The 72,089-nt window shown below is 39.5% G+C and overlaps 1 protein-coding gene across 1 annotated transcript; it reads right to left on the bottom strand.

Moving 5' to 3' along the window:
• Positions 1-41,300: 41,300 nt before the first annotated feature.
• Positions 41,301-58,007, bottom strand: PERP (p53 apoptosis effector related to PMP22). The gene is made up of 3 exons (XM_010379499.2): positions 57,622-58,007; positions 46,885-47,025; positions 41,301-42,775 (listed from the first exon to the last, which is right to left on the bottom strand). Exons 1-3 carry the CDS (start codon positions 57,833-57,835, stop codon positions 42,600-42,602), a joined length of 531 nt encoding a protein of 176 aa, XP_010377801.2. The 5' UTR covers positions 57,836-58,007; the 3' UTR covers positions 41,301-42,599.
• Positions 58,008-72,089: the final 14,082 nt, after the last annotated feature.

Consider the following 72,089-nt stretch of genomic DNA (forward strand, 5'->3'; position numbering starts at 1 on the left):
GAATCTTTAGGTTGCTTTGGGTAATATCAAAATCTTTTTTTTGGTTGGAGTGCAGTGGCATGATTTATTTATTTATTTATTTATTTGTTTATTTATTTATTGATGGAGACAGAGTCTCACTCTGTTGCCTAGGCTGGAGTGCAGTGGCACAATCTCGGCTCACTACAAGCTCCACCTCCCAGGTTCATGCCATTCTCCTGCCTCAGCCTCCCAAGTAGCTGGGACCACAGACGCCCACCACCACGCCCAGCTGATGTTTTTGTATTTTTAGTAGAGACAGGGTTTCACCGTTTTAGCCAGGATGGTCTCGATCTCCTGATCTCGTGATCTGCCCATCTTGGCCTCCCAAAGTGCTGGGATTACAGGCGTGAACCACTGTGACTGGCTGGGTAATATCAGAATCTTAACAATATTAAAGCTTCCAGTATATGAATACAGGATGTCTTTCTACTTATTTGTGTCTTCTTTAATTTCTTTTAGCAAATTTTTGTAGTTTTCAGTGTATAAGTTTTTCTCTCATTTGCTTAAGTTTACTCCTAACAATTATAATTTTTGATGCTATTATAAATGGACTTATTTTTATAATTCCTTTTCAAATTTTTTATTGTTAGTGTTTAGAAACACAATTTTCTGTGTTGATTTTGTATCCTGTAAATTTGCTGACTTTATTTCTTAGTTCTAGCAGTGTTTTGTGCATGTTTGAAACCTTTAGGGTTTTCTACATATAAGATTGTGTCATCAGCAAACAGAAATAATTTGACTTCTTCCTTTCCAATTTGGAGCCTTTGATTTATTTTTCTTGTGTAAGTGCTCTGGCCAGGACTTTCAGTACCACATTTATGGAAGTGGCAAAAGCAAGCACCCTTGTCTTGTTACTAATCTTAAAGGAAAAGTTTTCAGTCTTTTACCATTGAGTGTGATGTTAGCTGTGGGCTTTTTATCTATGGCCTTTATTATGCTGAGATAGTTCTTTCTATTCCTAATTGATTGAGTGTTTTTGTCATAAAATAGTTTTGAATTTTATCAAGTGCTTTTTCCACATTAATTAAGATGATCATATGGGGTTTTCCTTCTTCATCCTATTAGTGTGGCATATTACATTAGATTGATTTTCACATGTTGAAACCTTCTTGCATCCCAGAAATAAATTCCCATTCTTATAAATGGGAATAATTACATGAATTTAATCAAAGGATTCAGGTTTCTGACCTCTGTGGAAGGCATTAACGTCTTAGAGCAAAGTGCGTAAGACAAAACAATGACTGCCATTCAACTCATGGATGAATAAGAAGTATGTTGCTCAGAGTTTCTGAGTAAAGTCAGCTGAAGCCTGACCCATCCATCCTGGATTCTTCTGTGTTCCTCAGGAAAATGAACTGATAATAAGTATGGGAACTAGGAAACTTGGTGTGATATTTTTGTCCAGGATGTGTTAGAAAAAATAAGAATCGGGCTGGGTGTGGTGGCTCACGACTGTAATCCTAGCACTTTCAGAGGCTGAGGCGAGTGGATCATGAGGTCAGGAGTTCAAGACCAGCCTGGTCAAGATGGTGAAATGCTGTCTCTACTAAAAATACAAAACTTAGCCAGGCATGGTGGCAGGTGCCTGTAATCCCAGCTACTCGGGAGGCTGAGGCAGAGAATTGCTTGAACTGGGAGGCAGACGTTGCAGTGAGCCGAGATCACACCAGCCTGAGCAACAGAGCGAGACTCTGTTTCAAAAAAAAGAAAGAAAGAAAGGAAAGAAAGAAAAAGAAAGAATCCTCAGTAACATCCCCAAGATGGACAGAGCGCTAAGCAGTAGAGGTGATGGGTGTGCCCTGCTCTTGGCTTTACCACTATTCTTGTGCCCATACAAAGGCAGCCCAGAAGACAATAGCAATTCTCTATTTGTATACCAACCATTAGCTCATCCACATAGTCTCAGTGTTTGTTAGCTCTAATTTTACAGAGCGATAAATTTAGGTCGATAGAGATGAAATGCTTGGTCAGAGGACATAAAATAAATGATAATGTGTGGCACCCCAAATCTAGATCCCTAGACTTGTAACTGGCTTTCTTTCCTATGCTGTTTCCTTAATGGGAGGCCGAGGTGGGCGGATCACGAGGTTAGGAGATGGAGACCATCCTGGCTCATGGTGAAACCCCGTCTCCACTAAAAGTACAGAAATAATTAGCCGGGCGTGGTGGCGGGCACCTGTAGTCCCAGCTACTTGGGAGGCTGAGGCAGGAGAATGGCACAAACCCGGGAGGTGGAGGTTGCAGTGAGCTGAGATCGCACCACTGCACTCCAGCCTGGGTGACAGAGCGAGACTCTGTCTCAAAAGAAAAAAAGATAGATAGATAGATTGATAGATAGATTTTATTTATATATAATATACATTTGGATTATATATAATGTATTTCTATTACATATTTATATTATATAATATATTATATATTTATATTATATATAATATATTACTTATTATATTATATATTATATTATAGTAATTAATATTATATAGTATATATTTATATTATATATTTTTTATATGTATATAATCTAAAAATTCTTTATTAGCACTTGTTTCTTAGCCTTTAAGTACAAAATGTACAAGCATTACTTAGGCACTATTTTTCACATACTACTTTAATTTTTCAAATGTCTGTCAGGGCATCATGCTCATCTAAGTTTCTCCTTCCTCACTGGTTGCTCCTTCTCAACATTCTTTACACATCTAGGTGTTGCAGACTCCAAAGTCCCATCCTCATCCTCCTTTCCCTCTTTTTCTGTGAAGTCTCATTCACTACCATCACTTTAAATAAAATAATTTTGCTGATAATACTTATCTTCAGAACTTCAGGCAGATATATCTAACTGCTTACTTTTTCAGTGAGATGACTAGTGGGATATTCAAGTAGAATATATCCAAAAGATAAGCTAGAGTTTTCTTCTCAGTATCTGCTTCTGCTATACACTTTCCATCTCACCAAAATTGGAGGAGTTATCTTTTACTATCTAGTCTCCCTCACCACGCAACACTTCCATTAACTACAACTATATCCAAGCAAATACATCAACTCTATGTCTAAAATATGTCTGAATTCCAATCACTCCTCTCCACCTCCACCACTACTGCCCTAGTCCACACCTCCATCTCTCTGGCCTGGACTACTGAAGCAGTCCATTAACTAGCCCACTCTGGTTCCAATTGATCCCAAGCACAGTCATCTGATCCCAGGGCATTCTCCAGTCAGTAGACAGAATGATATTCTAAAAATATGTTAGATAATATCACTCCCAAATACCCTCTAATGCTTCCCATTGCAAGTAGAATAAAATCTAAAATCTACATGATCCAGCCTCTGGTTTTCTCACCGAACTCATATCCTAGTACTTTCTCCTTATTCATCACCTCCCGGCTACACTCACATTCTTCCTGTTCCTCAAACATACCGTTTTAGTCTGTGTTCATGTTGCTGATAAAGATATACCTGAGACTGGACGATTTACAATAGAAAGAGGTTTAATGGACTTACAGTTCTATGAGGCTAGGGAGGCCTCACAATCATAGTGCAAGACAAGGAGGAGCAAGTCATGTCTTACATGAATGGCAACAGGCAAAGAGAGAGCTTGTGCAGGGAAACTCCCTATAATAAAACCAACAGATCTCATGAGACTTATTTACTATCATGAGAACAGCACAGGAAAGACCTGCCGCCATGATTCAATTACTTCTCACCAGGTCCCTCCCACAACATGTGGAAATTCAAGATGAGATTTGGGTGGGGACATAGCCAAACCATGTTATTCTGCCCCTGGCCCCTCTCAAATCTCATGTCCTCACATTTCAAAACCAATCATGCCTTCCCAACAGTCCTCCAAAGTCTCAACTCATTTCAGCATTCACTCAAAAGCCCACAGTGCAAAATTTCATCTGAGACAAGGCAAGTCCTTTCTGCCTATGAGCCTGTAAAATCAAAAGCTACTTAGTTACTCCCTAGATACAGTGCGGGTATACGCATTGGATAAAAACAGCCAACCCAAATGGAAGAAATTGGCCAAAACGAAGGTGCTACAGGCCCCATGAAAGTCCAAAATCCAATAGGGTAGTCATTAAATCCTAAAGTTCCAAAATGAGCTCCTTTGACTCTGTGTCTCACATCCAGGTCACATTGATGCAAGATTGGTCTTGGGCAGCTCTGCCTCTGTGGCTTGGCAGGGTACAGCCTCTCTCCTGGCTGCCTTCTCAGGTTGGCATTGAGTGTCTGTGGCTTTTCCAGGTGCATGGTGCAAGCTTTCTTGTCAGTGGTTCTACCATTCTGGAGTCTGAAGGATAGTGGCCCTCTTCTCATAGCTCCATTAGGCAGTGTGCCAGTAGGGACTCTGTGTAGGGGTTCACACCCCATGTTTCCCTTCTGCTCTGCCCTAGCAGAGGTTCTCCATGAGGGCCCCACCCCTGTAGCAAACTTCTGCCTGGGCATCCAGCCATTTCCATACATCCTCTGATATCTAGGCAAAGGTTCCCAAACCCCAATTCTTGACTTCTCTGCACTCAAAAGCTCAACACAACATGGAAGCTGCCAAGGCTTGGGGCTTGCACCCTCTGAAGCCATGGCCTGAGCTCTACATTGGCCCTTTCAGCCACAGCTGGAGTAGCTGGGACAAAGGGCACCAAGTCCCTAGGTAGCACACAGCATCGGGACCCTGGGCCTGGCCCACAAAACCATGTTTTCCTCCTAGGCTGCTGGGCCTGTGATGGGAGGTGCTGCCATAAAGACCTCTGACATGTCCTGGAGACATTTTTCCCATTGTCTTGGGGGTTAAAATTCAGATCCTAGTTACTTATGCAAATTTCTACAGCTGGCTTGGATTTTATCTCAGAAAATGGGTTTTTCTTTCCTATTGCATTGTCAGGCTGCAAATTTTCCAAACTTTTATGTTTTGCTTCCCTTATAAAACTGAATGCCTTTAACAGCACCCAAGTCACCATTTGAATGCTTGGCTGCTTAGAAATTTCTTCCACCAAATACTTTAAATCATCTCTCTCAAGTTCAAAATTCCACAAATATCTAGGGCAGGGGCAAAATGCCACCAGTCTCTTTGCTAAAACCTAACCTAACCTTTGCTCCAGTTCCCAACAAATTCCTCACCTCCATCTGAGACCACCTCTGCCTGGATTTCATTGTCCATATCATTATCAGCATTTTGGGCACAGCCATTCAACAAGTCTCCAGGGAGTTCCAAACTTTTGCAGATTTTCCTATCTTCTTCTGAGCCCTCCAAACTGTTCCAACCTCTGCATGTTACCCAGTTCCAAAGTTGCTTCCACATTTTCAGGTATCTGTTCAGCAGCACCCCACTCTACTGGTACCAATTTACTGTATTAATCCATTTTCATGCTGCTGATAAAGACATACCTGAGACTGGGCAATTTACAAAAGAAAGAGGTTTAATGGACTTACAGTTCCCTGTGGCTGGGGAGGCCTCACAATCATGGCAGAAGGCAAGGAGGACTGCGGGGGCCATTGAAAACAATATGCTAAGAATAGATAAGGCTCAAGGACAGTATCTCTAGCTAGTTGCACTTTTAATGAACTCCGGTAGTCAAGGACAGTATCTCTAGTTGAACTTTTAATGAACTCTAGTAGGCGCCAAGAAGGCAGACAAATAAGAAAGAGCTTAGAGACAAGGAACTAAGCAGAAGGTTACATCTGGGTGCAGAAAGTTTGTTTTGCATTGTGTTATTTTTGCTGACGTGGGGTTTATGGAGTATAAATAAAGTGAGGCGGAGGCTCTAGGCACGGCCGCCATGTTCTCTGTTTGTCTTTGTCTCTTGTGTCTGTTCATTCTCCACCACCCCCGGCATGGTCCCCAATAGAGGACCAAGTTATGTCTTATATGAATGGCAGCAAGCAAAGAGAGAGCTTGTGCAGTGAAACTTCCCCTTATAAAACCATCAGGTCTCATGAGACTTATTCACTATCACAAGAACAGCATGGCAAACACCTGCCCCCATCATTCAATTACATCCCACCAGGCCCCTTGTACAACACATGGGAATTCAAGGTGAGATTTGGCTGGGGACACAGCAAAACCATATTACATGCCAAGTTCATTTCAGTCTTTCTCCCCCTATGCTGGGAACATCTTTCCTGAAATTTTCTCATGGTCCTCTCTTCCTCAACCCTAATGTCATCTTCTTAGAAAAAAGTTCCTGGCCAGCTAAAAGATGTCACTATCACCCAATTATTCTTTCTCTCAATAACCCAGATTTTTTTTTAATATCACTTGCCTCTGTTTGAAATCATTGTATTTATTTGATTTGTTGACTGATGATCTTCACCCACCAGAATATCAGTTCTATGAGGCTACGAACTTTTTCTTCTTCACCTCTAAATTTCCAATGACTAGAACAGCACCTGTGGCAGGATAAGTGTATAATACATACATGCAGAGGAAATGTATGACAAAACAAGGGAATATAGAAAACTAGTAAAATGTGAAAGAAGTTCTTAAAGAAAAAAATTCTCCTTATTATAATCCATAGATAGCAACTCTTCATACATTTTCTTTCTCTTTCTCTCTCTCTTCCTCTTTGTCTCTCTGTATCCCTCTCGTTATGGCTATGCATGTGCATAATAAATTGACATCCTGCTTTTATTACTTGACAATGACAATTACCCATATACTCACATTAACAGTAATTATTATAAAGTTTAAATATGCCAGTTTAAAAAAATTAAAACAAGTGAACAGTAAATGATGACAGTCATACCCTCTTCAATCCAGTTCCCAGAAGTAACTACTGTCAAGATTGGTATGTATTAGTCAATGGTTTTTCCTTGGTCTCTCTATGTATACACACATACACAAACACATCACACACACATGTAAAATGTGATATAACATATATATAGTATATATGTGTAGTTATGTGGAAAAATAAAATCACAGAAATCAAACTTTTCCTTTTTATTGTAGAATATATTGAGATCTTTTCATGTCAGAATACACTGACATTTTAAAGTTATTTTTAATCTTTAAATTTGCTGCAGGGTAGGGAGAGAGGTAAGCCAACAAGAAGCAAATGGATTGCTGTTTCAGAGGGGTTCAGGAGTCAAGGACGAACTGTATCTCTGAAGGCAAGGACTCAGGGTGGGATTGAGCACAGAAGGATAGATTCAAAGTCTACAAGAAGCATCTAGACAGCCATTTCCTCTTCCCCACTACACAGTCAAGTGACTAACTCTTCCCAGCCTTGGAGGAAGGCAGAGTAAGGCATATGCTGAAAACAAATGCTTTACATTAAAATCTGCAAATCCAATGGTGAAACTCCTAGCCCAGTCTCATACTGGCTTGTAGGATTATAACAACCAGGCTATGCCATCCAGGCAAGAGACTGGAAGAATCTACTCCAAGAAAACTAATCACCCCAATATACTGGCAACTTGGAGTACTTCATGAAGACAAGATTTACCTTCTTTCCCTATTGCGAGGCCCACTAGTTGAGCCCAAACAACATATGCGCAGAGCTTCGAAACTAAAATGTTTATGTGTCTCACTCTTAAATGTACATAAATAACCAAGGAACATCAAGCATCCATGATAAGCCTTAAAATTGAAAAATAAAGACTAAAATATGTACATAAACAAACAAAAGATGGAGCTCAAAAGAAAAAGAGATATGGAAAAGACCAGAAGTAGACATTTGAGGGAAAATGGCGGGTAGGAGGCAGGACTAACTTGCATTCACCACTCAAGTGGACAGAACAACATATGGAGACTCACGTCATGAACTTTTGCTCCATGAACCAGTGTCAGAACATAGTGGACACTGTCAGAACATATTTCATGAACACTGTCAGAACATATTTCAGAAAAACTGAAATAATTCATAGACCATTTGAAAGAAGTGGTTTGCCACTGCAAACTTCATGAGACAGCCAAAAAAACTGAGTGCCCAAAGTGTGAGTGGTGGAAAGTCCACTTCTGAACACACATCCTCACCGGGGAACATGAGAATCCAAATCATGGGAAAAGGATTTAACCTTACGTAGAGCTGAAACAAATTTATAGAGCCAAGCAAACTATAAAAGTAGAAGAAGCAGTGGGAAGAGCCCTGTAAGCACTCCTGGTGCCCAGGGAAACCATTTCTGACTTTAGCTCACAGGGGTCCTTGGAGCGGGTAGCCAGTGGAACTGGGGAAGGGCCACAGGGAGAAGAAGATTTCTGGTTGAACTTCGTAATAATTTCAACTGAGTGTGAATTTTCCTGGGCAGATTCTTCAGTGGGATGGGGGTTGTGGACAGGAAGTGCAAATATGAGCACCAAAGCCATGCAGGCAGGAAGGGGTGAGACCTGAAAACTCTGCTTGCTTTCTCAGTGTGGAGGCTTGAAGCATGGGGCAAGATTTCAGCCCTGGGCACCGGAGACCTGCATATAAATTTGGCTCTGCTAGCTGTTGGGGGAGCACAGTGGGAGTGAGACTGGCCTTGCTGGCTGTGTGGGAGCTGAGTGAGTCCTGTCACCGCCAGCCTTCCCCAACTTCCCTGGCAACCTGTACGAAGCAGCAGAGGTAGCCATCATCCCCCTTGGAACATATCTCTATTGGCCTGAGAACCATCCCCCCATCCCCATACAGTGGCCATAGCAAGCCCCACCCAAAAAGAGCCTGAGCTCAGACGCACCTAACCCTGCCCCCACCTGATGAATGATCTTTCTCTACCCACCCTGGTAGCTGAAGACAAAACACATAAACCCATGAAGGCTCTATGGCCCTACCTATCACCTGAGAAACCCAAATACTTATCTAGGCAGCTGTAGGGCAAGCTTGTATCCCCCCACACTACCGCAGTTGATGATCTGTTGAAAGCTCCACCTCCTGGCTGCAGGCCAACTAACTCAAGCCATTTCAGCAACTCATAACAGAACAACCCTGCTCCAAGGAAGGAGAAAACAACAGCTAATTCCACCACCTATAACATCCTGGCTAACCAGAGGTCCTGAGTCTGTCCACATGACAACTTCACTGCTGACATATCCAACATTTGAAAAAACAGGTACACTAAAAAAAACTACAACCAAGGATTCTCACAGAGTTCACTTCACTCCCCGGCTACCTCCACTGGTGCAGGTGCTGGTATCCATGGCTGAGAGACCTGAAGATGGATTACATTGTAAGACTCTTTGCAGACACTCCTCAGTACCAGCCTGGAGCCCAGTAGCTCCACTGGGTGATTAGACCCAGAAAAGCAATAACAATCACTGCAGTCCAGTTCTCAAGAAGCCCCATCCTTAGGGAAGGTGGAGAGCACCACATCAAAGGATCACCCTGCGGAACAAAAGAATCTGAACAGCAGCCCTTGAGTCCAGATCTTTCCTCTGACGTAGTCTACCCGAATGAGAAGGAACCAGGGAAACAATTCTGATAATATAACAAAATAAGGATTCTATCATACCCCGCAAAAGATCACATTAGCTCACCAGCAATAGATCAAACCAAGAAGAAATCTCTGAATTGGCAGAAAAAGAATTCATAAGGTTAATTATTAAGCTACTGAAGGAGACACTAGAGAAAGGTGAAAACCAACTTAAAGACGTTAAAAAAATAATATAGATGTGGATGAAAAAATCTCCAGAGAAACAGATATTATAAATAAAAACAATCACAACTTCTGGAAATGAAAGACACACTTAGAGAAATGCAAAATACACTGGAAAGTTTCAACAATAGAATAGAACAAGTAGAAGAAAGAACTTCAGAGCTCAAAGACAAGCTTTTTGAATTAACCCAATTAGACAAAGAAAAAATAATTTTAAAAAAATGAACAAAGCCTCCAAGAAGTTTGGGATTATGTTAAATGATCAAACCTAAGAATAATTGGTGTTCATGAGGAAAAAGAGAAATCTAAAGGTTTGGAAGACTTATTTGAGGGAATAATCAAGGAAAATTTCCCTGGCCTTGCTAGAAACCTAGACATCTAAATATAAGAAGCTCTAAGAACACCCAGGAAAGTCATCACCAAAAGATCATCACCTAGGCACATAGTATCAGGTTATCTAAAGTCAAGATGAAGGAAAGAATCGTAAGAGCTGTGAGGTAAAACCATCAGGTAACCTATAAAGGAAAAGCTATCAGATTAGCAGCAGATTTCTCAGCAGAAACCCTACAGGCTAGAAGTGATTTGGGTCCTATCTTTAGCTTCCTTAAACAAAACAATTATCATCCAAGAATTTTGTATCCAGTGAAATTAAGCTTCATAAATGAAGGAAAAATAGTCTTTTTCAGACAAACAAATGCTGAGAGAATTTGCCCCTACCAAGCCAGAGCTGCAAAAACTGCTAAAAGGAGTTCTAAATATTAAAACAAAACCTCAAAATACACCAAAATAGAACCTCCTTAAAGCATAAATCTCACAGGGCCTATAAAACAATAACACAATGAAAAAACAAAAATAAAAATAAAGTATTCAGGCAACAACTAGCATGATGCATAGACTAGTACCTCATATCTCAATACTAACATTAAACGTAAATGACATAAATGTTCCACTTAAAATATATAGACTGGCAGAATGGATAAGAATTCACCAACCAAGTATCCGCTCCCTTCAAGAGACTCACCTAACACATAAGGACTCTTGTAAATTCAAGGTAAAGCGATGGAGAAAGATATTCCATGCAAATTGACACCAAAAGCGAGCGAGAGTAGCTGTTCTTCTATCAGACAAAATAAACTTTGAAGCAACAACACTTAAAAAAGAAAAAGAGGGACATGGTATAATAATAAAAGGACTATTTCAACAGGAAAATATCACAGTCCTACATACATATGCACATAACACTGGAACTACCAAATTTATCAAACAATTACCTCTAGACCTAAGAAACAAGATAGACAGCAACACAGTAATAGCAGAGTATTCAATACTCCGTGACAGCACTAGACAAGTCATCAAGACAGAAAGTCAACGAAGAAACAATGGACTTAAACTATATCCTAGAACAAATGGACTTAACAGATATTTACAGAACATTCTACTCAACAACTGCATATACATTCTATCCATCAGCACATAGAACATTCTCCAAGATAGATCATATAATAGACCATAAAACAAGTCTCAACAAATTTTTTTAAAAATCAAAATTATAGTAGGTACACTCTCAGACCACAGTGGAATAAAATTGAAAATCAACTCCAAAAGGAATCCTCAAAATCATGCAAATGCATGGAAATTAAATAATCTGTTCCTGAATGATCATTGGGTAAACAATTAAATCAAGATGAAAATTTAAAAATTCTTTGAACTGAGTGATAATAGTGACACAACCTATCAAAACCTCTGGGATACAGCAGAAACAGTGCTAAGAGGAATGTCCATAGCCTTAAATGCCTACATCAAAAAGTCTGAAAGATCACAAATAGACAATCTAAGGTCACACTTCAAGGACCCAGAGAAACAAGAGTAAACCAAACCTAAATCCAGCAGAAGAAAATATATAACAAATAACAGAGCAGAACTGAATGAAATTGAAGCCAACAAACAAAAATGCAAAAGATAAATGAAACAAAAAGCTAGTTCTTTGAAAAGATAAACAAAATTGACAGACCATTAGCGAGATTAACCAAGGAAAGAAGAGAGAAGATCCAAATAAGCTCAATTAGAAACGAAACAGGAGATATTACAACCAATAGCACAGAAATACAAAAGATCATTCAAAGCTATTATGAACACCTTTACACACACAAAGTAGAACACCTAGAGGAGATAGATAAATTCCTGGAAATATATAACCCTCCTAGACGAAACCAGGAAGCAAGAGAAACTCTGAACAGACCAATAACAAAAAGTGAGATTGAAATGGTAACAAAAATTGCCACCAAAAAAAAAGTCCAGGACCAGATTCACAGCTGAATTCTATCAGACGTTCAAAGAAGAACTGATACCCATTCTACTAAAACTATTCCAAAAGATAGAGAAAGAGGGAATTGTTATTCTGTTAAGCCACTATCACATCAATACCAAAACTAGGAAAAGACATAACAAAAAAAGAAAACTGCAGTATCCCTGATGCAAAAGTCCTCAACAAAATACTAACTAACCAAATCCAACAGTGTATCAAAAAGATAATCCACCATGAGCAAGTGTGTTTAATATCAGGGATGCAAAGATTGTTTAAAATAGACAAGTCAATGAATGTGATACACCACATAAACAGAATTAAAAACAAAAATCATATGATCATCTCAATAGATGCAGAGAAAAACATTTAACAAAAAATCCAGGATCCCTTTATGATTAAGACCCTCAGCAAAATCGGCATAGAAGTGACATACCTTAAGGTAACAAAAGTCATCTATGCCAAACCCACAGACAGCATTATACTGAATGGGGAAAAGTTGAAAGCATTTCCCCTGAGAACGGAAAGAAGACAAGGATGCCCACTCTCACCAGTTCTATTCAACATAGTACTGGAAGTCCCTACCAGAGCAATCAGACAAGAAAGAGAAATAAAGGGCATCCAAATTGATAAAGAGGAAATCAAATTGTCCCCGTTTGCTGATGATATGATTCTATACCTAGAAAACCCAAGAGACTAATTCAAAAAGCTCCTAGGTCTGATAAATGAATTCAGTAAACTTTCAGAATACAAAATCAATGTACACAAATTAATAGCACTGCTATACACCAACAGAGGCCAAGCTGAAAATGAAATCAAGAACTCAACCCCTTTTACAATAGCTGCAATAAATAAATAAATAAAATACATAGGAATATGCCTAACCCAGGAGGTGAAAGACCTGTGCAAGGAAAACTGTGAAACACTAGTGAAAGAAATCATAGATGACACAAACAAATGGAAACACATCCCATGCTCATGGATGGGTAGAATCAATATTGTGAAAATGACCATAATGCCAAAAGCAATCTACAAATTCATTGCAATTCCCATCAAAATACCACTATCACTCTTCATGGAACAACAACAACAACAAAAAAAAATCCTAAAATTCATATGACACCAAAAAAGAGCCCATATAGCCAAAGCAAGACTAAGTAAAAGAAAAAATCTGGAAGCATCACATTACCTGACTTCAAATTATACTATAAAGCTATAGTCACAAAAACAGCATGGTCCTGGTATAGAAATAGACACATAAACTAATAGAGCAGAATAGAGGACCCAGAAATAAACCCAAATACTTACAGCCAACTGATCTTCAACAAAGAAAACAAAAATATAACCTGGGGAAAGGACACCCTATTCAACAAATGGTACTGGGATAACTGGCAAGCCACATGTAGAAGAATGAAACTGGATCTTTCACCTTATTAGAAAAACAAATCAAATGGATCAAAGACTTAAATCTAGGACCTGAAACCATAAAACTTTTAGAAGATAGCATTGGAAAAACTCTTCTAGCCATTGGCCTGGGCAAAGACTTTATAACCAAGAACCCAAAAGCAAATGCAACAAAAACAAAGATAAATAGATGGGACTTAATTAAATTAAAAAGCTCCTGCACAGCAAAAGAAATAACCAGCAGAATAAACAGACATCTCACAGAGTGGAGAAAATTCTCACAAACTATACATTGACAAAGGACAAATATCCAGAATCTACTTAAACAAATAAGCAGGGACAAAACACATAATCCCCTTTTTAAAAGTGGGCTAAGGACATGAATAGATCATTCTCAAAATAAGATATACATATGCCCAAGAAACACATGAAAAAATGCTCAACATCACAAACCACAATGCTATACCACCTTAATCCTGCAAGTATGGCCATAATCAAAAGAAATAAAAAAATAATAGACGTTGGTGTGAGTGTGCTGAAAAGGGAACACTTTTATGCTGCTGGTGGGGATATAAACTAGTACAGCCACTAGAAAATAGTGTGGAGATTTCTTAAAAAACTAAGAGTAGATCTACCATTTGATCTGGCAATCCCACTACTGGGTATCTACCTGGAGGAAAGGAAGTCATTATATGAAAAAGACACTTGCACACACATGTTTATAGCAGCACAATTTGCAATTGCAAAAATATGGAACCAGTCCAAATACCCATCAATCAATGAGTGGATAAAGAAAATGTAGTACATGTATATACCATGGAAAACTATTCAGCCATAAAAAGAATAAAATAATGGCATTTGCAGCAACCTGGATGGAGTTGGAAACCATTATTCTAAGTGAATTAACTCAGGAATGGAAAACCAAATATTGTGTGTTCTCACTTCTAAGTGGGAGCTAAGCTATGAGGACGCAAAGGCACAAGAATGATATTATGAACTATGGGGGCTTGGAGGGAATGTTAGGAGGAGGGTGAGGAATAAAATATTACACATTGGGTACAGTGTATGTTGCTTGGGTGATGGGTGCTCCAGAATCTCAGAAATCACCACTAAAGAACTTATACATGTAACCAAATACCACCTGTTCCCCAAAAACTATTGTAGTTTTTTTTTTAAAGTTAAGAAAGAAAAGACCAGAAGTACACTTCAAAAGCTTACTAATTTTTTTCTATAAAATAAGATAGGATTATGATTTTTTTAAACAATAAGTAATTAGAAAATTAGAAAAAGCTGTTGGAAATTAAATATGACAGGTATTTTCAAAGTTCATGGGAAATGCATATTGTAAAAGAAAACTATGCATAGACTTCAAAATCTTTCAAACCATCATAAACTCATACTAACTGGTTATAACTTCTGGACAGGATCTGGTTTGTGGCATTAAGAAAGATAGGGCAGGCCAGGCTGCAGTGTCTCATGCCTGTAATCTCAGCACTTTGGGAGGCTGAGGTGGGTGGATCACAAGGTCAAGAGTTCAAGACCAGCCTGGCCAACATGGTAAAACCCCCGTCTCTATTAAAAATACAAAAATTCCGGGCATGGTGGCACATGCTTGTAGTCCCAGCTACTCAGGAGGCTGAGGCAGGAGGATCGCTTGAACCTGGGAGGTGGAGGTTGCAGTGAGTCAAGATCATGACACTGCCCTCCAGCCTGGGCAACAGAATGAGATTCCATCTCAAAAAAAAAAAAAAAAAAAAAAAAAAGAAAACGGAAAAAAAAAAAAGAAAAGAAAAAGCTAGGACACAGTTTGAAAAGAGCCTCTATCAGAGTAACATGAATTCTGCTAAAATTAAACAAACATCAAATTTATGATGAAGCTTAGGTGGAAGAATGGTGAAATAATTGATGCTTTACAAAAAGTTTATGGGAACAATGCCCCAAAGAAATCAGCAATTTACACATGGATATCCTGTTTTAAGAAGGCGCAAGATGATGGTGAATATGAAGCCCACAGTGGCAGACCATCTACCACAATTTGAGAGGAAGACATTTATCTTGTTCATGCCTTAATTGAAGAGGACCAACAATTAACAGCAGAAACAATAGCCCACATTATAGATATCTCAATTGGTTCAGCTTACACAATTCTGACTGAAAAATTACAGTTGAGCAAAACTTTCCACTCAATGTGTACCAAATCTGTTGCATCCAGATTAGTTGCAGATAGGAGCTTTCAAAGGAAATTTTAAACAAGTAGGATCAAGATCCTGAAGAATTTCTCCACAGAATTGTAATAGGAGATGAAATATGGCCTTACCAGTGTGATCCTGATGAAAAAGCACAAGCAAAGCAATGGCTACCAAGAGTGGAAGTGGTCCCGGCAAACACAAGTGAACCGGTTAAGAGCAAGGGACATGGCAACAGTTCTTTGGGATGCTCAAGGCATTTTGCTTATTGACTATCTGGAGAGCCAAAGAATGATAACATCCCTGGTAGCGCTCCTCACATGGGGCACCAGCTGAGGTCGTGCTCCTTACACAGGGGCACCAGCTGCAGGGATCTGTCTCTTGCAGACCCCTGACCCAGCGATGGATGAATGAAGTACACGGACAATACTGGCCTGATTGAATCCCTACAAACATCTGCTTATTATGAGAGTGTGTTGAGAAAGTTAGCCAAACCTTTAGCAAAAAAATATTCATGAAAGCTTAATCAAAGAGGCTTCTCCACCATAACAATGCTTCTGCTCATTTCTCTACTCAAACAAGGGAAATTTTGCAAGAGTTTCTATGGGAACTCATTAGGCTTCCACCTTGCAATCCTGATTTGGTTTCTTATGACTTATTTTTGTTTCCTAATCTTAAAAAATATTTAAGGCCGGGCACAGTGGCTCACACCTATAATCTCAGGACTGAGGGGGGCCGAGGCGGGCGGATCACGAGGTCAGGAGTTCAAGACCAGCCTGGCCAACATGTGAAACCCCGTCTCTACTAAAAATACAAAAAGTAGCCAGGCGTGGTGGCGTGTGCCTGTAGTCCCAGTTACCTTGGAGGCTGAGACAGGAAAATTACTTGAACCTGGGAGGCAGAGGTTGCAGTGAGCCGAGATTGCACCACTGCACTCCAGCCTGGGTGACAGAGCGAGGCTATCTCAAAAAAAAAAAAAAAAAAAAAAAAAAAAAAAAAAAAAAAAATATATATATATATATATATATATATATAGAGAGAGAGAGAGAGAGAGAGAGAGAGAGAAAGAGAGAGAGAGAGAGAGAGAGACTTAAAGATTATTTATTTTTCTTCATTTAGTAATATAAAAAAGACTGTCTTGACATGGTTAAATTCCTAGGACTCTAGTGCATTATGGATGAACTGAATGGTTGGTATCATTGTTTACAAAAGTTTCTTCATCCTGATGGAGCTTATGTTAAGAAATAAAGTTCATGTTTCATTTTTATCTTTTTTGTTTTTAGACATCGGGGTTTCACCATATTGGCCAGGCTAGTCTCGAACTCCTGACCTCCTCATCCGCCCACCTCGGCCTCCCAAAGTGCTGGGATTAAAGGCATGAGCCACCACGCCTGGTTCATTTTTATCTTTTAACTCAATTTTCCCACAAACTTCTTGAAGTCCTCTCACGTATGATAGAAGAAAAATTTTAGACTCAACAGAAAGATTGAAAAATTAATATTGACAAAATCACTGAAAAGGAAGAACAAAAAAATAAAGAAATGAAAAATGGGCTGGGCACAATGGCTCATGCCTGTAATCCCAGAACTTTGGGAGGCTGAGGTGGGTGGATCACTTGAAGTCAGGAGTTTAAGATGAGCCTGGCTAACATGGTGAAACCCCATCTCTACTAAAAATGCAAAAATTAGCTGGGTGTTGTGGTGTGTGCCAGTAGTCCCAGCTACTCAGGAGGCTGAGGCAGGAGAATTGCTTGAACCTGGGAGGTAGAGGTTGAAGTGAGCTGCAATTGTGCCACTGCACTCAAGCCTGGGCAATAAAGCAAGACTCCATCTCAAAAAAAAAGAAAAAGAAAAAGAAAAAGATAAAAAGAAATGAAAACTGGAAGAGAAGGTAAAAGATAAAGGAAACAGAAGGAAAGGGACAGAAAATTAGAAGAGTAACTAGCAGGTCCAATATATGACTAATAGGCAGTACAGAAAGAGAGAACGGGAAAATGAAGCCCTTGGATAAAGTGGATTAAAAAGCAAATACAGCCTTGCACTAAGATACATCATAAATTTGAGAACACAAGAATGAAAATATTAAAATCTTCACATGATGAAAAGATGACTTACAAGCAAAAGATTGAAAATCAGAATGGCATCTGACCTCTCAAGAGCAGTATAAAAACTAGGAATGTAGCAGAGCCTGAAAATTCTGAGAAAAAATGATCTCCAACCTGAAACTCTATATGTAGACAAACTATGGATCAAGTATAAGGGTAGAATAAAGAAGTTACCAGGAATGGAAGATGTATTAGATTCCTGTGGCTGCAGTAACAAAGTATCACAAACTGGGTAGCTTTAAACAACAAAAATATATTCTCTCACAATTCTGGGAACTGTAAGTCTTTAATTATGCTATTGTCAGGGCATGTTCTCTCTCTTAGCTTCTAGTGATTGCCAACAATACTGGACACTCCTTGACTTGTAGCTGCATAATTCCAATCTCTGTCTCCTCCATCACACAGCTGTCTCCCCTCTGTGTGTCTGTGTCTTCACATGGCATTCTCTCCTCTGATGTGTCTCTGTGCTTTCTTTTCTCCTTCTTATAAGAGTACCAGTCATGTTGGATTAAGGACCTGCCCTACTCCTTACATCTTAATTTACATCTTAATTATGTCTGCAAAGATCCTGTTTCCAAAGAAGGTCACATACATGTACCAGAAGTTAGGATGAAAACATATCCTTTGCAGGGGACAAAATTAACAGAGGATCTATTTACATCACATGTAACTATTCTTAGCTACTTGATAAAGTGCTTTACTCTAATCAGGGGAGAAAGCAAGAATATAAAATTTAAAGGCTTGAAGAAACAGAAAATCCAATCAAGAGAGAAACAAAATAAATTCCTAGGATGATGGTGAAAGGAATTCTCAGAAGGACAGCTACACAGCAACAGAGAGCAGCCAGGTCAAACTGGAGCAGGAGTCTACATGTTCACGCATTCAACAGGAAGAGAGAGAGATTGAGAGAGAGACAGAGAGGAGAGGAAGGAAGGAAAGGAAAGGAAGGAGGAAGGAGAAGAAGGAAGAAGGAAGTAAGGAAGGAAGGAAAGGGGAAGGGAGGGAGTAGGAGGGAGGTGAGGGAGGGAAGGGGGGAGGGAGGGAGTAGAGCGAAGATAAACAAGAAAAGTATAAGACAAGAAAGCAAGAAAAAAGAATAAATAAAGAAGAAAGAAAGAATAGAAAAGAAAGAAAGAAAGCCCGAAAGAGAAGAAATAAATAGAAAAGAAAGAAAGACGAAAGAAACCGAAAGCTTCCGCTCCCGCCCCCCCCCGAGAGCCACCCACGCGCGAGAAAGAAAGAAGAAAGAGAAAAAAGAGTAAGAGGAGAAGGCTTCTGAGAATAACGTTTTGATGAGAAGAATAAATGCATGGAAGACCTGACGCATATTAATATAACTAAGGAGATTTTTCAGGTCTGTTGAAGAGCTTCCAGATGAATTGTTGCTTAATACATAGACAGATAAGAAAATAAAAAGTGAGCCAAGAATTAATTCCAATAAAAACAAAAAGCTGTAAAAGAAAGAAAATGAAATCATTTACTATAAGACACAGGTGAGAACAATACATAGAGTTATATTGTAAAATGTGAATATTGATATAGCCAGAAGGAGTGACATAACACCATTGGGAAGTTGAGAAGAAGAGAAGCGTCTGAACATGTGCATGTGTGCTTGGCCATGTGCACACGTGAGCATGTCATGCGTGTGGGTGTTTGCATAAGTTGGGTGAGTGAGGTGGATGTCAAAGTTACATCCTCATCTCCCATGGTATGAAGTCAATATAAATTCAAAAACTCAAGAAAAAAAAGGCACATTACTTTGAACTACGGAGGTGAATATCAGAAGAAGCAACTGGAAGAGTTGTCAGTAATTATTTCAGGAGCCTGGATGCAAATGGTGAGGAGAGAATGGGTAGGGCTTCCTGTTTTCATGCTAAGCTCTTTGTAGCATTTGACTTTTAAGTCAGCGTATGTAATATTTTGACTCATTTTTAAAAAGAACAGAAGAAGCTTGGGAAAATATTTGCCATGGCTCTGCAAATGAGTTAATAGTCATTAGGTTTAAAAAGAAATACTGCTAATTACATTTGTATTTACAATGCTGTTGTAGAAAGGGTTTTACAATTTTTTTCAAGTGAGACTGACTGCAAACACTTTAACAAAATTTTGGTTTTGTCTATTATAGAAACATATTTTTTATTTGGAAACATTGTAAACATTTAGAAAAATATAAAACATCCAATATATACATTTCTGTACCTACCAACCATAAGTTTAAAAAAAGTGATAATTTTATCATTTCCCTTCAGTTTTTTCTATCAAAGAAGTAGAATGTTAGGGCCAAATTTGAAGTCTTTTTCATTCTCATCTAGTCTCATTCCCTTTCACCTTCTCTGAAGGCAATTCTCATTATAAATTTGGTGAATACATTTCCAGTCCACGTTTTATGCTTTCATTGCATATGGAAATATTCTCATAAACCATGTAATATATTCTTGCTGTGTTTTTAGTATTTTGTAAATATATTCATACGTGTAAATTAGTCTGCAACTGCACCTGTCATCTAAAATTCTTTAAATTTATCTATGTTAATACATATAGATCTAGTATATTGGTTTTAACTGCTCTATAGTATTCCCTGGTTTCAATTTTTTTTTGAGACAGAGTCTTGCTCTGTCGCCCACATATATTTATCTAAAATTTATTCTCCCATTTATGGACATGCTTCCAATTTTTTACTATTACAAAAATTACTTCAATGAAGATATCTGTATCTATCTCCTAGTACACATATTAAAACTTCCTCTGGCATTTAAACACAGAAGTTGAATTTCTGGTCACAGGATATGCACATTTTCAACTTTTCTCAATCTTACAAAATTATTCTTCCAAATCATTTAGGTAATCTACACTCTCACAAGCAGCTTATGGACAGCTCAAATAATCTCATGGAGTTACTGAAGTATTGCCAAGGTATCTCACTTCGCCAGTCTAGTCATTAGGAAAGAGCGCATTATTATTTTAAGTATTATTTTATCTGAAATTTAGTGAAGTTGACCATCTTTTCTTATGTTTCTTGGCTGTTCAGGTTCCTGGTTTGTGAATTGCCTATTTATATTCTTTGCCTAGTTTTCTCTTGGGTTAGTTTCTGTTTCTAACTTCTTTATAGAAAACTTTTAAATTCTGGACACTAATTTATACACACACACACACAAAAGCATACCTCAATTTATTGTGCTTCACTTTATTCAACTTTGCAGATATTACTTTTTTTACAAATTGAAAGTTTGTGGCAACCCTGCTTTATGCAAGTCTATGAGCACCATTTTCCAACAGCACCTCATGTCTCTGTCATTTTGGTAATACTCTCAATATTTTAAACTTTTTTATTATTTTTATATGGAGTGCCACAAACTGCACCCATATAAGACAGCAATCTTAATTGATAAATGTTATATGGTGTTCTGACTGTTCCACCAACCAGCCATTCCCAAGTCTCTCTTTCTCTTCTCGGGCTTTCTTGTTCCCTGAGACACAACAATAATAAAATGAGGCCAATTAATAACCTACAATGGCCTCTAAGTGATCAAGTGAAAAGAACAGACATATGTCTCATTTTAAATTGAAAGCTAGAAATGATTGAGTTTTGTAAAGAGGACATATGGAAAGCCAAGATAAGCCAAAGCCTAGGCCTCTTGCACAGCTAAGCTGTGACTGCAAAAGAAAAGTTATTGAAGGAAATTAAAAATGCTACTCCTCTGAACACATGAATGATAAGAAAGCAAAACAGCCTTATTGCTTCTATAGAGAAAGTTTGAGTAGTCTGGATAGGAGATCAAACCAACCACATTTCCTTAAGCCAAGGCCTAATCCAGAGCAAGGCTATAACTCTCTTCAATTCTATAGAGCCTGAGGGAGGTAAGGAAGCTGCAGAAGAACAGCTTGAAGCTAGCACAGGTTGGTTCATGAGGTTTAAGGAAATAAGTCATTTCCGTAACATAAAAGTGCAAGCAAAGCAGCAAGTGCTGATGGAGAATCTGCAGCGAGTTATCCAGAAGATCTAGCTAAGATCATTGATGAAGGTGGACACATGAAATAACAGATATTCAGTGGAGATGAGACAGCTTTCTATTGGAAGAAGTTGCCATCTAGGACTTTTCATTGCTAGAGAGGAGAGGTAAATGACTGGCTTCAAAGGACAGGCTGACTCTCCTGTTAGGGGGTAATGCAGGTAGTGACTAAGTTGAAGCCAAATGCTCAGTGGCCATTCCAAAAATCCTAGGGCCCTAAGAATTATGCTAAATCTACTCTGCCTGTGCTCTATAAATGGAAAAACAAAACCTGGATGACAGCACATCTGTTTACAGAATGCTTTACTGGATATTTTAAGTGCACTTTTGAGACCTACTGCTAAGGAAAAAAGATTCCTCTCAAAATATTACTGCTCATTGACAATGTGCCTAGTCACTCAAGAACTCTTATGGAGATGTACCAGGAGATAATGTTGTTTTCATACCTCTTGACACAACATCTGTTCTGCAGCCCACCGATCAAGGAGTAATTTTGACTTTTAAGTCTTATTATTGGAGAAATACATTTTGTAAGGTCATTGATGCCATAGATATGGATTCCTCTGATAGATCTTAGCAAAGTAGATTGAAAACCTTCTGGAAAGAACTCACCATTCTAGATCCCATTAGGAACATTTATGGGTCATGGGAGGAGGTCAAAATATCAACACTAACAGGAGTTTGAAAGAAGTTGATTTCAATTGTTATGGATGACTTTTAGAGGTCCAAGACTTCAGTGAAAAAAGTAACTCCAGATGTAATAGAGAGAGCAAGAGAACTAGAATTAAAAGTGGCACCTGAAGATGTGACTGAATTGCTGCAATCTCACAATCAAACTTGAACAGATAAGGAGCTATTTCCTATGGGTGAACAAAGTGCTTTCTTGGAATGGAATGTACTCCTGGAGAAGATGCTGTGAACACTGTTGAAACAACAACAAAGGATTTAGAATAGTACATAAATGTAGTGATAAAGTAGCTGCAGGGTTTGAGAGGACTGACTCGAATTTTAAAAGAAGCTTTATTATGAGTAAACACTATCAACCAGCACTGCATGCTACAGAGAAATCCTCTGTGAAAAAGACGAGTCCATTGATATGGCAAACTCCACTGTTGTCTTATTTTTTTTAATTGCCAGAGCCATGCCAATCTTCAGCAACCACCACTCTGATTAGTTGACAGGTATCAGCATCAAGGCAAAACCCTCCACAACAAAAAGATTATAGCTCACTGGAGCCTCAAATGATTGCTAGCAGGTTTTTTTGTTGTTGTTGTTTTTAGCAATAATGTATTTTTAATTAAGGTGTGTACTTTTTTAAACACAATGGTACCACACACTTCATAGACTATAGTATAGTGTAAATATAACTTTTATATGCACTAGGAAACAATAAAATTTCTGTGACACACTTTATTGCAATATTTGTTTTCTTGCATGTGTGGTGGTTGAGAACCAAGCCTACAATATCATTCAGGTATGCCTGTGTGTGTGTATATAGAGATACATATATACACATACACACATATATGTATGTGTGTGTATACATACATATATTATATAAAATATATGTATATGTATCTATCTTGGTTTTCTAAATGACTGCATGACAAAAAATTTAAAAACACCGAGAACAAATAGCACCATAGATGTCTCGGAAAGCAATATTGCAGTATATTTGAAAAACTGTAAGATGAAGGAAAGCACTTATTATATGCTAAGTACTGGAATATCTTATTTAATCATTTTAGCAAATCTGTGAGATTGATATATTTTTCCACTTTGCACACAGGTAAGCTGAAGTTCAGTGAGGTCAAACCCACTGCTTCAGCCATGCCATTAACTCGTGAAAGAGGCACGATTCTCTTTGATAAACAAAGTTACTATTTTTTCACAACACTATGCTGGCTTTCATTAAAATATTGATTCTTTATAACCTACCAGTTCCCTGCCTAAAAATCTATTCCCAAAGAAAGAAATCTAATAGATAAATGCAAATGTTTATTGCAGCATTTATGGCTAGTGGCAAAAATACTATAAAAATCGAATCCCTCCACATAAGGGAATGATTTACTAAGACACCTCTGCTCATGCAGTCTGAGGAATCAATAACCATGCTCTCTCAAGGAGAGTCCTGGCTACATTACCAAGTAACAGGAAAAGAATTCTTTAGTGATAAAGATAATCCTCTGTGGTGGCAGATGAGTTCGTAGTTGCTTAAAGTGACATTCTGTGTGCCACAGAGGCAAATACTATAAGGGATTCATTCACTCATTCATTCAGCAGCAGTAATAAGCACTTCTAGGCTCAGAAATTATGCTCTATGCAGGTGATAACAAGCAAAGATACGCCCATCAGCCTTCAGGAGTTTGCAGATAGCATGATGAAACAAAAACATCAATGTTGAGGGGTCAACATTTACACACTGTGAGAAGCAAAACATAGCTCTTGTATTTTCCACACCAAAACCCGCTTGCCCCTGGGTAATGGTGGGGCAGTGGGGGAAGTTGGAGCTAGACTTAAACTTGCCAATGAAAGGCACTGTAGCTTGTTCTGGTTTAAGTCTCTCTTAGGTGACCTTAATTCCTTTAGAGGTAAAAATTTCGCTACTCAAAGTCCAAACTTCTTTGTTTTGTCCTTTCCTCAAGGGTCCCCAACCATGTCCTCGTTTCCCAGGAGACACCTGTAAGCAGGGAGCATTTACTTGTCTGTGGGAGAGAGGTGGTCTTCACAATCGATGAATCATAATCCTCATAATTGATTATCATCATCGATAATTTACTGTCAAAGTCCCGTTCCTGGAATTAAGACTGTTCTGCTTTCTTGGTTCTAGAAAGGCATGGAGGTGAATTTTCAGGGCCCTTGGCCACGAACAGCTGCTGGCATGGCCACTCCTTGGCCTTAGCTGGTGCTATAGGAACCTGTAGCTCCTAGGTGGTGAGATGTCAGAACCGCTACAAGATTGGCTGTCTTGCTAGATGGCCTGAGGTTGAGCCTCAGCCCTGCCATTAACTAGATCTGTGATTTTAGCGAAGTTACCTCTTCCCCATGCCTTAGTTTCTTTATCTGTGAAATGAAATAATTTTTTAAAGTATCCATCTTGTTGGGTGATCAAGAAAATTAAACGAGATAATGCATTCAAACAGGAATAGAGCAATATCTGCAATATTATATGTGCCAAATAAATGCAAACTATGTTTCTAGCCTCTGAACTCATCAGGTGATTTGATAGCCCGGTTCAGCTTTCTTCAGCAGCACCACCTGACATAATGGTGTGTGTGTGTGTGTGCGCGCACGTGTGTGTGTGTAGGGGAAGATCTAAATCTCTTCCATGCCACCTGAGAGAGATGACTTCTTTCTAAAATTCTCAGTGGGAAGCAGGGTGCAAAGTACTACACACACACCCACGTATTATTAGCTTCCCCCTCTATTTCTTTGTAATTTCTACGCTAATTCCTCTTCTCAACCTGGATCTTGGGGATGTAAGATTTTTAAGCCTGACCTTTTGCCTTGGTCTACCCTCTACTTCCACCCATAATTCCTCCTTTCAAGGAGAAAGCTTTCTGGTTCTTTCTGTTTAGTGGGAACTTTACATAAATCATATCCTGAGTTCTCTACCTACGGCTTAGAGCAAAACTTTGTTGTTACCTGGCAACAGCAAAGCATACCGCCATGCTTTGCTCTTACCAGATAACTCAATGATCTTTAGAATATAGAAATCCTTTTTCTTTTCCAATTAGACTGACTTCAAAACTCAGGAGACTCCACCTAACACAAAGAAATGGCATATGCTTAAGGGGGATGGATATCCCAATTACACTGACTTGATCATTACACATTGTATGCCTGTATCAAAACAATTACCCTGACTTGATCATCACACACTGTATGCCTGTATCAAAACAATTACCCTGACTTGATCATCACAGTATACGTCTGTATCAAAACATCACATGTACCCCGTAAGTAATACTAATTATTATGTACTCAAAATAATTTTTAAAAATCATTTTAAAGATTTGAAATTTTTTTAAAAGAGAATCAGATAGACAGACAAGAAGACAGATCGCTATTTCCATAGAATTGTCTAACTTTGACAGAGTACACAGTTTTCTCAGTGCAATTTGCTCTTTAATCATCCCATGAACCTCCCTTCCTGTGGTGGGTACACTGTGCTGTGTCTCCTGATCTCAACAGCTACCTCAAGGATGACACGCAAAAATCAATGTGTCCTCTGAAATAGGATGAAATGAAGATTTTAAAGCTACATACTCACATGTACGTCCATGTGGTTTTCATTTTTTCAACCTCTTTAAAGAACTGTTTCACCGATGTTATCAGAGTTGATGTTTTTTACTGTTTTTCTAATCAAGTGTAGTTTTTGAAACATTTGAAACATTTGAGTATTTTGAGAGATTTCAAAAGAGAAAGGATGGGAAAGGGTAAGTGGATGGTGTGATGGCCACTGTTCACTGTGACCACTTTCCCAGTTCTTCCCTAAATCAACAGTGAAAGACACAAACATTGAGAAACGCTTGTGCTCTCTGAGATCTTGTAAAAACATTAAAAACTGTTGAGTCCTGCACTCAGGTGGATGTGGGAACAAAACAGGAGTCAAACAGCCGTGGAGACAGAGGGAAAATGGAAACTGTAAGTCCAAGGGTTTTTGACAAAATCTGGGGGAACATTGCTATGAACTACATCCAGCCTTTGAATTTGCCTTCTTAAGAAACTGTCACCTAAAATGCAAGGGATGATGTATTTGTCTGAAATCTCCAGAGAAACAGAACTAATAGCATGGAATATATACATAGATATATAGAGAGATACATAGATTTCTTATAATAAACTATGACTCCTATATAAAATTTGTTATATAATAATTATATTACTACATATTTGTGATTTTATATATTCATAATTTATTATAACAAATTTTGGCCGGGCGCGGTGGCTCAAGCCTGTAATCCCAGCACTTTGGGAGGCCGAGACGGGTGGATCACGAGGTCAGGAGATCGAGACCATCCTGGCTAACACCGTGAAACCCCGTCTCTACTAAAAAATACAAAAAACTAGCCGGGCGAGGTGGCGGGCGCCTGTAGTCCCAGCTACTCGGGAGGCTGAGGCAGGAGAATGGCGGGAACCCGGGAGGCGGAGCTTGCAGTGAGCTGAGATCCGGCCACTGCACTCCAGCCTGGGCCATAGAGCGAGACTCCATCTCAAAAAAAAAAAAAAAAAAAAAAAAAAAACAAATTTTAAATCTTATAAATAAATAGGTTTTATATATAAAGGCATTTATTGTAACAAATTGGCTTATGTGTTTATGGGGGCAGAGAATTTCCAAGATCTGTAGTCAGCAAGCTGGAGACCCAGCAGAACTAATGCTGTAAGTTCAAGTCTGAGTTTACAGGAGGAGAAGACCTATGTCTCAGCTCAAAGACAGCAAGGCAGAGAAGTAAATTCTTCCTCACTACCTTTTTTGTTCTATTCAGGCCTTCAGTGGTTTGGATGAGGCTCACTCACATTGAGCAGAGCAATCTGCTTTACTCAGTCCATCAATTCAAATGTAAATCTCACCCAGAAACACCCTCACAGACACATTCAGAAAAATGTTTCACCAAATATCTGGGTACACCATGACCCAGTGAAGTTGACACATAAATTAGCTTTCATGATAGGGAACCCCCAAACGATATCTTGCTCATATTTAAGACATAGAAGAAAGGGCTCATTCAGTTGAGAAGATGTTTTCCTAGTAGGTTAGGAAGTATGATGCATTATCTAAATAATGACAGATGGGGATATTTAGGTTGGGGGAGGGAGAGAGTCCAAGATATTTATTTTTAATTTTAAAATATTTTAATGTTAAAATTTATATATTATATTTATATCTAATGTTAAGGGTTATAAATAATATTTAAATATAAAGACAAAATATAAAATATTTTTGTTTTAAATACTATTTTATTTTTAATGTTAAATAACAATATTTTATTGTGAAAAATATTTCAATATTATTATTTTAATATTTTAATTTAATTATTTTATATCTTAAAATATTTATTGAGAACTCCAGCAAGGGTTCTGTGTCTCCACCCAAATCTCATCTTGAATTGTAGCGCCCATAATTCTTACATGTTGCGGGAGGAACCTGGTGGGAGATAACTGAATCATGGGGGCAGTTTCCCCCATACTGTTCTCATGGTAGTAAATAGGTGTCACAAGATCTGATGTGTTTATAAGGGGTTTCCCCTTCCACTTGACTCTCATTCTCTCTTGCCTGCCACCATGTAAGATGTGCCTTTCACCTTCTACCATGATTGTGAGGCCTCCCCAGTACTGTAAGTCCATTAAGCCTCTTCTTCTTTATAAATTACCCAGTCTCAGGTATGTCTTTATCAGCAGCATGAAAACAGACTAATATAGTAAACTGGAACCAGTGGAGTGGAGTGTTGCTGTAAAGATACACAAAAATGTGGAAGTGACTTTGGAACTGGGTAACAGGCAGAGGCTGGAACAGTTTGGTGGACTCAGAAGAAAACAGGAAAATGTGGGAAAGTTTGGAACTTCCTAGAGGCTTGTTGAATGGCTTTGACCAAAATGCTGATAGTAATATGGACAATGAAATCCAGGCTGAGGTGACCTCAGAGGGAGATGAGAAACTTGTTGGGAACTGGAGTAAAGGTGACTCTTGCTATGTTTTAGCAAAGAGATTGACAACATTTTGCCTCTGTCCTAGAGATTTGTGGAACTTTGAACTTGAGGGAGTTGATTTAGGATATCTGGCAGAAGAAATTTCTAAGAAGCAAAGCATTCAAGAGGTGACTTGAGTGCTGTTAAAGACACTCAGTTTCAAAAGCAAAACAGCATAAAAGTTTGGAAAATGTGCAGCCTGATTATTTGGTAGAAAAAAAACATTTTCTGAGGAGAAATTCAAGGCATCTGCAGAAATTTTCATAACAAGAAGCCAAATATTAATCACCAAGACAATGGGGAAAATGTCTCCAGGGCACGTCAGAGACATTTGCAGCAGCCCCTCCCACGACAAGCCCGAAGGCCTAGGAGGAAAAAATGGTTTCATGGGCTGGCCCAGGGCCCCCTGCTATGTGCAGCCTAGTGACTTGGTGCCTTGCGTCCCAGCCACTCTAGCCACAGCTAAAAGGGGCCAAAGTAGACTGGGTGCAGTGGCTCACACCTGTAATCCTAGCACTTTGGGAGACCAAGGCAGGTGGATCACCTGAGGTCAGGAGTTTGAGACCAGCCTGGCCAACGTGGTGAAACCTCGTCTCTACTAAAAATACAAAAATTAGCCAGGTGTGGTGGCATGCACCTGTAATCTCAGCTACTTTGGAGGTTGAGGCAGGAGAATCACTTGAACCTGGGAGGCAGAGGTTGCAGTGAGCCAAGATCATGCCATTGCATTCCAGCCTGGTGACAGAGCAAGACTCCATCTCAAAAAAATACAAAAATAAAAATAAAAGGGGGCCAAGGTATAGCTCAGGTTGTGGTTTCAGAGGGTGCAAGCCACAAACCTTGGCAGCTTCAATGTGGTGTTGAGCCCACGAGTGCACAGAAGTCAAGAACTGAGGTTTGAGAACCTTTGCCTAGATTTCAGAGGATGTATGGAAATGCCTGGATGTCCAGGCACAAATTTGCTGCAGGGGCAGTACCCTCATAGAGAATATCTGCTTGGGCAGTGTGGAAGCAAAATGTGCAGTTGAAGGCCCCACACAGAGTCTTCACTGAGGTAATGCCTAAGGGAGCTGTGAGAAGAGGATCACCGTCCTCCAAACCCGAGAATGATAGAACCACCTCAGCTTGTACTGTGCACCTAGAAAAGCTGCAGACACTCAATGCCAGCCCATGAAAGCAGTCAGGAGGGAGGCTGTACCTTGCAAAGCCACAGGGGCAGACAAGACCATGGGAACCTACCTCTTGCATCAGCGTGACCTGGATGTGAGACATAGAGCCAAAGGAGATCATTTTGGAGTTTTAAGATTTGACTGCCCTGCTGGATTTTGGACTTGCGTGGGGCCTTTAGCCCCTTCATTTTGGCCTATTTCTCCCATTTGGAATGGGTATACTTATCTGATGCTTGTACCCCCATTGTATCTAGGAAGTAACTAACTTGCTTTTGATTTAACAGGCTCATAGGCAGAAGGGACTTGCCTTGTCTCAGGTGAAACTTGGACTATGGACACTTGAGTTAATGCTGAAATGAGTTAAGACTTTGGGGTACTGTTGGGAAGGCATGATTGGTTTTGAAATGTGAAGACATGAGATTTGAGAGGGACCAGGGGTGGAATGATATAGTTTAGACTGTGTCTCCACCCAAATCTCATCTTGAATTGTAGCTCCCACAATTCTTACATGTTGTGGGAGGGACCTGGTGGGAGATAATTGAATCATGTGGGCGGTTTCCCCCATACTGTTCTCATGGTAGTAAATAAGTCTAATGAGATATGATTTTTTATTTATTTATTTATTTTTTGAGACAGAGTTTCACTCTTGTTGTCCAGGCTTGAGTGTAATGGTGTGATCTTGGCTCACTGCAACCTGTGCCTCCCAGGTTCAAGCTATACTCCTGTCTCAGTCTCCTGAAGAGCTGGGATTACAGGCACCCAATACAATGCCTGGCTAATTTTTTTTGTATTTTTAGTAGAGACAGGGTTTCACTATGTTGGCCAGGCTGGTCTTGAACTCCTGACCTCAGGTGATCCTCCCGCCTTGGCCTCCCAAAGTGCTGGGATTGCAGGTGTGAGCCTCTGTGCCCAGCTGAGATCTCTTGTTTTCATAAGGGGTTTCCCTTTCTCTTGGCTCTCATTCTGTCTTGCCTGCAGCCATGTAAGAGATGACTTTCACCTTTCACCATGATTGTGAGGCCTCCCCAGCCATGTGGAACTGTGAGTCCATTAAACCTCTTTTTCTTTATAAATTACCCAGTCTCAGATATGTCTTTTTCAGCAGCATAAGAACAGACTGATACAGGTTCTATAGACAGAGCTCTGATCTCTCCCTGAGATAGAGCTTCTGGGTAGAGGGATAGCCACCATCTCTGGTTCAGTAGACTCAGCTGTTCCAACCTGCTGGTTTTGGAGAATACAAACAGTCCAGACAGGAAGAGTTCTTCCAAATTGAGCACACCTACTCTCTTAAAAAGCAGCCAGACTTTCTTTAAGCCGGTCCCTGATCCTGTTCCTCCTGAGTGGATAAGACTTCCCAACAGGGGTCTCCAGCAACCTTCTACAGGAATGTTCAGGACAGCAACAGGTCAGTACCACCCTAAGACGGAGCTTCCAGAGGCAGGAGCAGGCTGCTGTCTTTGCTGTTTTGCAGTCTTCACTGGTGATACCTCCAGGTACAAGAAAAACTGGGGCAACTAAGGTCTGGAGTAGACCCACAGCAAACTGTAGCACCCCTACAGTAGAGAGGACTGACTGCTACAAAAAAAAAAAAAAAAAAAAAAAAAAAAAAAAAAAAAACAGAAAATAACAACCTCAACAAAAAACCCGTCAACAACCTCAAAAATTGAAGGTAGATAAGCCCACAAAGATGAGAAACAATCAATGCAAAAACACTGAAAACACAAAAAGCCAGTGTGCCTCTTCTCCAAATGACTGCAACACCTTTTTAGCAAGGGCACTGGACTGCGCTGAAGCTGACATAGCTGAGCTGACAGAACTGGGCTTCAGAAGGTGGGTAATAATGAACTTTGCTGAGCTAAAGGAGCATGTTGTAACCCAATACAAAGAAGCTAAGAATCATAATAAAATAATACAATAGCTGATACCAGAACAACCAGTTTTGAGAGGAACATAACAGACCTGATAGAGCTGAAAAATACAACTTGAGAACTTCACAACTTCACAATCACAAATATCAGTAGCTGAATAGACCAAGTGGAGGAAAGAATCTCAGAGCTTGAAGACTATCTTTCTGAAAAAGACAGGCACAGAAGAATAGAGAAAAAAGAATGAAAACAAATGAAGAAAACCTCCAAGAAATACGGGATTATGTAAAGAGACAACCTGTGACTGATTGGAGTAACTAAAAGAGACAGAGAGAATGGAACCAAGTTGGAAAACATACTTCAGGTTATCATCCAAGAGAACTTTCCCAAGCTAGCAAGACAGGCCAGCATACAAATTCAGAAAATGCAGAGATCCCCACTAAGATACTTTATGAGAAAATCAACCCCAAGATACACAACCATCAGAGCCTCCAAGGTTGAAATGAAAGAAAAAATGTTAAGAGAAGCCAGAGAGAAAGTCCAGGTCATCTACAAAGGGAAGCCCATCACACTAACAGCAGAACTCTCAGTGGAAACCCGACAAACCAGGAGAGATTGGGGGCCAATATCAACATTCTCAAAGAAAAAAAGAATTTCCAACCCAGAATCACATACCCAGCCAAACTAAGCTTCATAAGCAAAGGCAAAATAAGATCTTTTTCAGCAAGCAAATGTCGATGAAATTCATCACCACCAGGACTGCCTTGCCAGAGCTCCTGGAGGAAGTGCTAAATATGGAAAGGAAAAACCATTATAAGCCACTACAGAAACACAGAGGTACACAGATCAGTGATACTATGAAGCAACCACATGAACAAGTCTGCAAAATAACCAGCTAGCATCATGATGATAGGATCAAATTCACACATAACAATACTAACCTGAAATGTAAATAAGCTAAATGCCCAAATTAAAAGACACAGAATGGCAAGCTGGATAAAGAGCCAAAACCCATCCATATGCTGTCTTTACGAGACTCATCTCACGTGCAAAGATACACATAGGCTCAAAATAAATGGATGGAGGAAAATTTACCAAGCAAATGGAAAACAGAAAAAACCAGAGGTTGCAATCCTACTTTCTGACAAAACAGACTTTAAACCAACAAAAAATCAACATAAAGAAGGACATTACATAACGGTAATGGGTTCAATTCAACAAGGGAAGCTAACTATGCTAAATATATATGCACTCAATACTGGAGCACCCAGATTCATAAAGCAAGTTCTTAGAGACCTACAAAGAAACTTAGACTCCCACACAATAATAGTGGGAGACAGATCACTGACACAGAACATTTACAAAGATATTCAGGACCTGAACTCAGCTCTGGGTCAAGTAGACCTGATAGATATCTACAGAACTCTCTATCCAAAAACAAGAGAATATACAGACTTCTCATCGCCATATGTCACTTACTCTAAAAGTGATGACATACTCAAAAGTAAAACTCCTCAGCAAATGCAAAGAAATTGAAATCATAACAGTCTCTCAGACCACAGTGCAATCAAATTAAAACTCAAGATTAAGAAATGCACTCAAAACCACACAACTGCATAGAAATTGAACATCTTGCTCCTGAATGACTTTTGGGTAAACAATGAAATTAAGGCAGAAATCAAGAAATTATTTAGAACTAATGAAAGCAAAGAGACAACATACCAGAATCTCTGGGATGCAGCTAACACAGTGTTTAAGAGGGAAACTTATAGCACTAAATGCTCACATCAAAAAGTTAGAAAGATCTCCTGTTAACAACCTAATATCTCAACTAAAATAACTAGAGAACTAAGAGAAAATGAACACCAAAACTAGCAGAAGACAAGAAATAATCAAGATCAGAGCTGAAATGAAGGAGACAGAGACACGAAAAACCCTTTTAAAAAATCAATGAATCCAGGAGCTGGCTTTTTGAAAAAAAAAAATAAATGAGATAGACCACTAACTAGACGAATAAAGAAGAAAAGAGAGAAGAATCAAATAGACACAGTCAGAAATGATAATGATGGGGTATTGCCACTGACCCCACAGAAATACAAATAACCATCAGAGAATACCATAAACACTTCTATGCACATAAACTAGAAAATCTAGAATAAATGGATAAAGTCCTGGACACATATACCCTCCCAAGACTGAATCAGGAAGCAAATGAATCCCTGAATAGACCCATAATGAATTCTGAAATTGAGGCCATAATAAATAGCCTACAAATCAAAAAAAAAAAAAAAAAAAAAAAAAAAAAGCCCAGGACCAGATGAATTTATGGCTGAATTCTACCAGAGGTACAAAGAAGAGCTGGTACCATTTCTACTGTAGCTATTCCTAACAATGGAAGTGGAAGGACTCCTCCCTAACTTATTCTATGGGGCCAGCATCATCCTGATACTAAAACCTAGCAGAGATACAACAACAACAAAAAAATTCAGGCCAATATCCTTGATGAATATCTATGCAAAAATCCTCAGTAAAATACTAGCAAACTGAATCCAGCAGCACATCAAAAAGCTTCTCCACCAAAATCAAGTTGGCTTCATCCCAGGATACAAGGTTGGTAAATGCACATCAATAAATGTGATTCATCACATAAACAGAACTAAAGACAAAAACCACATGATTATCTCAATAGATGGCAGAAAAGGCCTCTGATAAAATTCAACATTCCTTCATGTTAAAAACTCTCAATAAACTAGGTATTGAAGGAACATACCTCAAAATAGTAAGAGCCATCTATGACAAACCCACAGCCAATGTCATATTGAAGGGGCAAAAGCTGGAAGCATTCCCTTTAAAAATAAGCACAAGGCAAAGATGCCCTCTCTCACCACTCCTATTCAACATAGCATTGGAAGTTCTGACCAGGGCAATCAGGCAAGAGAAAGAAATAAAGCATATTCAAATAGGAAAGGAGGAAGTCAAATTACCTTTATTTGCAGATGACATGATCCTATACCTAGAAAACCCTCTAGTCTCAGCCCAAAAGCTTCTTAAGCTAATAAACAACATCAGCAAAGTCTCAGGATACAAAAATCAAGTGCAAAAATCACTAGTATTCCTATACACCAACAACAGGCAAGCAGAGAACCAAATCATGAATGAACTCCCATTCACAATTGCTACAAAAAGAATAAAATACCTAGGAATAGAACTAACAAGGGAAGTGAAGGATCTCTTCAAAGAGAACTACAAGTCACTGCTTGAGGAAATCAGAGAGGATACAAACAAATGAAAAAACATTCCATGCTCATGGATAGGAAAAATCAATATTGTGAAAATGGCCATACTGCCCAAAGTAATTTATAGATTCAATGCTGTTCCTATTAAACTACCATTGACATTCTTCACAGAATTAGAAAACACTATTTTAAAATTCATATGGATGCAAAAATGAGCCTGAATAGCCAAAACAATCCTAAGCAAAAAGAACAAAGCTGGAGACATCACGTAATCCAGCTTCAAACTATACCACAAGGTTACAGTAACCAAAACAGCATGGTACTGGTATAATAGACCCATAGACCAATGGAACAGAAGAGAGATCTCAGAAATAAGACCACACACCTACAACCATCTGATCTTCGATAAACCTAACAAAAACAAACAATGGGGAAAGGGATCCCTGCTTAATAAACAGTGCTGGGAGAACCAGCTACTCAGGAGTCTGAGGCAGGAGAATTGCTTGAATCCCAGAAATGGAGGTTGCAGTGAGCCAAGATCATGCCACTGCACTCTAGCCTGGGTGGCAGAGTGAGACTCCGTCTCAAAAAAAAAAAAAAAAACACCTAAAGGTCTAGAGGCAGAAATACAATTTGACTCAGTAATCCCATTATTGGAGATATACCCAAAAGGATATAAATCATTATAAAGATACAAGCAAGTATATATTCATTGCAGCACTATTCACAATAGCAAAGACATGGAATCAACTGAAATACCCGTCAATGATAAACTAGATAAAGAAAAATGTGGTACATATACATGACATGGAATTCTATGCAGCCATAAAAAGGAATGAGATCATATCCTTTGGAGGGACATGGACAGAGTTGGAAGCCATTATCCTCAGCAAACTAATGCAGGAACAGAAAACCAAACACTGCATGATCGCATTTATAAGTGGGAGTTGAACGATGACAACACATGAACAAATGGCGGGGAGCAACACACACTGGGGCCTGTCAGGGTCAGGGGAAGTGGGGTGGGAGAGCATCAGGAAGAATAGCTAATGGATGCTGGACTTAACACCTAGGTGATGAGATGATCTGTGCAGCAAACTACCATAACACACATTTACCTATATAACAAACCTGCGTATCCTGCACATGTGCCCCTGGACTTCAAAGTTGGAAAAAAAAAACAAAAAACAAAAAACCTGTTTCCTATACCCTCATGGAAAAAAAAAATTATATTTAAATATACATATAGAAATACAAAATAATTCCGGTTTAAATATTATTTTATTTTTAATGTTAAATGATTTAATATCTTTATTGTGGTAAAATATAAATAAGCTAGAATTTACCATTTTAACCACTTTTAAGTGGTTGTCTTGGGAGGCTAAGGCATGAGAATCGCTTGAACCCAGGAGGCGGAGGTTGCAGTGAGGAGTGCAAGATTGTGCCACTGCACTCCAGCCTGGGTGACAGAGGGAGACTCTGTCTCATAAAAAACAAACAAAAAACAACCCAGCAGCCGTTGCATAAAAAATCCAGTTTCCCTGTCTTCAAGCAGAACTATTTTGAGATACATTTTACAGAGCTCTTTAGAAGTCCCCAGGAGCCCATGGCAGTGATCTGATCATAAACACACACATTTGATTCTTTTTCCCTTAAACTACCCTACTCTCCTCAGCCCTTCATTTGTACATCCTGGAATCACCTCCTGTGTAAATCATCTACTCCCAAGTCCCTGTTCAGGAATCCAAATTAAAGCAATGTACCATTAAAAAACAGGAAGGATTCTGCTTGATGATTATAATCCATTTCAACATATTAATGGTTCTGCAATTTGTATAGTAATAAAAAACAAAAAGCAAAAATAAAACAAAAACCTTTAAATCATGTCTACCTCTGTATTTTCCAAATGTGTTTGCATAGTGGTAAGAGGATGGACTTTGTATTTAAACCAACCTAGCTTCGAATTATAACTTCATTATTTACTTTGAAAGTCAGTAACCTCTCCAAGGCTCAGTATCCCTAACTCTAAAATGGGAATCATAATATATCTACAAAAAAAATACAGGAAAAAAAAAGTTGGGTGTGGTGGTGCACACCTGTAGTCTCAGCTACTTGGGAGGCTGAGGTGGGAAGACCACCTGAGCCTGGGAAGTCAAGGCTGCAGTGAGCCTGATCATGACACTGCACTCCAGCCTGAGTGACAAAGTGAGACCTTGTCTCAAAAAAAAACATGACATATATATATATATACTATATATATATATATGTATGGAACACGGATTTTTTTGAATTATTGATGTGCTTTTCTCTAGGGAAAATCTAGATTATGATTCTAATGTGGCTTTTTTTTTTTTTTTTACAGAAATCTTAAAGACATTTGTAGAATTGAGAAAAAGAGGGTTCCTATCAGTTAACTCCTGCAAATAAGAATCTAAGTTAAAATCTCAGCTGGCACTGAATATAAGCTCACAAAGCTTCTTTGAAAATCATTAGTTTGCCTGTTTTTGAAACTTTTTCATTCCGTGCAAATGGTTTTTCAGGAGAATGTATCTGTGTTTTAGAATGTCGAAGTTGTTTATACTTTGTCTGCTAGTCCTAACCCATGCTGTGATGACTCACTCACCCCCAGGTTGAGAGGAAAGATTGGACTGCTCTGTTACCAAAGTAAACACTAGGGCGGAAGTAGTGCTTTTTCCATTGATCACTTGCTAAGGGACAGACTATGCAAACAGGCTCCCTTGGTGAGAACATGTAGAGCTGCCTTTATTTCCAAATGCATCCTTTGGATTACAGAGCTACATATTATGAAAATTCTTCTAATGTCTTCTTGGAACAAAAAAACTGTTGAGTGAAAGAACATGAACAACCAGGCATGTTTGATACATAAGCTCCTTAGTACCAAACAAGCTGAAACTGGGATGACTCAGACAATGGCTTAGAAGCAGGTTCTCTTCTTGACATGGCTTTCCTTTAACAGCTCAGCTTTGCTACAGTCCAAGGATAGTACCACTCTATCCCAGAGTGAAAGAGACAACTTACTCAGAGATTCCCAGAGAGCCCCTCTAGGGCAATTAGGCTAATAATTAGCCAGTTGCAACTAGAAGCTTACTGTTAGTCTTTGCAATCAGTAAGCATGAGGTTGCATTCTGAACTGAGAAACTTCAGCATAGTATTTCTTTTTTTAAAAAAATATATCATAGTTTCATTTAAGGCATTGTGTTTTTGCTGCAGAAAAAGACAAACATCATTTGACTTAGATGTTTGTGATGTTTCTGAATGTTGAATTTACCCTTCAAAGTCATAAACTGGAGAATGCAGGGAGAGGTCTATTCACCCTTTTACTTAAATCCCTGACGTTGATGGAAAAATATGCCTCTGTGTTTCTGAGCCCAATAAAAGACAATTTGGGAGAGGTAAATGTGGGGATATATGGAGTGGGGGAAGAGGAACAAGACTTGACTGACTTCTTTAAACAGTCCTGGCAGTAATTTTCATCCCTCTTGGGGTTTGTCTTTGGATTCGAGACTGTTCCACCATGGTGTCTGGATGCCCTAATCCCATAACCAGTGCTACCTGGTAGGGTTGTGCAGCCTTGCCCTTTTGCACAAGGGCACCCAGCCCAGGGTGCTGTTGGTGGGAGGAGGCTGTGTCAGCCCAGAGGAAGGGTCACCTCTCCCTAAATTACAGAAGCTCTGTTAGGAAGATCACTCCAGAGTGAGGGCCCCTAAGTGTCCTGCATAGCTAATGTACTGTTCTGAGACAAAGGAGGTTGTCTCTGTTTGGGATCTGCCGGGAATTCATGTAATCAGGTTGATGTCTCCAGTCGTGATGTGTCTCACTTCTTATCACATACACATCTTCAGAAGAGGATATTATTCCAATGATCATTCTATCAACATGAAATCAATCATGCAGACGCCAGTGTCCTTTGTGTCCATTTCTCACGGTGTTCCACATCTGCACTGAAATCAGTTTTTCTTTAGTGTTGTAGTTTTTTCTTTGAGAAAGGATTAAGCATTGAGGTGTTGCTTGACTTTAGAAATTGGGTGGGGTGGCATTTGGAAATGCAAATTTTCACTGAAGCATGTCAACTCAAGTATCTACTGACTAGCCAGTATAGAAAGGATAGAATAGGGAAACAGGGCATCCTCGTGGAACTTGCTTTCAAAGTCTCACTTGGCAATTTACTTTTATTTATGGAATTCAGAGTTTATGTTTCAAATCTAAGTATTTCCTCTTGAAAGTAACTTAATCAAAAGCAGTTGATAATAGCAGGTTAATTACCTTGAGTCTTTGCGCTGGAAAAACTGGCTAGGTCACCCCCTTATACAACCATCTATTATGATTATATGATGACTCATTATCACGAAGACAAGCTTGTGCCATTTAAACCAGCAGGATTCCATTTCTTCACCAGAGAACTATCTCTAAATACACACACACACACAGGCTCACACACTTCTGAGTTTCCCTTTGTTTATTTTGCAGCTAACAAAGTATGTTTTTGAGGTTAACAACAAAGCACTGGATAGTACAAGTGGAAGATCATTAATATGACTGGATAGGAACCTCTTTTAACTTCCCTTTCTTGGCTTTTTCCACACCCTAGGTGGATTATACTCAGCACTGCCATACCCAGAAAATACACTCAGATACCAGAATTGCAAAATTCAGGAAGAATGCACTGCACGCTGTATCCAGGCAAGCCAGGCTCACCCAAAAATGGTCTCAAAAAGCAAAGGGCTCTGATCATCGACTGATGGGGTTGCAAGCCCAGCCTGTCTGCAGAAATTTTTAAACCTGAAGCCACACTACAGAAATTATTTTATATATTATACACTTATTTTTAAAACTCAACTGTAAAAATAAGTGTTGCAGGAAGAGTGAGGAAAAGAAGAGGGAATTTAAAGAGGAAGTTGGGACTGAATCCATTCGTTCCAACTTCCCTAAGCAATCCACTTATTGATCAGTGTTTCCAACTCAAGGAATGTTTAAAATTTTTTAATTAAAGAAAAAATTCTATCAATCAGAGAATCTTGAAGGAAAGGGGATCATTTACAATCATTTTACAGGTGAGGATATTGAGACCAGCAGGAGGATGACCTGCCCAAGCCTGCACAGATAGCAAGGACCAAAGTTGGGGATGAGACTCAAATATTCCCTTTCAGATATGCTTAGAAACACAAGTCAGTGTTCACATTTACTGTTAACAGGAATGTCTTTCAGGGGGAGTTTACAGAAAAAAAATTAAACCAAATTAAGTTATGATGACTATATTTTCCATTGTTTTCGTTTCCTTAAAAAAGGAAAGGCTATTGAACTTGATTGTCAGTTCTGTAGTCTATGGTTTTGAAGCTAAGTTATTACACCCCACAGCTACCTGTGTGAACACGGAAAGACCTTGATATATTACTTCTTTGTTACGTTCAGCAGTAAGTGGCACTTAGCATGTCTGGCTACTTACAGAGTGAAATAATTGCTTAGGAACCTAGAACTGCTTATTTAAAGGGTGGGAACTCAATATTTGATTACCGAACCAAAAAGCACCTCAGCTTTACCGTGGGAAAATCTCATGCAATGCACAGGTGTTTCTCAGCTCAATTCTTCATTACTCTCCAGAATCCTCTGGAACTTCCCTTCTGTTCATGACATAAAGGTACCTGTCTTGGTGAATCTGAACCAATAAGGAATGGCAGATCTCTATACTAGAACAAGACTGAAGGAAGCAGAACATTTCTGCAAAGTATCAGAGTTAGTTTATCTTTGTCATAAATACTTTAGGTTGACCTGGTTCTATTATATCAGGTTCGTTGGTCCCAGGAGGTTGCATTTTTCCCAAATGTGCACCATTAAGGTGTTGTGTGATTGACGAAGGGAAGAAGGTTGGATGGGAAATAATGCAAAGACAAGTTCATGGTTAAAGAAGCTTATAAACAGAGTAATTTTCATGTATAACAGGAGACCACATTTCTTTATCTCTAGATATCCGTTTTCTTCTTGAATGAGCCGTGGTATTATTTTAAATGATGGGATTTTTAACATTTTTAATGACCACTTCAAATTCTCCACCAGTCACGGCATAGTTGTGTGGGTTTTCCTTTTCAATTTTAGTATAACCACCCAGATTACATTTCTCTAACATTCACCTTGCATTTTGAAAAGCATAGAAAAATTCACTGCCAAGGACTAGCTGGCCAACAGTAGCCCTAGGGAGAAATATTTCCATTCTCCCACCCACCCTCTCTGCACCCATTCTCACAATGACATACACCATAGTGGGAGTAACCTATAAACTATGGTGGGAAAAGAAGTAACAAATGATAAAATGGGAAGGTGGGCAAGGGGAAAATAAATCGAGACTGCTACCCCACCACCTGAATGGAAGGGGACCCCAGCACAAGGAGGGGGCTTCAGCTACACTCCACAAATGTCTCCCGGGTGTCTGAAACGGCCAGAAATCTCTTAGTCCATTTTCCTCTGGTTGGTAGGACTGTAGAGAAATTGTTTAATGTGTGCCTAGGGTATTGTTCATTGAGGAAAAAGTTCAGGGAGTAGACTACTAGAATTCATTAATCTCCACTCAAAAATTGGTTTTGGACACCTAAAACGAGCAAGGCCCTTAAAACTTCAAACAAACAAACAACAAACAAAAACCACATTTCATTATAGACCATGTTCTTATTACCCATTGTTTTTTTAATTCCCTTCCCCAGATTTGAAAAACGGAAAAACTACAAACTGGAAACAAGTTTAGAATACCTGGTTTATTGGGAAAACTTCATAATGAAAACTACAATTGGCTTTTTCCACAACTTACAAAATAATAATCTGATATTTAAAATGAATTGGTTTTCATTATGTAAGTAGAAATGGTAAAAAAAAATCATAGTAACCCATCTGATGCATCATATATATGCTATTCAGAGAAACTCGAATCCCCGAATTCTCCTGTGGCATGTTTTACATCAGACATTTTACATCTGTTTACCAAGAAAGACCAGGATTTTAACTATATGTAGGTTTCTGCTTACAGTTGCAAACTATCAGAAGCTTGTCTATATGATAGAGCCCAGATAAACCTGAGATTTAGAAAAGCGAGTCATTTATTCTCCTGAGGCTGTTTTAGTGGCACTTTTGTGACAGGAATGACCCTCCTGATGCTTTACTACACAACTTAACCAGATCTATCAGTCATGATAAATTAGACCCAGTCCATCTTTCAATCCAGTCTACTCTGGTTCTGAACATACAAACACAACACACTACAGATTTATTAATATAGCATTTTCCCATACCCTAACCCTATAAAGAACTTTAAAAGAGAAAATTTTGTCTAAATATTTCACACTTAAAGTAAAGCCTTACTAACCATGGCAACAGGTTTGGATCACAAAACAGTACCTTCCTAGATGACATATCGAGTCAACATGAAGCCTTAGCAAAAATGAATGATTCAGGATATTGAGAAATTCTCACAAACGGTATGCATTTAGGAAACGATTTTGCTTTCTTTAAATAGTCTGAAGGCTTGAGAATAAACTTTTTTTTTGCGTTTATTTTAGAATGTTTGGTCATTAATCATTTGTAACATTATCTTCCTTTTATCCTTAGCCCTTAACAGACCCAGTGCACTCTATTTGGAAATAACAAGAACTTGATCAGATTATTAAGTCTTGGAAACCTCATTTAAGTTGCATGTTCATATTCTCTTCTAAATGTACTATAAATGTTATGGATAGACATAAGGAGCTATTGGCATAGTATAGGTAATCAGTGAAAAGATACAACTCTCACAAAACATATTAAAAGATAAACACGAAACTGTAACACTACTTAAAAAATATTTTCACCCAAATTATTTTAGCATTTTTGACTACTTTAATAATATGAACACTGCCAAAAAAATGGGTTCAAAGTCGCCTGGAGAAACAGCTTCTTCTTCTGGAGTCCATCTCAGCAGCGGCGATTTTCTCCCATACTCATTCTCAAGTTAGGCAGATGTGTAGAAGTACCTGGGCTTGGCATTACCCAGAAGGTCATCTTCAGTAGTTGGGGAGGCAGCAGAAGAAGAAGGCACAGCCGATCAGGATAATCGTGGCTGCCCACCCAAAGCCGTAGGCCCAGTTATAGATGTAAGTAACAGCGGGGTTGGCATGAAGGGCGAAGGTCTGGGTGTACTTCACGGGGTAAATTACCAGGGAGATGATCTGGAACACAGCTAAAGGGAAGAAAAAAATCCCAGGGTATGAATGCATACATGCATGAAGGAATAAATACACAGTAACGACAGATTAACTCCTTCCACCAAGTTTCTGCCTCGAAATAAGTATAAAATCTACCTGGAGGCAGGAGGAATCTGGTTAGGCAGAGGCCAAAAAAGATTCTTGACTACTGTGTGTAAGAGATGCCTGGCGCTGAGCAGTATCACACTATATATGCCAAATATGTGAAAAACACACAGAAAAAAAAAATTGGAGAGCCATTCTATATTACATAGGCATTATATATACTAAAACAAAAAAGTACAAAACTGTGGCATACAATAGAAAGCAGGACAGTAAAGAACAACCTATTTTTTCATCTTTGTGTTTCCTATACCAAACACATACTTCATATGTTCAGTGTTAGCAAAAATTACATATATATATGTATATATACATACAGGCATGCACATATATACACACAGCCATGCACACATGACTCAATATTGATATTCAATAACAAATCACTGGAATATTCATTCAATAAGTAAATGACTAAATGAAACAATGAACTAATACTGAGAATGATCAAGGGGAGAATCCGCAGAGAAGACTGCAGAGGACGTGGGAATCTGAAGAGGAAACAGACGTGGAGGGAGGGCAGGGGGAAGGGCATGGGGAGGTGTGGTGGGGACACGAAAAATAAAAGCAGCAAATGATCACAGTGCTTAGGGAGGTGTGTTGAGGATGTGGAAAGAAACACATGAAGATTTCTAAACTCTCTGGGATAATAGTCACATTATTATAATTATTAACCTTTGTAATAGTATTTAAGCAATTTCAAACAAAATGAACATTATCGAGTCTACTTTCGTGGTCTTTTTCAATGGACATGCATGATTTTATAAAGCTACAATGAGTATATACATGTGTGTTCTGCATCATTTTAACTTAATATTTATATGTACATTGCCATGTCAAAGGGTCTGATTTTAGCTCTTTCACCATAAGACACTACTCTCCACAAGGAGGGACCAAGTAGCTGTGCCCTCCAGGAAGGTATCAGGGACTCTGTAGTCCTCACCACCATTTTTCTACCATCTTAATTCTTTTCTATAGCTCCACAGATGTACCTTGAAGTAGTTTTCTTTTTCTTCTTCATTTTTTTTTCACTGCTAGAAAGGCTATAGATGTTTCTGTATCTTCATTTGTTGCTTCTAATTCTTAACTAAACTAAAACATTCCTCTTGTAATTTACAAAGGACAGTCTTAGGGTAAATCTTAAATATTTATCTACTTCCAGTATACTTTAAATAGCAAACTCTTACTATTTAAGTTTGTCATTTGCTACCACATACTGTGTAAGATATAAAAGCAAAGCTTTTCTACATTGACTTCTAATTATCTTGGTAATAAATATTAAATATTGCTATTTATCAATTCTGGCTCATCATATATGAAGTCCTTATAATAGTTTGGATTAATTTCTGCCTAATTTAAATTGTATCAGTGTTCAATTTTTCCGATGTTTAATGTAAGAATATATATAAAATTTAAAATAACTATTTCTATGAAACATACCTTAAAAGTCAAATAGGCCTTATTCAACATTACCACTAAAAGTGTGTTGAGATTTCTAGGCTTTTTATGCTTCTAAATACATTTTCTGTTCTATTTTTCATACTCTTTAAAGGAAAGGGTGAGTATTAAATTACAAAATGAAAATTCTAGGTTAAGCCGACTGTTAAGCTATAAATCTGTTGAAGCTCACTGAACTAATTTTCTTTACAACAATAACTCTGCTGCCCTGTCACTATGGATGCCCAGTGCTAGATCTTTTTGTTTTAATGCTACAAGAAAGCAATGGATAAGAGTTTTACTAGGATTTTTTTTTTATTCTGGTAAAATATACATAACATTTATCATTTGGACTTTCAATTGTTCACTATAAGTGTACAATTTAGTGGCATTAAATAAATTCACAACGTTATGTAACCATTACCACTGTCTATACCCAAAACTTTTTCATCCATACATAAAGTCAGTATCTCTTTAAAAATAACTCCCCATTCTTCCCTCCCCACAGGGAGTAACTTTTATTCTACTCCCTGTCTCTGTAAATTTGCCTATTCCAGGTAGCTCATGTAAATGGAATAATATATTTGTACTCAGTCTGTGCCTAGCTTATTTCACTTGGCATGTTTTCAAGGTCCATCATGTTGTAGCATATATCAAAATTTCATTCCTTTTTATGGCTGAATAATATTCCACTGTATGTATATACACACTCTGTTTGTCCATGCATCTGTTGATGGACACTTTGGTTGTTTCCACCTTTTGGCTGTTGTGAATAGTGTTGCTATGAACAGGGGTTACAAGTATCTTCAAGTTCTTGTTTTTAATTCGTTTGGATATATACTTAGGAGTGGAATGCTGGGTCATATAGTATTTACTAGGATTTTTTTCAACTAACATTAATGTCTTAGTGTGTTATTTATGTATTTATTTATTTTTTGAGATGGAGTCTCACTCTGTCACCCAGGCTGGAGTGCAGCAATGCATCTCGGCTCACTGCAAACTCCACCTCCCAGGTTCAAGTGATTCTCCTGCCTCAGCCTCCCATGTAGCTGGGATTATAGGTGTTCACCACCACGCCCAGCTAATTTTTGTATTTTTAGTAGAGATGGGGTTTCACCATGTTAGCCAGGCTGGTCTCGAACTCCTGACCTCAAGTAATCTGCCTGCCTCGGCTTCCCAAAGTGCTAGGATTATAGGCATGAGCCACCACACCTGGTGTTAGTGTGTTATTTCTAATGGTGATTTAAACTGGCATCTATGGAGTTTTCTAAGACATATGAAAGGAAGATACATCAAGTGTGTTTCTTTGCTAGGGTCTTATAAATTTGAACTACAAAAATAACCAAGTAGAAATGAAAGTGGACACCAACCAGGTTCTTTATACCTTTTGTGATTCCAAGTCGCTTCTGATTTTAAAATAATATTCAAAAAGCAAACTTTGAAAATATGAAGATCAAGAACTTTATTTTTAATCAAGAGAAACTGTCAAATGTGCCGTGAAGAAAGCCAGGGCTGTGTATGGACCAGCCGGTTTTCTGAGGCACTCCTCCTGCCTCACCTGTGTTGCCCACAGCTCTATGAACTTAACTCTCCTAAGCTCAGGGAACCAGCACAAAATGGCCTTCCTCCTGGTTCATGCATGATCATATAGACCCCTTCGAATCATAAGGCTTCTGACCTGTTTCCAAGACCATCTGCTCACTTTGTATTTGTACCTCGGGTCTGTAGCTTGAATGTCTGCTTTGGTCCCGTAAGCCTAAACTGCTAAGAAATGACCTGTGGCCTCCCTTTGCCGCTATCAACACCTTCTGTTTTTTCCCTGCTTGGAAAGTCCAGTTTTACTTCTGAATCTAACTCTGTGGCTAGGGTCCTGCCCTTGACAGATTTCCTTAGTGCCACATACCTGACTAAAATTTCCAATAATTCTTCTCCTAAAATCCTAGTTCTTGTACTCCATCAGTAAGTGTTCACGCTGGGCCCTGCATACCTGAATAACTAAATTTCCTCACATCACCTGTGTCTGGACCACTATCTCCCCACACAGGCACTATGCTGCACATTCCCGTTCTGGCCTCTCCCAGGGTCTTCCATCCCACGGCAGAACACCATTTCATGACCCACATCATAAGATCACAAGACTCTTTCAACAAGGGAAATAGTTCAGGGGCATTCAGGTCCCCTTGGCAGGGGGCTCACAGCAGGCCTGGGCTGGGGACCACAATGGAGAGCACTGCTTTTCCAAGGCTGACACAGCCTAGTTTCTTGGGTAGAGGAGTCAGTGGATAGGACCCCCTAAGAGAGATAGGGGCATGTAGAGTGACAACCCTTGTCACTTGGATGGGGAGTACAGAACACTGCATGAGCCACAGGAGGAAAGGGATGCAGATCTTAAAACACTTCTCTCCTCTGTTACTTCTACCCTAGTGATACATTTTCCACGAAGAGATTGGAAACTGTAACAGTCATGGGTCTTCTTTGTGGAATTGACCATTACTAAGTTGATGGCCACTGAAGGCATAAATGAAGAATTGCTGACACACAGTCTTACCAGCCAAGGCAAGGAGACCTCCAATCACTCTTAGGAAGACAAGCATCTGGGGTCCACATAGGGCGAAGAAGGAGAGGATGAAACAGATCACCAGGATGATGAAGCCACAGAAGAGCATGGCAGCCGCTGCTCTTCCCCATGCTGCAGGAAAAAAGAAACAGCAATTAACAAGATAGACATATCAGGTTTAAAAATTACTTATCACAGTATCAATATAGTTTTGGGCTTTTTTCCCCTACTAGTTATATTTGGATGGAAAGACAGTTTTTCTTTTGACAATACTTAAGCATCTCCATATTTTAAGGGAAGAACAGGGAATTCATATGTAGGACATTAATATACTGAGACTCAGAAATGTCTTTTCCCCCTCAGTTTTTGGCAAAAGTTTACATCTCTGAAATTAAAGTCAAACTTCATTAATCTGTTTCTCATGTGATAAGTTTGCCACATAATGGGTATAAGGTTCACCCACTGTTCTAACACAACATGATCATAATAAACAACATTTTTGGTACTAAATAATCCAGATTATAAACTCTAGGAAATGTTTTAAATATCTTTAAGGGATCTTTGTTTCATATTAATGTTTGGTTCCATACAAAAATAATCATTGAAAAAATATATTTATGACTAGGCAGAGGTGTTAAATAAAACAATTTAAGCATGAAGAAGTAGCTCTGATCTTATAACAAGCTTATAACTAGCTTATAACAAGATCTTATAACAAGCTTGGTAGCAAACCACTTTCCTAAATTTCTGCCTAAATTTTAATTTCTTAAGTATTCAAAATGTATTTTACAATAGATTTTAATTATTTATCTTTGCCCTAAAAAATAATCAGGATTTGATGGCAATCAAGTTCTAGGTTTGAAGACCTACATGGGCACCTCCAGCCCTGGGTCATTCTATTCTGCACTGAAGAAATACAGAGATCCATGCTATCCACATGAATGATTCTAGTCAACAACGCCTATTGTTCAACTCACCCTCATTGTTAAAACCTCTTCACACACAACCTTGCCTCTAGTGGTAACACCTAGTAACATTCAGGACACGCATGAGCTCACTGAATCCTCACAACTTTTTTTTCTGTTTTATTTTTATTTATATATATGTATTTTTTAATTTCAGTAGTTTTTGGGGTACAAGTGGTTTTCGGTTACAGGGATGAATTGTATGATGGTGGAGATTTTAGTGCCCCCGTTACCCGAGTAGTGTAAATCTTATAACTTCTTAAAGTGCACACTGCTATTGTTTCTATTTTAGACATGAAGGATATACTTAGAGTTCAAATAACCTGACCATAGCCACACAGCTAGTAAATGGTTTAGACAGAGTTTGATTTCAGCCTGTTTGAATCTAAAACATGACTTTTTAAAAATAATTTACACACTATAAAGTTCACCCTTTTAAAGTGTATAATCCACTGGTTTTTACTGTATTCACAGCGTTATGCAACCATCTCCACTAACAATCCAGAACATTTTCATCGCCCCAGAAAGAAACCCCGTGCCCATTAGCAGTCACCCTCCATCACCTCTTCCTCCAGCTTCTGGCAACCACAAATCTACTTTCTGTCTCTATACATTTGCCGATTTGGGACCTTTCATATAAATGGAATATTATATACTACATGGCCTTTTGTGACCGGCTTCTTTCACTGAGTATGGTATGATGCAGTTCGTCACGTTATAGCATCAATCCATACTTCATTCTTTTCAATGGCTGATTAATATTCTATGGTATGAATATACCACTTTAGTCTATGCGTTCATTTGCTGGTGGAAGATTGTGCACTCTTAACCTATTAGCCTTCACTACATTTGAAAAGGAGAGTCATGAGTCACATGTCCTCCGCCTTGACATTACTCTTACTCTGTAACACAGCACAGCTGACAGTATTTGTCCTCCCTTAATTCTAGATCGTTTGACTGGTCAAGGTGAAACGAAGATGGAGGCTGGCAGAAAGAGCAAGGGTGTTGGAGCTGCTGGACCTCATTTGGACCCTGCCTCTGCCCTTTTGGCCATACTCCAGTCTCTGCATCTGTTAACCAAGGCTACAAACACCTGTTCCAAGATGATGGTGAGGAAGCACACTCCTGTAATATCAGTGACTAACTCTCCAGCCCTCACTACTCAAAACATTCCTCCTGTGTCCCTGTAACTTTTCTTCAGTACCTCATGTCTTTATTTTCTTCTACATTTGCAAGGTTCTGCACCATCCCATAAAGATTGTTCCTCAGTCATCTGATGCATTTTTCTCTCTTCATCTGTTAGAGACAAACCTGAGCTACGGCTCCACATGCCCTTCTCCAACTCCCATGCACCTTCCAGGTCTTCCTCTAGATCCATGAATGACTGGGGCACAATAGATTATTAAGGAGATAAAACATTTTTCTGTCCTAGAAACACTGTTTTCACACAAATTAGGTCAGGATGGGGCTGAGACTGTACCTGATTTGGCCTAGTTTTATATGGACAATTTTTATTATTTTCCTCCAAATCTTCTAGCTCTTCCTGTCAGACCACTGAGAGATTTGAGAGAGAAGGTTAAAATGGGAACATTTTATTTTAAACTAGAAAGGAATAAAGCCCAAATGTTAAACTTAGTAAGTCTCTTTTCTCACTTTTGCCTCATTCTTCAAGATAACTTTTAAGAGAAGAGGGACCATGCTTTGGAAAGAATATTAATTAATCAGACCTCTCTAAGTAAAGCCCATAGACCACAAAGGCAAAATAAGCAGTAGTGCTCCTTAAAATGATACTCATTCCTATGCCTCCCTCCAGACTTATGGAATCAGAGCTTGAGTGGTAGTACCCAAGAATCTGCGTTTTATTAGTGTTTCTTATATCCATAAAGTTTGAGAACAACTTGGATGATTAAAGTCCTTATTAAAACAGATGCAGCACTATCAAAAAGGTTCGTATAACTTTAAGTATGTGACCCACTGTCAATTATAGTTTCATTTCTTTAGATTTTTTTAAATGGCCACTGGTACTCATTAAGTTCAATTAAACCGAATAGTTAAATCAAATAAGCAAAAACATTATTTTTTTTAATTTTATGAGTTCACAAGTTTGAAACTGCAATGAAAGGAAACATATCTATATATGCAGGTGAAATAATGCAAACATAATAAAAATCATGGTATGGCAGAATTTTCAATAAAAACAGGCAAAACCTCCTAACAAGGAACCTATTTCAATAACTCAACTTTTACAATCACAGATAAAGGTTTGAAAAATCTAGCCAAATAAATTATGTATGATATTTCTGTAAAGAGTAATATTAACAATTTTACTTATTTGAGGAAAATTAACATAAAAAGATTATTACTATTATACTTCCTCTAACATTATAGCTGAAGTATAATTTATGCTTAGTTTCAAGTGCTTGGAAGGACTTAAACGGCAATGAAATGGCAAGCCAATTCACCTAACCTAAAGCCAAGACGTGAATGGAAATATGGGAATATTTTAAGAACTCTTCCCATGCTATCTTAAAACAATTCAGTTAATGTCTTGCTTATTTAAAGTGCTGAGTCTAAAGAAAATCAAAATGGAAAATTAAACAACATTTTGTCTTGAGAAAGACTGCCTTGGAAATAGAACGTGTAAAACCTGCTCCTTGCATCACAGAAACACCCACATTGAATCACTTAACTATCATTTAAGACAGCAATCTTGGCACAGTTCTAAAGATCCTGACTGATGAATAACAGACGTCTTCAAGTAAAGCAATCTGCCTTCTCATGTCAATGACCATTTAGACCATACCAGGTCTGAGCAGGGTCTTTCCAGCCCACCGTTCTGTCTGAGAAGGGGCTTTTCAGATGCAGACACTTAGAACGTGGGTATTCTCCATGACCTACATTTTGAAAAGTTAATCACTTTATGCTTTAGGTAGCTGTGGTCTCACTTAGTTACCCAGAATGAGCCTACTATCTACAAACTGACCAAACCCTTTAGGAGCTGTTTAAATTTTTATGTTATATCACAGTCTAAATTCTATCCTATTTACCAACCCCACTGGAAAACATCAACTTTTAGAACTTGTCCTAAAGCTACATCTTTCATGATTCAATAGATGGTCCTTAGTTTTTCAAAGAGAGACTATCCATCTTTATCTAATATGAATGTAAGTTTGTCTTTCATTACTATTTTATATACCAAATTTGCGTGTGTGTGTGTGTGTGTGTGTGTGTGTGTGTGTGTGTGTGTGTGTAAGTGTATGGGAGAGAGTAGAAAGGATTCTCATTGTCAATTGTCATTCTCTGGATTAAGACCACAAAAGCATTCAGTACTCCTGGTAAATAGATGCTGCATTTCTGTGTAGGAAAGTTTAGTTTGTTTTATTTTCTTAAAGGAAGAGCAATTTGGTAATTTTCTTAAGGTAAGAGGCACATGTGGAATGAATGGCCTGGACTAGATTACTGGGTCCTAAACATTCTAGATTTTATAAATCATATGTACTTTTAAAAATGATTAAATCAATAGAGTGGCCAACTGTTTATTTTTTGCTGTGTAAGGACTTGAATGCATACATGCTCATGCAAAGAGTAATCTGTCTGTCCTAACTTTACTTTCTAAGTGCCACTTGGAAAAGTTCATGTAATCAAAGAAACCAACAGCATTATACATTTAAGTGATATTCATTAGATGAACAATAGCTTATCAAAGTTGCCTAGCCCTTGCAAAGATTCAACATCAAATCAAGAACATGGAAACCAACGTGTTTTAACGTCACCAACAAAACTGAGTTTTTCCTAGGAAGTGATTTTAAGTTTTTTGTATGAGAAAGCATGCTATATTGTTTTCCAGAAATTACATACAAAAAACCCAAAATGTTACAAGGCTAGTAAGATCAACTAATAAGAGCAAAAAAGTAAAAATAAATAAATACCTTAAATGTCAAGCTAGAAACAGGCCAGCTGTGGTGGCTCACGCCTATAAGCCCAGCACTTTAGAAGGCCGAGACAGGTCATGTGAGGTCAGGAGTTCGAGACCAGCCTGGCCAACATGGTGAAACCCCCATCTCTACTAAAAATACAAAAATTAACTGGGTGTGGTGGCACACGCCTGTAGTCCCAGCTACTCAGGAGGCTGAGGCATGAGAATCGCTTGCACCTGGGAGGCAGAGGTTGCAGTGAGCCGAGATGGCGCCACTGCACTCCAGCCTGAGCAACAGAGGGAGACTCTGTCTCAAAAAAAAGGTCAAGCTGGAAATGATAAACTGAAGCTTGAGAAAATAAAATAAACTTTTATTTTAAGACAAGAAGAACATCATTAATATTTTTTAAATTGTTGGTAATACTTTGGAGACGATCACTAATTTTCCCCCCAAAGGTAGTCCTCCTCTTCATGAATCTGCTACATTCTTCAGTAGTTTTAAACGTGGCGTACCCTCTTACTCGATGTCCTTATGACAATAATGTGGCACCCAGCCAGAGTCCAGTCCCTTTCCAGAATATAGGATTCATCTGTCAATAATACCAAAGATTCTGTATCATCCAAGATTTTGTCAGATTCTTCATATTGTTTCTATAACGCTCTTTAAGCCAAACATAGGCGGAACTGAAAACTGGATAAAACCACAGTTCAAGAAATAAAAAAGATCCTGCCTACAACCAAATGTAAGCATGGGAGAATGATGTATTCAAAAATATAGTTTTGCATATTCAATGAGGAGGTAATCTGCAGTGATTTGGCCAGTGCTTCTGAAACTTAAAAGTGCTTACCTCCTCCAGGAAGTAGTTAAAATGCAGATTCCGATTCTTAGGCCAGCACAAGACATTGGACGTCCAACAACCACCCAGATAATTCTGCTGCACTGGTTTGCAGCAGAACTCTAGAGGACAACTCATAACAGGCCCCCCAAAAAATACATAAAAAGACACCATTCTGCAGAAGTTCAGGAAGGCAGTTAAATGGCTCAACAGAGAGATGGCAGGGAGAATACATGGGAGAGCATTCCACAGCTGGTGTGAGATTCTTTACATGCTCTGCATGGTCTCATGAACCTGACTACTCCATTGCTCTCTGTTACTTTAACCCTTAATAATCTTCTTTCAGACGATTTATCTAATCAACGAGAGGAGAAGCCATTCTATACAGGATGGGGTGAAAACAGGAAAAGTCAATCTAAAGACAAGATAACTAGCAGTGAATCTGGGATCTACCCTCAAATATTTGAACATCTGTCAATGAAAGAAGACTGGAAAGTAGGAATTACACAGCTCTGTCAGTTTAAGAGAAGTACTTGGAAACAAACTGTATCATCCAGGGAACAGAACTAAGTTGTTGAACAAGGGACGAAGCTTAGTCACGGGTGCTAGGGATGGGTGCGGGCTTTGGTGAAAGCTTGAATCTGGTGTACTTTAATTCCCTTCTAATTATAACATCCCAGTAGTCTGCATCCCTTTACAGGACAAACACAAGTTAGGGGACACTGAGAAGAACTGAGGCTGTCTGCGGTGGCTACTGCTGAGAGAGGCACATGTGGAATGAATGGCCTGGACTAGATTACTGGGTCCTAAACATTCTAGATTTTATAAATCATATGTACTTTTAAAAATGATTAAATCAATAGAGTGGCCAACTTTTTATTTTTTGCTGTATAAGGACTTGAATGCATACATGCTCATGCAAAGAGTAATCTGTCTGCTAATGCATAATTTCATAAATTAGAAACAGTTTTTTGTTTGTTTTGTTTTTGAGACAGAGTCTCGCTCTGTTGCCCAGGCTGGAGTGTAGTGGCATGATCTTGGCTTACTGCAACCTCCGCCTCTCGGGTTCAAGCAATTCTCCTGCCTCAGCCTCCCGAGTAGCTGGAATTACAGGTGCCCGCCACCATGCCTGGCTGATTTTTTTGTATTTTTAGTGGAGACAGGGTTTCACCATGTTGGCCAGGCTGGTTTTGAACTCCTGACCTTAAATGATCTGCCCACCTCGGCCTCCCTGAGTGCTAGGATTACAGGCGTGAGCCACCACCACACCCAGCCAGGAACAGTTTAATACCTTTCACTTCCCAGTTCCCACTGCAAAAACCACAAGGGCATGATCTCAAAATGAAGTCCTTTCAATCAGTAGTCTCCAACCTTTTTGGCACCAGGGACCAGTTTCGTGGAAGAAAATTTTTCCACGACTGGGGTTGGGTTGTGGTTTTGGGATGATTCAAGGGTATTACCTTTATTATACACTTTATTTCTAGTATTATTACACTGTATAATATATAATGAAATAATTACACAACTCACCATAATGTAGAATCAGTGGAAGTAACGATCTGTGGTCTCAGGGTTGGGGACCCCTGCTTTAAGGGGAATTTAGACTAATGTAAACTATTGACTTGTACTTACTTTTCTTATTTATTGTGCATTTGAGAGCCACAGGGCTAACTGACCTAAAACTATTTCATGTAATACTGATTCTCTGACTTGTCCAACAGTGATTTCATGTTAAAAACAAACAAAATATCGATGCATTTGCAGTATGCAAAGGGTGGCTTTGGTTAAAAAACAACAACAACAACAACAAAAACAGAGGCTTTGTACTTCCCAGTTTGGATTCAAGGCAAATACTCGTCAATCCTCACTGACTCCCTGTTTCACTCTGGTGCACTAACTTATCGCCATTATTCTCCACTTGAACAAGCTGGAGCTTGCCTGCGATTTGAAATCTACACAGCTGAGGCTGAAAATATCCTCCTGATGTATTTTCTTAAAAACTGGAAAAGAAGGTGCCAGCGGTACAAAACTAGTGTGAGTGAGCATACATTTAAATTTCACATTTTATTTATAGGTGAAATTTGAATGATTTCAATCATTAATCTATAGATTTTCTTTTCCTGTTTTGACAAATATAAATCATGATTTTTAAAAAATGCAAATAATGTTTTAAGCTGGGTGTTAATTTAGCTGGTACTATCATATCAAAGAAAATATTCAGCGAATAATTTGGCTCATTCACAAGGAAAAATGAGGTGATTTGGTCATCTGAAATTCTTAACCTGTCAGTAACAGTGAAAAATATAACATTCTGCTTTTTATATAGTTCTAAGGATTTATCTTTATAAAAACATCCATATTCATTAGGATTATTGTCAATACTTGCCAGGAATAACCTGTGTCTTTGCTACCAAAATGAACATATTGTTATGAACATCATCTAATAAGAGAGGTGCTGAAATACTTCGGAATAAAAAGACTTTCTTAATAGTTACAATGGTAAATCAAAATATTTATTGCCTAGTACATATGAAGAAGTTTTTCAAAGTGGATGTACACACTCAATTCTCTATACGGAGATCTCATTTTAATCAGAGCCATCAACCTTATTCCTTGTTGCACAAGATAATGTGTGTTTGTGCATATGTGGGAGTGTGTGTAAACTGCTTACTTCATTTTAGATAAAGTACAAGCTCATGTAAATATATGGTTTTCAGTAAGGCCTTACTGAGGCTATCTGAAAATCTAGAGTTCATAGACGCCTAGATAATCACCTTACAGTGTCGTTATACACAGCTTCTACAATTGTGAGGCAAAACTAGCCAATGTGCATGCGGGCGATGAGCACAGAAGTATAACAAACACTTAAACTGATCTCTAACTACAACGGCCGGTAGCTCCATATCTGCTGTCTTCTTCCCACAGTCACCTCATGACAGCAGATCCCAGATTCATGATTTGATTCTAGATCTTCAGCAAGAGCTGTGTGTGTGTGTAATGCATTACCGGCACTTAATTACCTTTGCAAAGGTAGCAGGAATAATTAAACTGAGTTGTTAAAGCTACTACCATTTATGAAAATCAGTCATGCTGCATTATAAAGAGATTTTTCAAGATCCACTTAGAAAATCGAGCTTTTCTAAGGACCAATTTCTATGTCAAACTGAATTACAAACCATACACTGGTTAGTGTTTTCTTTACAACTGAAAAAAATTAACATTTAGACTTCTAATTAAAAATTCTACCAAACTAAGAAAAAAAAACCCTGCTTACTGCCTTCCACAAAGCAATGTATCAGTCTAAGGTGGAACAGCCACACCCTAAAAAGGTGAGCTCATCCTGCAAGCCAAGAAAAATAAAAATGGCATTGTGCATGTTTCACAAGAGGGCTGTGGTCACAGCCAGAGCTTTGCAGGTCAAATCATGTCCCGGCAGTAGCACTGATCATAGTTCTGCCAATATCCGCGCCCCCGCCCCACCCCCAGTCGAAGGCACACTAACCTTACTTTATATGTGGAGGATTACTGCGTATACTTTGGGTCTGCATTAGTCTTTGGAGTAGGGTATAATTATCAAAGTATGTTTAAAAACACACACGCAGATCTGTTAGGTCCCCTACAAGAGACTGAGTTCAGATGCATTTTAACTAGAAGATATTTCAAAAAACAATGAATTCCCTTTAAAAACCTAAAAGACTGGAGATGATACAGACCTGAACTGGCGCAGTGTTTGTATGGGTTTTCAGAGAAGAAAACACACAAACCGCAAGGAAAGCTGGAATTTTCTGCAGTGTTTACATTTTATTACCCGGCTAATGGGGACCATGCTTGCTTCTGTGGGGGAAGTTCATCATGAGGACGTCCAAAGGATTCCACAAAAGAAAGGGCACTAGGCTGCTGATATAGTACCCCAGAAACACAAATAAACAGGATTGGGTTGGAAATCCTGGGCCACTTCAAAGAAAGAATCAAGTAAATGGTAATAGTAAGAATTGAAAACAGGCACGGTAGATTGCTTTCTCTGTTTAAAACTATTAAACCCGGTAGGTAAAGCCCATTTGGCTTTAAGGTTTTATTAGGCTCTCACAGCCCCCATCTCCCCGCCACACATTGCTAATCACAGTAGACCCCAGCTGTGATTCCCATCCACCCCTAGGCAAGGAGAGGGGGCTTCCCATTGTGAAAGAAAATGCCTTTTCAAACAAGAACCACGCTCCAGTCCTGACTTTCAGCAAGGCAAGCAGGGAGCTTCCTCCATGCTGGGAAAATGGCACACAGTACTTCACTTGCCAGGTACATTAAATTTGTCAACTCTGCTTCTCTTCGCGGGTGTAGGGAATGTGTTTGCTTTTTAGATTTCAAATCAGATTAAAATAATTAAGTTTTCTAAACAGCAATGCCATGCTTAAGCCAAAGGACACTCCCTAGAACAAGAGCTAACAAGAACTAGCCAGACCGGTAAAAAAGACTGAAGTATCTATTGAAATCGTTAACTGCTAAAACTGCCTGAAAGGGTTTTTTTTTTAAATGGGAACGTTTTTTTCAGCTATATCAAGTTGAACGAATCCACTGATATTAGGGGAGGCAGGTTATTTCAATATTTATATTTTAATCATAAGAAGAAACAGGAGGAAGAGAAATTTCAGGTCTCCAAGAAACTTTGTTCATTAGATTTACTCATCTAAACTTGCAATGCTTGAAATAATCTTTCGTACGTAACTGACAACACCCAGGAAAAAAAAAAACTATACAGTTTGAACTAGGTCCATTTCTTTCTTTCTTTTTTCTTTTTCTTTTTTTTCAGTTTCTGAGCTTGGTGTTAGCCACCCAAAGCTACCGCTGCTGCATTTGGTTCAGGTCGGATGCATGAGCCCCAGCTCGCCCTAAACAGGCATTCTGAAAGGCTCCGGCTCCCCCTGACCCTGTGAGGGCCCACCACGCGCTGCGGCTTTTGCAGGCCGCAGCCCCGAGGGCTTCCTGGAGGCGGCGGCGGCGGCGGGCTGGCACTCACCGTACTCCATGAGGCTCTGACAGCCCTCCTCGTAGGACCCGCTGCCGCCACCCTCTTGGGAACATTTCCACCACAGCGAGGACGTCTGGATGTGGTCGCTCGACTGCAACCAGCCGCGGCCGGCCAGCGCGATGATGTCGAAGGCGATGGCGCTGAGTAGGAGCAGGGGCAGGATCCAGCGGCACCGCTCGCAGGCCAGGCCGCAGCGGATCATGTTGACGGACGGCGCGGGGCCGAGCGGAGTGGAGCGGACGGAGGAGCGCGCGGGACGGGCGGCAGCAGAGAGTGGCCTGCAAGCGCGGGCGCCGCCACAAAAGTGAAGAGGCCGCAGGGAGGCGGCTCCCGAGGAAGCCGCTCCGGGCGACCCCACCTAGATTCCGGTGACTCAGAGGGCGCCTGCCCCGACCTGCCGGCCGGGCCGGGGCGGGCGGGGCCGCTGGTAAACAGGAGGGGCTGGGGTGACACCGGGCGGCGGCGGAAGGCGGCCCGAGAGTCCCACGCGTGCCCCGAGCCTCCAGTCCCGCTCGCCTGGTCCTCTCCACGCGCGTGTTTTGTCTTCCTGGCGCACCAACATATACACCTGTTTATCTGCACAGCCGCAGCCTAATATGTGAGCCCTGATGTTGCATCGTGGCGCGGTGGTCAGCAATGCCAATGCCATATTTGAGTTTTCAGCAGTGTGAGATGGGTGTTCTAACTGCGCCTGTGGATAAAGGCTGCACTCCTTTGGACGCGTGCACCCAAACCCAGAAGCCCGCCCCGACCCCTGCCGACACAGGTGATTCCTTCCTCCTAGGCTCCACCTTTGCACCTTGGACCTTGGCTCCCCGGGTACTCTTACCTCTTTGCATGCTGTTCTTTCCTGCTGGGTTGCCAGCTTTTGGAAAGCGGAGGCTATGCTGAATTTATCTGTGTATCCCTAGTGTCCAGCACTGTGTCTGGATCTCAAGGGAAGCTCAGTGAATTTGATGAATGAACATGTAATTAACAAATGCTCGCTTCCTTTCGGAAAGGCTTCATCTGGCTTCCCCAGATAATTTCGTGTCGCCTCTGCTGCAGTCCACTTCGTATCACGAATCTCTACCTGTTTAAACTGCACTCTTTCTAATCTTCATTTACTATTTTGAGGTTTTTCCAAATAAAAATCATACGTCAGCATGCAACCTGCATTTAGAATCCCCCCCTCGGTGTCCTGGGCTAGCTCCCGTCAAAGTCCTGACTCTTCAGGTGTGGCAGGGAGGGTGGGGTGGCAGCCAGGTGTGCCGCTGAGGACAAAGAAGTTCTCAGTGTCAGGCATCTCGGTGGCCTTGGGAAAATCACTGAAACATCTTATGGGGGTCATGTACCTCCAAAGGTTTCTTCTGAATCCCCTACGTTTTCTGTTAATTTAATATAAAAGTGGGAACTACTTTAAAAATATTTAAAATTGTATTCCAATTTGATATTCTCAATAGAAACAGAATACTATTTTGACTTATGCCATTTTCTGGCAATTCCTGAGGACAAATAAAAGCACGGATAAAGTATCTGAAAACACATGAAATAATTTCCCCAGCCTTCATTTTACATAATTCAAGTTTTACATAAACCACGTCCTATATTTTTATTACAGGCAAATATTTTCACTTTCAAAGAACACAAGAGCGTGTTCTGCCAAAAATTAACTTTGTATCGTGGAAGTTGTGTGAAGAAAATTGTGATATTTATGTTCTCAGGGTTTTCAAAAGTAATGAAGATATTTGTTTAATTAGCTATGTATAATATATTTGTGAGAAAAAATTTTCTTATAAGTCAAATACTGACCAGAAGCAAAGTGGCTTCAGGCAAAATGAGAGTTCCGCAGGCGTCTTAATATCTCTGAATAATTTTGGACTTGATATATATAATTTCTTTCTGTTATTCAGTGAAACAATTTCCGATGGGCTTGAGAAAAAGAGCTCATCAATGCTGAGGTGAACACAAGGAGATTAGCTCTTCACAATTTCTGGAAGAGACCCCATTGACCCTGGTGGGTTTCCAACAATAACTTACCCAGCATGTGGTGTGGACTGTGGAACGGGATGGTTCAGGTTTAAATGCTTTCTCATATTCGCTGTGTGACACTGGGAAGGTTACTTCAGTTTTTTGTGCCCCCGTTTCCTCATCTGTAAAACAAACAGTGCTAACTTCAGTGTTTTAATGAGTGTTAAAAGAGCAAATACATCTAAAGTGCTCAAGATAGTGCCTGTATATGGTAAGGATTGATGATGATGATTTTTCATACAGGTTTTCCACTTTAGAAGATTGAAAGAGGAGAATATCCATGTTTCTAAAGGACAAATTCTATAGGTGAATACCAACTGTAAGTGACTAAGTTATTTTAGACAATGCAATCATTCATCCTAGCCATATTCATAAAATGATGGCTCATGGAAAATCGTAGGCAGTTGGATAGTTCCCCCTGCTGGATAATGTAGGGATTGCGCCTGAGCACTGAGCGCTTGGCGAAAATGTAAATTGTACCTAAAGAAAGCTTTTTTTAAATTGAGGCTTGACTGACATACAAAAAAGTGTATATATTTAATATATACAACTTGACAAATTTGAAGATAAGTACATACCCATGAAACTATCACCATAAAGAAAAAGGTTTTATTTTTCTAACTTGGGGTTATGGTTATAAAACCAATGACTGTTACCAACAAAAATACATAAATATATAATTTTAAAAATAAAAATTGGTAGAAAGTAATAGTAATAATAATAGCAGCTAACAAATATCTACTGGAGTTTACTATGTCCCAGTGGGTATTTCACATCCACCTTATGAGGTACGTACCAGCATCTCCTTCATTTACACAAGGGATTGAGGCACAAATAAGTAACTAGCCCAAGACCATGCAGTCACGGAGTGGCAAAGCCAGGCTTCAACCTAGGCAGCCTGACAGCAGAGATAGTGCTATTCATCACAGTAAGCACTCGTAAGAGTTTATGTATGTATTCAAACGTCTCCTTCTTTCTTCCCTTCTTTTGGTCCTTGTAAACACCCAAACTGCTCCTAGTCATTTCCCAAGCTGCAGTGACACAATCCCCCTGCCACCGTTCTGGGCATCTCTGTAGGACCTTTGGGCCTTTGACGTGGTTCTCTTGTGGCTGTCCAGTTGAGTCCATGGATGAAGTACCCTCCAGTGGATATGGAGTGACTGAGACTCCTCTGGATGTGGCAAATACTTCCACTGTCAACCATTTGGCAAAGATGCAGGGCCTTGTTTCTTCACATTGAACATTGATGAGATCATGTGATAGCTGTGGACCACTGAGAGTCCCTAATAATAGTGTAGCCTGAGTTAGAACCATAGCCATGATCCAGAAAACCAAGAGTATCCTATGTAAATTAACAGTGACTATGAAGACACGGTAAACGTCAACCCAGGATTCTTCTACCTCACCCACCCAGTCCTGCTCCTCTGACCTGATGAACACCTACTGACCCCTTGATCTCAGCAAAACGTCGCTTCCACAGAAAGCCCCCAAGTAGATTAAGTTCCGTTACACATCCTCAAAGTCCTGTATGTCTTTCTTTCCGAACTTTTCTCACAATTTTAATTATATATTTATTCCGAATAATTTTTATCCACTCCCACTGCAATGTAAATTCGATGTTGACAAAAGTGTCATATGTTACCTCTCACCACTGTGTGCACAGCACCCAGTGCCTGGAACATAATCAAATTCCGAGAAACACTTGTCAAATGAACATGAGAATCTGTCTAGACTCAAAATAACTCACAGGGTCTCTGAGCACTCTTCCTTTTAGAAGGTCTTATCGTTAAAATTGTCATCCTTATTCTATCTCAGCATAATATCCTATGATTCTTTCCCTTTGAAATCATTGACAGATAGTAAGTCTTCTAACATTAAGTGGAGACTCACCCTTCTTTCATTCCTCCATCACTCATGTCTGGCATTTCTTCTCTTTGGCTGGCTGAGCATCTCTTGTTATTTTAATTTTTTCTATTTCTTTGTCAATGTCTTGGCTCTTCTCTGAACAACTCCTAGATTTTAATTTCACTCATAATACGTGGTGCCCAGAATTAAAACTAACACTCAGGGTGTGATTTCAGCAGTGGTGAAGAAAGAGACCTTTTGTCTCCCTCAGAGCAGATATGACACCTCTAGTAATAGAGTCCAGGTATGCACTTTTTTGTTGTTGGTCTACACAGATATCCATCATAGTAAACTTGTGCTTAACTAAAACCTCGCAGATGTGATTACTTGTGTAGTTCATATTGTAGATTAGTGCTTTTCTTATGATAAAATTATTTTTATCCCTGTCATATGTCATCATTAGAATGACCATGATGCTGGCCTGCCAGCATCTCCATCAATCTTTGTTCCTTTGGGACATTTGCTCCTTATTGCTGCTGCTTGTTTTGTGGACATGTCTTCCATATATACTCATACAAGTCACTGATACCATTGTATTGTAAAAAGGACCAGGACTTCATAGTTCATTACTTGACACTTCAATGCACATAGACAACTCTCGCTGTTGGACAACACTCCTATTTTTGGGACATAAACACCTGTGAAACCAGAGTGAGCCACAGAAGGCAGTAGAAGGCTTCTCTGGGGAGGTGGGACTTTAGTCTTGCACAAGACAGAAAGGAAGGGGACTACTTTCCAGATTAAGTGGCCACCTTGGGTGAAGGCATGGGTTTGGGAATGGCTGTATTTTTTAAGATGTTTTATTTTTCTTTTCAGATAATGACTTTACCAGTGAATATAACCAGCCTGTAATTTAGCATTCTAAATTATGGAGACTTTTAGAAATGCAAATCTAAGGAGGGTAATACCTTTAGCCAAATTGCAAACTGCTGGCAAATCAATTCAGTGCTCTGTAACACAATATATTGTCATGTTTTTGTTACCCTCATATGTCAATTCAGTGATAACTTACAATGCAAAAATATCATTGGAATACCAAATAAAAACATCGCTTTTTTTAATGGCAGAGCCAGTTATTTTATACAAATTAATATGACTTTTGAAGTTACACAGTTCCCTTCTTTTAGAGTGAGTTAGATCCTACAAATTGCTGGAGTTCCTTGCTTCAGGGCAATTGTGTGTGTGTAAAAGGTAGCTCTCCTTTATTCTGGGGTTCCTCTAAAGCAAGATAAAGACCCATGGATAAAAAGACTTAAAATTCTGCCTTGAGGAAATTCAACATGCTAGTACCAGTTTCAGGTTAAAATCATTTTTAAAATATTAAGTCTTTCCATAAATAATGGGACTGACAGCGGACATGGTGACTCATGCCTGTAGCACCAGTACTTTGAGAGGATTAGGCAGACAGATTGCTTGAGCCCAGAAGTTTGAGACCAGCCTGGGCAACGTGGCAAAACCCCATCTCTACAAAAAACACAAAAAGTAGCCAGGCATGGTGGTGTATACTACTTGGGAGGCTGAGGTGGGAGGGTCGCTTGACCCCAGGAGGTTAAGGTTGCAGTGAGCTGAGATTTCACCACTACACTCCAACCTGGGCAACAGAGTGAGACCCTGTCTAAAACAACAACAACAACAAAAAACAAAACTGTCAATGTAAACATTAATTCTGTACAAACTGTCCTAGTAAACAAAGCAGTAGCATTCTTTCCTAACAAGACTACTTTAACACACAACTTATAGGCATTTTGGTTTAGTTGTGTTTCTAAAACAGCTAAAGACACTCTGCAGGAAAACAGTTCACTTGAAGGCTGATCATTTAAAGGGTCAATGATTCAAACAGCTGATTTCACAATAAATGGTCATAATGTTGTCCCAAGGGTTTCATTTCTCCATCTACTGCTGTGAGAGGTGGTTCTATAAGATGGACTAGGCCCTACTTGTAGCCACTCCACTGTCTCTCTTTCAACCTCCCCTACACAAGGGTGTACATGTGCACAGATATGTGTACACGTGCACCCCTGCATACACACACAGAATAGCTGACTTCATTTAGTGTCTGTCATTAGGAAGACACAGTTTCCCTCCTAGCAGTGCACGATGCAGAACAAGCCGTGAGCAGAACATCAGGCAACCTGAGTTCTAGTTCCCGTTGACCTGTGTCTCCCCGCTTTTCCTTACCCAATCTCTCTTCTCCCCTGCTCATGCAAACTTTTGCTTATCTCCACTCCGTCACCTCCTGTTCCTTCCTCAGCCTTTGGTAATCTCTCTTCTCTTCAGTGGACAGATGGAGAAAGTTTAACCATCAGGCTGGGTTCGGTGGCTCACACCTGTAATCCCAGCACTTTGGGAGGCAGAGACGAGTGGATCACCTCAGGTCAGGAGTTCAAGACCAGCCTGGCCAATATGATGAAAACCCGTCTCTACTAAAAATAAAACAATTAGCCAGGCATGGTGGCGGGTGCTTGTAATCTTAGCTACTCGGGAGGCTGAGGCAGAAGAATTGCTGGAACCCAGGAGGTGGAGGTTGCAGTGAGCTGAGATCATGCCACTGCACTCCAGCCTGGGTAACAAAGAGAGACTCTATCTCAGAAAAAAAAAAAAAAAAAGTTAACTTCCTGAAGAAAAGAGAAAAGCATTGATTACCAATTTCCATGGCATAAATATTGTCATTGTGGCTGATTTCAAACTATTAGGTTGGTGCAAAAGTTATTGAGGTTTTTGCCATTTAATGATAAAACCCACAACTAATTTTGCCATAACCTAATACCAATTTGATGTCACTGAACAGAATTCGCAAGAAATATGCATAATGAGCTCTCTAAGCTAGTAGGAGCACAGCGCTGAGGGTGCCAGGGCCCCAGACACTGAGCACTGAAGGCTGTCTCTCAATAGGATACATGGCAAGTGGATGCTGGCTCCTACTACAGGCTGGCAGCTTTTACACCCACCCTGTTGGGTGATAGAGGATCTGTCCGAGAGACCTATGCTCCCCGTATTCTCCTGAACCTGCTATCACAAAGGTCACTGGTGAGTTCAGATTTGCAAAACTCAATGGATATCATTTTTTCTCTTTGTTGTACTAGACACTCTGATATCTTCCTCCACAAAACTCTGCTCTCTTGGATCCTATAAAACATAAATCCCACTGATCAAAGACCACCCAGAACACACCAATAGTCAAATAAAATTAAACTTATTAACTTGCTGCAGCAAGGGATGTTGCACACCATGGGGAACTCTGGGGATGTCTTGGTTAGGATGTCTCCTCACACAGGAGGGGTGAGATTGAGGCTGATGTTAGGTGATCTTCGTGAGGGCTCGAGAGGTGGATGTTTTATTCTGAGTTATCTCATGCCTGGAAGAGGGGTATCTTGTTTTGTGGGTCCCTGGTGTTTTGTTTTTCCCATGTTGAGATCTGATTAGGGAATGATCTTGTTTTGGTCTTGCTCTGTCACAATTACAGAGTGACCCTGTCTAATGCTGCTATTGTGTGAAACTATTTATGTTCAGTGAGGATTATTACAGCCTAGCTGTGGTTTTCCAAGCCAACTAGCACTGTCAGGGATTTTTTCTTTTTCCTTTCTCACTGGTTCTCCATCCATCCCTTCCCTTTCTCCTTAACACGCTAGTCTCTCTCTGCCTCGCCACCTGCCGGTTTTGTATTCTCTAGAATTCCTTCTAAACATTTTCAACACTCTGCTTGTCCTTCTAAATATTTTCTTTGTGTTACATCATCCACTTTTGTGATTTCAACGCCTGCTTATGTACTCATGGTTGCAAATATATACCTTTAGATCACACCTTTCCTTTATGCTTCAAAATTTTATATCCAACTTCCAGCCAGATGGCACCACCTGGGTCCTCACTCAGTACAGAGTTCAAATTGCTTTTTCTTCTCCTAAACCAGTTATCTTCTTTCTGTAGCCTCTGCAGCACCTCCATCATCTTGATCACCAACATTAAAACTCCAAGACCATCCTTGATGCTTTCTTTATCTCTCACTCTATATTTAGTAATTTAGAAATGAGCTGCCTACTCTACCTCCTAAATATTTCTGCCATCCAGGCTCTCTGCTCCATCCCAATGCTCCTCCCCTGGCTCATTATTTTATTACTGCAGCTGCCCCCTAACTGACCCCTCCCCCTCTCCTAAGCCCACCTCCTACAAGATCACTAAAAGGATCAGCTAAACATGAATCTGCCCCTGACACTCCATGCGTCGCTCACTGGTTCTCCATCATGTCTTTGATTAAGTCTGAGCTTCCTGAAAGTGACATATGAAACCCACCCCTTCCCCATGATCTGGTGTCTGTTCGCCTCTCCAGCTGCACCTGTCACTTCTGCGTGCCTTACACTTCCCACTGTTGTCACTTCTCAGATACACGATGTTATTCCTGCTTTTCTCTTGATGCTATTTATGGAATACCTTTCCTCCCAGTCCCCTCCCTATTTACTTCCTACTGATCTCTTAAGATCAGCTTCAGACCACATCCCCCAAGAAATCATCCCTGAATCCTGGCCTATGCCCTCTGTCACCTCCTCCAAACTAATGTAACTACGTGCTCCTCCCCAGTGCTTCCAAACCCTGGAAGAATGTGGACTAATTACATTGTTCTGAGTCATCTCTTTTATGTCCCTATTGGGCCGTGGGCTCCTTGAGGAAAGGGACTTCATCTTATTCTTCTTTATACCCCCAGCACCTGTCATAATTCAGGTGTTACATAATTGCTTGATTAATGTGTGAATAAATGATTGGTTGTGTCAACAACCACTCGTGAAACTTGGCTTCTCTGAACTTCAGCATAGTATCTGTCTGTTGAGATAGTTAAAAAATGAACCATAAGGAAATGAATCGCTCTAAAATGCCGTGGAAGTAGAGATAAATGAAAAACTTCTCAAAATCAAAATTGAGAAGGAAGTATTTCTTTGGAACAGTAGATGGCAGTAGCACATCATATTTCAGCATAGCATTCGCTACGCATTCGGCCATCCTAACGTGGGGCCATGTCTGGGGGTTATGAGAGCAGAGACAAAGGCACGGCACTTTTGGGCCTGGAGCAGTCAGCATATTTTTTTTTTTTTTCTTTTTTGAGACAAGGGTCTCACTTTCTTACCCAGGCTGGAGTGCAGTGGTGCAATCACAGCTGACTGCAGTGACTGCAGCCTTGACCTCCCAGGGCTCAGGTGATCCTCCCTTCTCAGCCTCCTGAGTAGCTGGGACTACAGGTGTGCACCACCACGTCCTGCTAATTTTTGTATTTTTTTGTAGAGACAGGGTTTTTCCATATTGCCTGAGCTGTTTTTGAACTCCTGAGCTCAAGGGAGTTCAGCCTCAGTCTCCCTGGGATTACAGGCGTGAGCCTCCACAACTGGCCAAATCAGCGTAATTATTAAGAGCCAAAAGTTAAGGGTGATTTCAGACACATTTCTTCTCTGTGACTTAATTCTAATGAAATTCCAGTTCTAACCTCCTCCCTGGAACCAGCGTGGCAGCATTCCAAAAGGAACTGTTGACAGCCTTTCAGTGGGTGGGAAGCAAAGAGCATTTGTTTAGCAAGAAGCATTTGTTTAAAACCATGTTCTCAGAATACCCTAAGCTACTTTACAAATAATGTATTTTTGAATTCTCATAACTGTGAGTTAGGTGCTGTCAGGCCCATCTTACAGAAAAAAACATTGAGACTGACTCAGTAAATTAGCTTAGTAAATGGGGGATTCAAACTCCAACCTGCTTGCCACAATGCGTGCAACCTATCACGCTGATGTCCTATTCTCTTAATTGAGCTAAAAGCTGTGACTTAAGCATAGCATTTGGAACAAACAAGTAAATGGAATTAATGAGTTGTCAGTATAGACATATACTATCTCCTGATAATAGTTAAATATCAACACCAGTCCCAAGCTTGAAAGTCACTGGGGTAAGTGGAGAATGAAACACTGAGCTCAAACAATGTCATCTGGAGCCCAGAAATACAGTTAGAAGTAACAAAGGCTAACATTAATTGAATGCTGCAAGGCACGTGGCACTATTCTAAGTATAAGATACGTATTAATTTCTTTAATTTCAGATCCACCTGGTGAGGTAGGTACAATGATTATACCTACTTTGCAGATGAGGATACAGAGCCACAGATCATTTAAATTACTTGTTTAAGGCTACTCAACAGGTCAGTGTTAGAGCCCAGACCAACTCTCTGGCTCTAAGGCCTCGGCACCTAGCCACCACACAATTAGTTATCATAATAATAATCATGGCAACCAGCCCTTGTATAGTGTGATGTGTCAGTCTCTGTGTTAACTACACATTAATTTCTCTTATCCTTACAACATCTCTATGAGGTTTGTACAATTATTGCTTCTATGTTACAGATGAGGAAACTGAGGCATGGGGAAGCTAAATCAGTTTTCCTAGATAGCACAGCTAGTAAGTGGCAGAACCGGGCCACATACCCAGATCTTTACAGAGCTGCACAATTAACTCCTAAAACTTTCCATTTCAATGTGTATTTTCTTAAATTTATTGGAACACATTTGAAATTTGTAGAGCATACTCAGTTGTCAGTATATATTTTAAGACTCTATCTCTCCAAACCAATTCCAGAACTCATTCTTTCTCACACATATGCACTCTCTCTCTCTCATTGCAGTGTGAAAATTATTATTATGCTCCTGGGTCTATCACAAAAATGCTGGTTGTACATCCCAGGGTTATTTCAGCCTGGAAATTTTCCAATAAATATTCAGCTCAGGCCTAAATGATTCATGCCCTTAAAATACACTTTTTACAAATATCCTCACCGACAGGGGGAAGGGAATGAGAAAACACAGGCCCACATTGAGCTGAGCTGTGTTTAAAATTACCTGGACTTCTTTCTTGAACAAGTTGAAGGAGCCATCCATGTTTGTGGGCTTTTTGTATTTAAAAGTCACACATTTCAGTCTGTTTCTGATATTGACGTTTTGTTTCATTTGGAGCTTTAGAAACATGTTTGCATCTCTCAGTGAGTCCCTTCCTGCAAATGAGACCACCTCAGCCCAGCCCATAATAACCTCTCAGAGACTACTTGGCCTTGTCTCCTGCCTATACACAGGTCTTTGTCTTATCCCCAAACAGATCTAAAACACCTCAAAGCAGAGGTTTCCACTCCTCTGTATTCCTACAGTGTCCACTTCACCTGCCAGGCTCAATATTCCTTCAAGAAGTAGAACTGATCTTAGCACTTTGGGAGGCTGAGGTAGGTGAATCATGAGGTCAGGAGTTCGAAACCAGCCCGAACATGGTAAAATGCCATCTGTACTAAAAATAAAATAAAATAAATAAATAAATAAATAAATAGCCAGGTGTGGTGGCATGCACCTTTAGTCCCAGCTACTTGGGAGGCGGAGGCAGGAGAATCACTTGAACCTGGGAAGCGGGGGTTGTAGTGAGTCAAAATTGTACCACTGCACTCCAGCCTGGGTAACAGCAGGACTCTGTCTCAAAAATTTTTAAAAGAAAATAGGCCGGGCATGGTGGCTATGCCTGTAATCCCAGCACTTTGGGACGCCAAGGTGAGTGGATCACAAGATCAGGAGATGGAGACCATCCTGGTTAACATGGTGAAACCCCGTCTCTACTAAAAAATACAAAAAACTAGCGGGGCGTGGTGTCAGGTGCCTGTAGTACCAGCTACTCCAGCCTGGGCAACAGAGCAAGACTCCGTCTCCAAAAAAAAAAAAAGAAAAAGAAAAAAAGAAAATGAAAAAAGAAATAGAACTGCCAAATAATAAGTTTGCCATGTGGATAGAGATGAGAATCAGAAAAATGTTCTCTTTGTTTTCTGGTTTTCTTTTTTTAAAAACTTTTATTTTCAAGTTCCAGATACATATGCAGGTTTGTTACATAGTTAAACATATGTCATGGGGGTTTGTTACGCAGATTATTTCATCACCCAGGTATTAAGCCTAGTACCTATTGGTTGTTTTTCCTGATCTTCTTCCTCCTCCCATGCTCCACCCTCTGACAGACCCCTGTGTCTATTGCTTCCCTCTGTGTGTCCGTGTGTTCTCATCACTTAGCTCCCACTTATAAGTGAGAACATACAGTATTTGGTTTTCTGTTCCTGCACTAGTTTGCTAAGGAAAACGGCTTCCAATTCCATCTGTGTTCTTGTAAAGGACATGATCTTGTTCCTTTTTATGGCTGCACAGTATTCCATGGTCTATATGAGCCATACTTTCTTTATCCAGTCTACCATTGATGGACATTGAGCTTCATTCCATGTTTTTGCTAGTGTGAATAGTGTTGCAATGAACATATGTGTGTATGTGTCTTTATGACAGAATGATTTATATTCCTTTGGGTATATACCAGTGATATGGTTTGGCTGTGTCCCTACCCAAATCTCTTCTTGAGTTCCCACATGTTGGGGGAGGGACCTGGTGGGAGGTAATTGAATCATGGGAGTGGGTCTTTTCCGTGCTGTGGGTCTTTTCCATGCTGTTCTTGTGCTCGTGAATTAGTCTCAGGAGATCTGATGGTTTTTAAAATGTGAGTTTCCCTGCACAAGCTCTCTCTTTGCCTGCCACCATCCATGTAAGACGAGATTTGCTCCTCCTTGCCTTCCACCATGATCATGAGGCCTAACCAGCCATGTGGAACTGCAAGTCCATTAAATCTCTTTCTTTTGTAAATTGCCCAGTCTTGCATATGTCTTTATCAGCAGCATGAAAACGAACTAATACACCCAGCAATGGGATTGCTGAGTCAAATGGTATTTCTTTCTTTAGGTCTTTAGGAATCGTCACAGTCTTCCACAATGGTTGAACTAATTTACATTCTTCCTAACAGAGTAAAAGCGTTCCTTTTTCTCCACAACCTAGTCAGCATGTTATTTTTTGACTTTTTCATAATAGCCATTCTGTCTGGTGTGAGATGATATTTCATTGTGGTTTTAATTTGCATTGCTCTAATGATCAGTGGTGTTGAGCTACTTTTCATATACTTTTTGGCCACATGCATGTCATATCCCTTTGCCCATTTTTTAATGGGGTTGTTTGCTTTTTCTTGTAAGTTTTTTTAAGTTCCTTACAGATGCTAGATATTAGACCTTTGTCAGATGCATAGTTTTCAAAATGAGAAAGAGGAAAATATTCTAAAATATATACATATCCTGTAATATCTAATACCTCTGTTTAAAAAAAAAAAAAGTAGTTCTTGAACTCGTTCAGGAAATCTGCATCTGCCAGTGAGACCCATCCCTCCATCAGTTGGGAGTCAGCTGACATTTTCATGCAGAGAGACAAAGTGGAGCAGCAGTCAGGAGGCTTATTAATTTATTAATGTTCAATTAGAAAACGTTGAAAGAGCTATGCTGACTCTTAGAACTCACATAGAATATTAAGTAGGATGCAAGGATACCCTCAAGTCTTTTGACAAATATCCTGCTTCATTTCCCTGGAGATGAACTTAGCAGATTATAACATTTCTTGTCTGTTATTGTAGTGCTGTCACCATTTTCATTAATTGGACTCAGATGAAGATTCCTGTAAATGAAGCAAAAGCTCTAAGTCTTTTTCTTATCCTAGTGTTCTGTATACATGCATATGCACTGTGCATATACACATTCAATATGTGAAACCAAGTGCTTTTGTTTCAGAAAGCAACAATAAATTTCTGATCTGAGAAATCTAATAAATATATGAATCTCATTTATTACATTTATAGAAATTTGCATTTACTACATATGATCTTGGTGTATAGTTAGCACCAGCGGGCCTAAGAGATGTTTTTTAAAAGTTGAAATCTCAAATGGCAAAGCACACAAATTAAATATGGTTATTCTATTACAAGAGAATCAGCTTTTTACATTTTGAAAGATTTAAAGGAGTGTTTCTTTTAAAATTACATGAGTTAATCAAGCCCTTTATCAGTTGGGTTTGTGGCAACTAGAAAGGAATATAGACCCTCCCACTTCTGTTTCTTTTGAGTTTTCAGTCTAATTTGGAGGACAGTTCATAATGGAATATATATGAAAACAAATAGCATTAAAAAGTATATATTAAGTGCCCAGTGGAGACATACTGAGTGAACATTCAGAGGAGAGCTGGAAAAAGAATTATGGGGTAGGCTGGTGCTATGAACTGTTTGTGTCTCCCCAAAATTCATATGTTAACTCTGAACCCCTAATGTGATGTTATTAGGAGGCGGGGCTTTTGGAATGTATGAAAGTGGAATCTTCATGAATGGGATTGGTGCACTGAGAAGAGACATGGAGAGAGCTTGCAGTAGCTGCAAGAAAAGAATTTCCTTAGGCTGTCAAGATGCAGCAACTTGTTCTGGCAGATTATGACTCTTCTTCAGCTTCAAAGAAATAAAGGTTTTGAGCAAATACACTTAGTGTTTGTTGCATACTTTCCTTGAGGAACTACCAAATACAAGGAATTGGATATGTATTGACAGTTAGTATTTATTAAGTGTTCACATGGGGTCAGAAATTGTGGCAAGCAATTCTCATGCATTGTCTGCAGTCTTTCCAAAAACCATGAGAGATAGATACTATA

Source organism: Rhinopithecus roxellana, chromosome 4 (genome assembly GCF_007565055.1).
Source record: "Rhinopithecus roxellana isolate Shanxi Qingling chromosome 4, ASM756505v1, whole genome shotgun sequence".
Taxonomy (NCBI): domain Eukaryota; kingdom Metazoa; phylum Chordata; class Mammalia; order Primates; family Cercopithecidae; genus Rhinopithecus; species Rhinopithecus roxellana.

Bases quoted from the DNA above. Each gene is read 5' to 3' on its own strand.
- PERP (XM_010379499.2), bottom strand. From the start codon at position 57,835: ATGATCCGCTGCGGCCTGGCCTGCGAGCGGTGCCGCTGGATCCTGCCC. The intron at 47,026-57,621 runs GTGAGTGCCAGC...TTTTTCCTGCAG, and splicing joins TCAGAGCCTCATGGAGTACG to CATGGGGAAGAGCAGCGGCT. The intron at 42,776-46,884 runs GTAAGACTGTGT...TCTTCCCTTTAG, and splicing joins AGGTCTCCTTGCCTTGGCTG to CTGTGTTCCAGATCATCTCC.